Source organism: Balaenoptera acutorostrata, chromosome 2 (assembly GCF_949987535.1).
Source record: "Balaenoptera acutorostrata chromosome 2, mBalAcu1.1, whole genome shotgun sequence".
Taxonomy (NCBI): Eukaryota; Metazoa; Chordata; class Mammalia; order Artiodactyla; family Balaenopteridae; genus Balaenoptera; species Balaenoptera acutorostrata.
In genome coordinates, this window is record NC_080065.1 from 121,468,288 (window position 1) to 121,539,527 (window position 71,240).

General features: G+C 48.7%; 1 protein-coding gene across 3 annotated transcripts; it reads left to right on the plus strand.

Annotated features, from left to right (window-relative positions):
- Positions 1-14,184: 14,184 nt before the first annotated feature.
- SLC25A48 (solute carrier family 25 member 48) lies at positions 14,185-59,814 on the plus strand. 3 transcript variants are annotated; one of them, XM_007172180.3, is made up of 9 exons: positions 14,185-14,367; positions 16,877-17,232; positions 21,677-21,720; positions 25,180-25,251; positions 27,241-27,499; positions 42,573-42,830; positions 45,366-45,524; positions 55,325-55,454; positions 58,614-59,814. In XM_007172180.3, the coding sequence occupies exons 2-9, from the start codon at positions 17,139-17,141 to the stop codon at positions 58,627-58,629; spliced, it is 1,032 nt and encodes a 343-aa protein (XP_007172242.2). In that variant the 5' UTR covers positions 14,185-14,367; positions 16,877-17,138; the 3' UTR covers positions 58,630-59,814. The 3 variants fall into 3 exon arrangements, with proteins under 3 accessions (XP_007172242.2, XP_007172243.2, XP_057397649.1); XM_007172181.3 differs by having other exon boundaries at positions 14,189-14,367; positions 45,366-45,499; XM_057541666.1 differs by lacking the exon at positions 14,185-14,367 and having other exon boundaries at positions 16,854-17,232.
- Positions 59,815-71,240: the final 11,426 nt, after the last annotated feature.

A 71,240-nucleotide genomic window follows, 5' to 3' on the forward strand; every position in this document is an offset into this window, starting at 1 on the left:
ATTGACATATTCAAGAGGCTCTACCAACTACCAAAAGGGTAAGGATATGAAAAATAATCTATAGTGACAGCAGGTCATAGTTGCCTGGGGATGGACCTGGAGAGAGGGAGAGATTACAGAAGTGCTGGAGGAAATCTGGGGGGGGGGGGGTTGATAAAAATATTTGTTAACCTGACTGTGGTGATGGCTTCTCAGGTGTGGACATAAGTGAAAACTTATCAAATTGTACACTTTGAATAGATGCAGTTAATAGTACTTTAATGATAATAAAGTTGTTAAAATTGGCAAAAGATTTGGACGCTTGCAAATGAAGATACATAAATTGACAACGTGCATGTGAAAAGATGCAAAGTGTCATTAGTAATTAATGCAAATTAAAACCATAATGACATACCACTATATACCCACTAGAATGGCAAAAATTTTTAAATGATGGCAAGAATGTGAAGCAACTAGAATGTTCATACATTGCTGTTGAGAATGTAAAAATGGTACAACCATTTTGGAAACAGCGTGGCAGTGTCTTATTTAGTTAAACATGCACTTACCATGTGATCAAGCTATGCGCATCCAAGGTATTTACCTAAGAGAAATGAAGACTATGCCCACATGAAGTCCTGTACCTATTCAGAGCATCTTTATAATGGAAATGACGGAAACGCCTCTACACAGATGACTGGATAAACACACTGTTATGCCATACGATGGTGTACTGCTCATCGATAAAAAGGAGCAAACAGTGCCACAACAGGGATGAATCTTCAAATGTGGAATAAAAAGCTTCACACAAAAGAATGCGTATTGTGTGATTCCAAAATGGATCAGTAGCATCAAAAAGCAAATCAGTGGTTGCTTGGGGTTGGGAAGCAGAGAGAGGATTACCTGAAAACAAGTACTTCTGTATATTAATTCTGGGGTTGTTACATTAGTGTATAGATTGATTGGTATTGGTGAACCATATACTTTTTAGTGTATGTAAAGTAGACCTCGATAAAGTTGATGGTTTAAAAGATGACTGTATAACATGAATTGAAATTATGATAAAACTAAAGAGATCAAAACAATATGGTATTGGTACAAAGAGAGACAAAGAGAGGGACAGAATAAATTCGAGAAACTGACTTGTGTTTGAAATAGTTAAGAACTTAGAATGTGGGTTTACTTTGGTATTTCAAATCAGGTTGGGGAGAAATAAATTATTCATAAATGATGTTGAGTCAACTGACTAACCATTCAAAATATAAAATAAAATTAGAGCCTTATCTATTACCACTTACAAAAAATAACTTCCTCATGGATTCAAGAGTTAAGTCTATTAAAAGAGAAAAGCGGGCTTAAATGGCCCAGCAGTCCATGGGTCCCAGGGCAGAGAGATGGGGGAGCCCTGCCTGGGCCCCGGGGGGTCCGCTGGGTCACGCTTTGCCTGGAATCCTGCACTGCGGAAGCCTGAGGTCCTGGAGACGCCCAGGCCTTGTGGCTCCCCCGTGGTGGGCTGGGGCTCTCCTGTCTTGAGCCCTCAGGCTAAAGACGAACTCTGAAGTCCTCTTCTCCAGGCTGTCTTAGTGCTGAGGCTCAACTCTCCAATCTGTAAAATGGCCTAACAGTGATGCACTTTCTGACTTGAAAGTCTGTAGGACTGCATGTGGGAATCACCCAGTGGGTAGGACACTTGGGAGGTGACGACAAATGCCAGTCTCTTCCCTCTAAGCAGGAGTACCAGACCTGGGAGAGAAGCCAGGGCTGCTGGCTCCATGGGAGAAAGCAGGCATTCGGCATAATCAGTCCTTCCACGGCCGTCTCACTTCGTGCTCACTAGTGACCAGGGAAGAACAACACAGGAGGGGCTGCTGAGAGGGAGAGCAGAGACCCGGGTCTCGGCTGTATCCCCGAGGGGACTGAGGCCCCCACGTAAAGAGACGTCCAGACGCCCTGGGCGGCAGAACAGGTCCTTGGGACTCCTCCTCACCTCCTGCCAGAGGCCCTGGGGGACTCCACGAGTCTCGGGGCACAAGTCCCTGAGCAAGCTCACTGGCCCCATCGTGGAGAACTGATCTGGTTCCAGAAATGTCCGCCTTCCCTTTGTCCCCCTGAGTCTCTGGGGGAGAGCTGGATTAAACTGAATTAAGAGGCAGGTGATGATCCCAGGTGTTGGGCGCTTGGGCAGGAGTCTCCATGGTAACAGAGCCATCTGGCTTTCTTGCCTGGCACTAGGCCTTGTGACTTCACGATGGAATCTTCTCTGACAGGCAGAGGGGGATTTGCTAGGGGGAAGAGGAGGTCAGGAGGAAGGCACCTGCTGAGGAGGCTCTGTCTTTTCAGCCCGACTCTGAAGATGAGACTTGATCTTGTCATGACTCGGGGCTACTGCTGACTCTGGAACGGCCTCTGGAGGCAGTGTCCCAGGGACAGCACAAACAGCATTGTGCACGTGCCATTTTGCTGAGCCCCTCTGGGGAGTTGGAGGCACACCTGGCCTCCTTCAATCCAGGCCTGGCTGGTGAAGTGGAGCCAAGACCCAGGCGGGAAAGGCTGCGGTTCAGGAGAGCTGCTGGCCCACTGCAGGGAGGTCCACGCTGGGCCAGCACTACCACATGGCAGGAAGGGTAAGGCCTAGGTGAGCCCAGCCCACAGAGGGGGCTGCCATCATGGCGATGGGCCTCTCCCCACAAGCTGCTCACCAGGTGGGGCTGGGAAAGTGCTGCCAGTCTTCATCCTTATGCCAGATCCCTTCATCCACACAACCAGCCGTCCAGCCAACCTGCGTGAACTAGTGTCCTAGGGCTGCCGAAACAAAGTCACCACAAACTGGGTGGCTTCACACAACGCAAATTTATTCTCTCACAGTTCTGAAGTCCAGGAGCCAAAATCAAGGTGTGGGCAGGGTTCCTTCTTCGGGGCTCAGAGGGAGAATCTGCTTCTTGCCTCTCTCCTGGCTTCTGATGGTTGCTGGCAATCCTTGGCATTTCTTGGCTTGTGGCAGCGTCGCTTCAGTCTCTGCCTCCATTGTCATGTGACATTCTCCCTGTGTCTGTGTCCGAATTTCCCTCATCTTATAAGGACACCAGTCATTGGATTTAGGGTCCACTCTAATCCAGGATGACCTCATCTTAACTGGGTTCCATCTGCAAAGAGCCTATTTCCAAATAAGGTCTCATTCACAGGTACCAGGGGTTAGGACCTCATTTCTTGTGGGGGACACAGTTCAACCCACGATACCATGTAAGTCACAGTGAGAAGACCACAGGCTTCAGAGCAGGGCAGACTCGGGCTCAAACCCCGGCACTGCTACTAGTCTGTCCTGTCTCTTTGGCACAACAAAGCTGGAAAGGCAAGTCTCTCCTCACAGGCCTCTTTAGGATTCCTGGAGAGAGAGGACTGCACAGCACAGTGCCCATGGGGTGTCTGGGGAGTGGCAGAAACTCAGCAAAGGTGGCTTGAGCGAGACACGTGGAACTCAGAAGAGAGCCTGGTACCCACTCTCCAGGAAGTTGCAGTCAGTAGGACAGCAGGCATTTAGCAAGGGTTAAGACTTACGATGGGGACCGTGTGCTCAAGCTGCACACAGGAGTTGGGGTGAGCATGGACCACATGGCCTTTGGTGAAGGAGGGGCGCTCAAGGCCCAGAGTCCCCATCAAGGATCAAGAAGGCCACGGCCAGACCACAATAGGTCCCTCCTATTGGGAGGGTCCTCCAATAGGGGCCCAGAGGCCACACATGTACCCCATGGACCCCACCACGTACCCATGGCCCTGATAGGCAAAGGTGGAGCATGGGCTGGCTTTTCACTGACAGGTGCTCTGGGTCCCTATGTTCCCTCAGGGCCTGGGAAGTAATTCCTCATTCTCCACCCCACCCTCCCCCCCAAGAAATGGCTTCTCCCTCCTGTTGACATTGAGTCTGGCAAAGACTTTGTTCCTGGCCAAGCCCAGTTCAGTACTCTTTCTTTCTTCCTCTTTCCTTCCCTCCAACCTTCCTTTCATTTCTTCCAATATTTGGTATCTACTGTATGCCAGGGCTCTTCTAGGCTCCAGGGATACGGAAGACAGATGGGCCTTGCCTTGGTGGACTTCATAAATTGTAGGATGAAAGGCATTAATCAAGTAATCATGCAGACGAATGTTTCACAGCAGAGGAATGGGTGCCTTGAATGAGAGGAATCAGGATGGTGGGAGTCAATGGTAGAGTGATGCAACCAGACCAGGGGAGTACAGGAAGAGACCTTAAGCCAAGAGCTGGAGGAGAAGTCAGCTAGGAAGAAGGAGAGGGGAGAGATTCCAAGCAGGAGCATTAGCAAGTGCAAAGGCCCTGTGGAAAGAGGATGCTTGGCAAGTAAGAATCACCTAGAGAAGGTCTATGTGGCTGGACTGGACAGAGTGAAGGGCATATGAGATGCACTGAGAGTCAGCCGACTAGACTGATCATTTGTTGGAAAAGTATAGGCTGAGTGCCTTACAATGAGTCAGGAACACCAGACAAAGACCACCGCACACACGCAGCAGGCAGACCACTGACTAAGAAAAATGCTTCAGTGCAGAAGTGAAGGGTGAAGTGACCTGGAGTCACACGGGGGAGGCGGGGGCTGGAAAGGCTCCTCTGAGCTGAGAGTCTAAGAGAGTCTTTAGAGCACAGGCTCTAAAGTGGGACCTGCTTGGTGTGACTGAGGAAGGGCAAGAAGGCCGGTGTGTCCCGCAGGGAGCTTGCAGGTGAGGCGTGTGGGTAAGCCGACCCTGGATGGGAGCCACCCTGGGTTGTAACGAGGACAGCCACATTTGGAAAACCCCTCTGGCCTCCAGTGTAGGCAGGAGCTGGGGCGGGAGCTGAAGGGGCTGGGGGAGTTGGGTGCAGTGACAGATGGAACTCCCTTCTCTTCCCAGACGTCCCAGAAGAGCTGCGAGGCTGAGCCCAGAGTCTTGCCCTCTGAGAGCCTCCTGCAGGAGGACGACCCAGAGCCCCCGTCCCGGCAACTGCAGGCCACCGGTTCAAGGGACAGTGAGCCCCGCAGCAACCTTGACCTCTCCCATGGGCCCCTGGTGGCCTTGGAGTACCTGCCCTTCTTCCGCACCTACGGGCAGCTCCTGGCTGAGGAGGAGTTGGCCCCGCGGCCCGAGGTTTGCAGGGACCGAGGAGGAGACCAGAGTATCAGAGAGGAGTTCCCAGAACCGCCCAGTGGCTTCTTCCCTCATTACCGCTCCAAGGAGGAGAGTTTTCCCAGCCTGGCCTTTCCTGGCAGGTGGTGTGCAGGCTCCCGTGACCCACCCACCAGGAGGGCGCTGCAGGCTGGCTGCTGCTGCAGGGTGACAGTCAGCGGCAGGTGTTCTGTGAGTTGGGGAGGCCACAGAGGGTGCAGGGGGCAGCACTGGGAGCCCTGGCAGACCTCTGTCCCGGGGCCCCGCACCCCAGGAGTCTTGACCAGGCCCCCAAGGTCGCTTGGGGCTCCTGGAGCAGCGTGTCGTTAGATAAGGGCACAGAGCCTGGAGGCAGGCCGCCTCAATCCCAGCTCAGCCACTTGCTTGGAGAGCGGCCTGGTGAATGTGTTTTAAGCCTCATGACCCTCAGTTTCCTTATAAAAGACACAAAGTAGTAGTAGCTGCTATTTGTTTAGTCCTTAGGCTCCCAGACAAATGATTCGTGTGTGTCGTTTCCTTTTTCCTAGTAATAGTCCTATGAGGTAGGTCTTGTTATTATTCCCATTTTATGGAATGAGCCTTGGAGAAGTTAGGCGACTTGGCCAAAGACACTGCTAGCAAGAGCAATCCTGGGATTTGACCCAAAGCCTGTGCCCTCCAGAGTTACTAAAGCCACTCCAGCCCCACAAAGCTGGCAACTTGCCCTGTGACTGCAGGATGGAGGAGGTGGGATGAGTGGTCTCTAATCCCAGCTGGGAGCCCTGGGAGGGGCGAGTGACATCACATCACCCAGTGCTTCCCTTCTGTAGGAGGTACGGCCCTGCCTTCTTCCCCTACGCTGCTGTGGAGTGGAGGCACAGGCCAGTCCTGGGAGCCTGGCTGACCATCTTGTCTCCTGCTGACCCAGGCTGGCCCGGCGGGCCCAGACCTCATCTCTGGGCGCTCTCACTCACCGACTCGCTGCCGCATCCTGCTGGTCTCAGCAGGGCACTCCCGTGACAGCGGCCTGGATGCACCTGTCTCCAGCGACGTTGCCTTCGGGGGCCAGGCCCTTTGTGCTTCAGGATTCGTGCCTTACCACAGAACCCCTGAGGAGTGGCTGCGCACGAGCCCTGGGCCTCCCGCCTGTCCACTTCGGGGCCAGGAGCCCACAGGGAAGCTGCCCACGCCGGGTGCAGCCTCCCTGTGCGGGAGCAGGAGATGGGGGCGGCAGGAACCACCGGAGAACAGCCCCCAGCGCCTGATGATCAGCACACAGGCGGTGAAGTGGCTGGGGGTGAGGTTCCCAGAGCTCAGTTTGCCCTGGAACTGGAGCTGGCCTGGGACTGCAGCCTTCAGGCCTTCATGTTCCCTCCCGGCGGGAGGACCCCAAGCCCCGGCAGGGTCCCCTGTTGGGCTGGAAAGAAGACCCTGCACCCTGCTAGCCAGTGGCTCTACCCCGGGGTCTGACTCAGCAGAGGGGAGAGCTCAGCCTGCACCCTACGTTCAGCCCCACCCCCAGGAAGTGACCCTACCACCCCGGCTGCTCCCACCCATCTCTCCTAGCTGGGAAACCTGCCCAGTGGAGAGCAGCTACCCCAAAAGTGCCTCCACAAAGCAGAGGGAGCAGGGCTGGCTGGACACCTGAGAGGCGCAGAGACCAGAGACGAGTTTGTAAATAAATCATTCCACTACAAGGGTTGGCGTTGGTGCACTAATTTGATGCTTTGAAGTAATATCTGTGGCTTCCGTTTATTGAGCATTTCCTATGTACTAGGCACCTCACAGAGACCATCTCCATAAGCCTTAGAGGCATACACTTGTGTCATCGCCATTCTACAGTTGAAAAAACAGGCTCAGAGAGGTTAAGTAACATGCCCGAGCTCACACAGCTCACCAACAGAGGAGCTGGGATTCACACCCAGGTCTGTCTGACCGCGGGGGCCTGAGTGCTTGAGCACTTCCCCACATGCCCCTCCTCAGTGAGTCTTCACACGGCAAGGAGAGAGCCAGCTGCTGCCTGCCAGGCTCCCTTGGACCCACCCCCAGCTCTCCTTTCCTCACTGCCCCTCTGCCTTTCCTTCCCGAGCTTCCTGCTCTTCGGAGCAGCAGGCAGGACACAGCGACACAGCGCACATCTGCCGAGGCCCTGCCTTCTTGGAGTCCGTGGACGTGCTGTCTGGTGCCCCAACTCCAGGTTCCCCCCACGCACCACAGCAGAGGGCCCTGAGGCTGAAGCACGTGGGATGAGGACACATGGGTGTGTCCGCCCACCCCACCCACTCCTGGGACCGAGCACACGGACGTCAGCTTCTGTTTGAAACTGTCCTTGAGTGCCCAGTCATACACGTCATGTCCCACGTTCACAGCCAGTCTGTCCCGCGGTGCTGATGCCATGACCCACACGCCCCTGATGGCTGATTCCTGTTCCTGCACCAGGGGAATGCCTGCACCTCCTCCCCACTCTTCCTGAGGATGAGAAAGTTGAGGAGGAGGGGAAAGAAATCAGTCGGTCACACTTCAGGTACATGGAAGAACTTCTTCTAAAAAAATCCACTTTTTGATATTTCCTGCGACTTCCCTTTGGGCTGGGGGACTTGGGGTTGGGAGTGTGATGGATGAAATCTAGGTGCCCTTGCTGGAAGGCTCCTTGGCTTTGCTCTTGGAGTGGGGGAATTGGCCTGGTCCCTTGTGTGTTCCTCAGGGCCGAGTCTGTGCTGGGTCTGTGCTGGCTGCCATCCTTGAGCCCTCACTGCCCTCAAACAGTTGGGAGGTGTCTGGGTGTGAGTTAGAAACCAGGGGGGCCACTCTTCCTTTGTGCTCTCCGAGCTGGGTCCCAGGTACGGCTCCCTCATTCCATGTGTGGGGCTTGTAGAGCACAGGAAGGGCTGGGAGCCCTGCAGCCAAGTGCCAGGGCTGAAGAGACCCTGGAGCTTTTCAAGACTGAGAGCTCTCTTGAGGGAGTGGTTTGCAGGAAGGGTCTGGGGCAGAGAGATCCTGGGTAAGGGGATGGGCTTATCTGCAAGAGCAGTTTGCTTCTCATCCATCCAGCTGGCACTGGCCGGGAGCTGCTCTGTGCCGACACAGACATGAGCACATGTGAGGACGCAGAGGCCGGAACAATGGTGAGAGTTAACTTTTGTTGAGTGTTTACTGTGCACCAACCACAGGGCTGAGCACTGTACATGACTTAACACATTGATTCTGACTTTGGTTAGGTACAGGTAGCAGCCCCATTTTACAGAGGAGGATGTCCAGGCACAGGGAGATTAAATGGCCAACCAAAGGATACAGAGCTGGAAAGCTTTAGAGCTAGGATCTAAACACTATCTAGCTCTGGAGTCCATGCTCTTAACTATTATGCTTGTATTAGACGTCTATTTCCATGTAATAAATTATCTCAAAACTTGGGGGCTTAACATAACAATAAACACAACTTCTCACAGCATTAAGGTTCAGGAATCTGGGAGCATTTTGGCTGGGTGATTGTGGCTTGAGATCTCTCGTGAAGCTGCAGTTAAGGTGTTGGCCAGGGCTGCAGTCATCTGAAGGCTTGACTGGGCCTGGAGGATCTGCTTTCTCCCCCACACGGCTGGCAAATTGGTGCCGGCTTCTGGCAGGAGGCCTCAGCTCTTCACCTCGTGGGCCTCTCCACAAGACTGCTTGAGCAGCCTCACAACATGGTAACTGGCTTCCCCAGAGCAAGTGATCCCAGAGACCAAGACAGAAGCTGTAATGCCTATTAACAACTGAGCCTCAGAAGTCACATATTTTTACCTCTGCCATATTCTGTTGGCCACACAGGTGAGCTCTAATTCAGTATAGAAAGACCTCACAAGGGCATGAATGGTGAGAAGCATTGGGGCTGGAAGAAGTGACAGGAAGGGGCAGATCCGGAGCTCGGCTTCTTTGCTGGGAGACCCGGCTGCAGCAGAGCCATGTAAGGCATGGGGCAGTGGGCAATTTCCCTTCTGCACCGCCCTCCCCAAGTGGACTTGTACCTCATTTAAGGCTGGTTCTCCTCAGCCTTCTCCCTGGCTACAGATTTGTCACTTAGGAAATCTCTATTTTGGAGAAAATTGAATCCACATGGTTTTGAGATTTTGTTCTTTTAAGTTTTTTCTTTGTACTTGCATCAAAAATGAGATGTCCTTGGAGTCCTTTAAATCTCCCCTCTCTTAAAAACAGGAAGTTGCTCTTTGCCATGTTCACACTGACCCTGGAGCAGACAGCAGTGGGTTTGGGTGGGTTCCAAGCTGAGAGTTCTGTCACCCTGTCTCTTTCTTCGAGGCGTGGGGTCTTAAGTCTGGCCTTTCTTTTAATAGATGGAGAAACTGAGGTCCGGAAGGAAGAATGCATCCAGAGACGCACGGCAAGTGGGAAGACCTGTGCTATCTCTGCAGACGGAACATGTTGCTGGTTCTCGTGCCCACACTCCACCCTCACCCAGAGGCTGGTGAGTGTGCTGTGCATGTGCTGGGGTGAGGGGAGCGAAGGGACACCACAGCCCTTCTGAGAGGCTGAACCAGCACAGGCCTCAGCCTCCCCAGGCAAGCCCGCCAGGTTCCCACAGAGAGCAAGGCTGGTGTGCAAGGAGCCCAGGCCCGCCTCAGGGTGGGCCAGGGAGGTCTGTCCAGGTGAGATGCAGCTAGCCCCCAGATGGGTCCTCGGTCCACTCACAGGGGCAGCAGGAGGACTGGGGACCGCCGATAGACAGCAGATGCCACCGCCCACAGAGTCACCTGGCCAGCCAGGGTCCTGGAGCTCAGACTCCAAGCCTTCGGCCTCCTCTGCCACAGCAGGTGAGCTCTTTTGGCTCCCGTGCTCTCTCCTGCCTGGGGTCACTCAGCTCTGCCCTCTGCCTGTGATGTGATGGATGCCCTCTCTCCTGCCTCCGCAGGCCAAAATCCAGATCGTCTTTTTAGGACCAGCTCCTTCCTGAGACTGCGGAGTCTGGCTCCTCTTCTTTTCAGCTCAGGCCTGAGATGAGGTTTCCTGGTCTCCCTCGGAGTCCCACAGCTGGAGTTTGAGCCGCCGGTGGAGGAGACTCGCCACACGGCGGCAGAGATGGGGCCGCCATTCCCGACACAGACTCCGCTCTCACCATCCTAGTCACCAGCTCTCTGCACCCCAGGCAGTTCAGCACACAGCAGTGCTCAGCAGGGGCCGCTGGACGTGACCTCAACAGCTGCGGTGGAGTCCCCCCGCCATCACCCACCCCACGCCCCTCTCCTCCTGCGGAAATCCCTCAATCCCAGGTTTCCTGGTCCCTGACTTGCCCGGCCTCCACTTGTCCTCAGCACAAGCCCGCTTATGCCCATCAGCTGAGAAGAAAAGGGCAGGCTTGCCTTGTTCTCAGATGTGCACAGAGCCATCTCAGCCCACAGGACCCTGGCAGGGAGGCAAGGACTGAGGGCAGCCCAGGGCGCTCCCCTTGATTCCTGAGACATCTGCTCCAGCAGCCCTAAGAATGTGAGCGTAGTTGGCAAAGGTTAATACCGTCTCCCCGATGGTGGAGAAGCTGAGTCAGAGAAGTTAGGACATTTATGCACAGGGGCCAGGGCAGGGAGGGGGCAGGGCTTTGGGGAAAGTCACCTCCACTTTCTGAGGCTTGGCCAGGAGGCAGCACCTTGGTTATGAGCTGGGTCCTGGAGTCAAACTAAAGGTGTGAATCCTTAATCCTCCACTCACGGAGGTTTTGTGTGGTTTTGGAGAAATTGCTTAACCAACCTGAGCTTCATTCTTCTCACCTGAAAAGTGGGGAATTGCCTCACAGAATTCGATGAGCTAGTGTAGGAAGAACATATAGCACTGGCCCAGCTTGGAGCCCTGAGGTGGAAAAGAACCTGGTAAATCTGAGGCCTGGATGAGTCAAGGCAAGTTAAGAGATGGAGGTGTCACCTCTCCTTACTGGGGGCTCTCCCTCCAAGTACAGAGTCAGCTCCCAGGAAGCCTCAGATGGGTCCTCATCAAGCCCCTCAGAGGTCCGCTCTGGCACCCTCAGACTCCTCCTGAGCCTCCCGTGTCAGCACCTCTTTCGTTGCCCAAGTGTATACTGGTTCTGACTCTGCCAGCCCAGTGCCAGAGAAACTGGGCCAGGAACCTCTCCCCCTGCTGCAGCCAAGCCTGTCCTTTCCTCCTGGGAGTTCCAAGTGCTGTGCAGCAGCGCCCTCTGCTGACATATCTTAAGAAGACACCCACAGCCAGCATCTCCATGGCCCAGAATTTTAGACTTCTCTGGACACTGAGGAGACTCGTCTCTACTCTACAAAAAGCAGAGAGGAAATTGAGCCCTGGACTTGCCCAAGGTGCCCAGTGAGCAGCAGCACCAGAAGCAGAGCCCAGGCATCCCAGCCTCCCAGCAGCTGCTTTGCCCCCTCACTTCACAGCCACTCGCCTCTGTTACTTGACTTGGAGCATCAAATTGAATGGGCACTGGACCAAATACAGTCAGAACATGCTTTGAACAGACTCCCTCAAACAACTGTCAGTAAAAGAAGGAATCCTGCCCCAAATGAGAAACTCCAGTAGCACCTTCAAAATCACTCATCAGAGTCAGGGAAGGGACCCCAGAGCTCCCATTGTCTGAGGCCGGCACAGGAGTGATGCAGCAGGTACAAACACCCAAAGAAGAAAGACAAGACATGCATGTGTCCCACTTCATTTATTCATTTGCACTCAATCATTAGTCACTGCCGTTCATCTGCTCTGCAGCAGAGGCTTAGAATGCAGCGGCAGTGGACAAGGCGGACAGCTCCTACCCTCCTGGACCTCCCAGGCATTGCACAAAGACTGACCAACACGGTGAGGGCTGGAAGGAGAAGCAGGGGGCCTCGAGAGGGGCAGTGAGAGAGCCCTCTCTGCAGAGGATGTTTCAGCTTAGTCCTGAGGGAGGTAGAGCTGGCCTTGAGGATGGCAAGAGGAGGGAGCTGCAAGCAGAGGGAGCGATTAGTGCAAAGGCCCTGAGCTGGAAAAGCATCTGGAACTTTTGAGGGCCTGCAAGGAGCCGGGCTTCTGTGACACGCCAAGAAAGACCCTGGTCTCTTCTGCTCTGCCTTGTATCTGGACTCCCTCTGACTGCCAGCAGTCAGCAGGCCCTTCAGACTCGGTCTCCATGGCCTCCCTTTTTAAGGCCCGCTGAGCAGGGATGTCCTCCAGGCCTCTGCTAGGCTCTGCAGGTCCAGAGGAGAATAAGGCAGTGCCCTCTTCTCAGTGTGTCCACAGTCCTGACGGGAAGACAGACTATAATCCATAGGGCGTGATGGCAGTGCTATGCCTATGCCTGGAATGTTCTGGAAATACAGTTGAAAGATAGTGGATCCAGCATGGAGTGGGCCGTGAGTGCTTCAAGGAAGGCCTATCAGGAGAAGCCCTCTGAGTTGAGTTTCAAAGGAGTAAGGTGTGAGGGTTAGCTAGAGAAGAAGTGGGGAAAAGGGGGTTCCCAGCAAGGGAACATGTGGGTGGGCACACATGTGAAAAGCATGTGGGGCGTGGAGGACATACCACTCAGCTGGGGCTTTGGCCTGAGGGGAGGGCTGGGGTGGTAGGAGGTGAGAAGTGGAAAGGCAGCTGAACCCAGGCCCACAGACCCTCACATGCCAAGCTAAGGAAGTGGAATTAGACTCAAGGTCGTGGGGAGTCATTGGAGGTCTGTCAGCTGGGGAGCAGGAGCAGATTCAAGGTCTCAGAAGCTCACTGTGGCAGCTGCTGGAGGGACAGAGGATTGGGGCAGAGGGACCCAGGGGCTTCTGTCCGCCATGATCCAGGCAGGCAGAAGCACAGGGCTGGGCTGAGCCACATTGGGAGACGTCAGAGAGGGATGGATGTCGGGGCCGGGGAGGAGATGGACCCTGGACTTCACGGCTGATGGGATGAGGCCTTGGGGGAGAGAACAGAATCGAGGGTGATGCCCAGTGTCTGGTTTGGGTGGCCAGCTGGGTGGGGCACTGGAAGGATAGTTAGAGAGTTAGTTAAACAGAGAGTCCATAAAAGGATGTGCTGAGTTAGAGATGACATGGGGCCATCCAAGTAGAGGAGTTGAGTAGAGGAGAGACAGGTAGGAGATGAGGTGTCGAGGCTGTGATCTGAGAGGTGACAGGTATGGCTGGGAGAGGGTCCAGGTGAGGGCCCTGAGAGTCCCCAAACGGAACGAGGGGCAGGAAGTGAGTACCGAAGACAGAGAGAAGGAGAGAGAGCGCAGTAGTCAGGGAGAAAGGCCACCCCACCGGGTGAGGGCAAGCTTCCAGAAGACAGAGGAGAGCAAGGAGCAGGGCAGGGTCTCTGCCACGGGGTGTCAGGTGGGAGCAGCTGGCCCAGGTGTAGCAGGTGGGGGACCTGGGCTTGGCCAAGGAGGTGGAGCCATGCGGCTGGAGAGACTCAGGGTGCAGCCAGGGGGCTGCAGGCCCGGGGGGAGTGGGGGGCCTTCCCTGACTGCTGACTGACACTTGACTCCCCTCAGTGCTCTCACAGCCGCCCCCATGTGGCGTCTCAGGCAAACGATCCCCTCTCTGCCAGAGACCTTCCCAAGAGCAGAGACTGACACAGACTAGGTGCTTGGGAAACTGTTTACTTGAAAGGGCAAATGAGAAATGGGAAGCGGGCCACTCATTATCAAAGACTGTCAGCATCGCCCAGCTGCTTATCCCCACTGCAGTGGAAGATGCTCTGGGGGTTACCTTTGGGGAAGGAGCTGAAGAAGAAAGGAAATTGGGCTTCTTTCTGACCCTAGCAACCCAGGGAGTTGATCTCTCTGTGCCTCAGTTGCTTTACCTGCTCTCTCCCAAGGGTGGAATACAAGTGTGCACGGCAGCGCTACAAATGCTGCTCCAAAGCAGGGAAGCCAGGAACAAGTAGCAGCTCAGAGTCCTCCCCAGAGTCAGCATTCTGCTGGGTCTAGGGTTCTCTGGCCAGGCCGTTGGCTGCCACGAGACCTGGGGCCTCCCCCTACCTCCCTCGTTGGTGTGCCTGCTGGGCAGATCTGTGGCCCACATTTGGGAATGGAGCACAGAGGTTCCTTCTGGAAAGGAGCCCACACCCTCCGCTCTGCTGCAGCTCATTAGCAGTTCAAGCAGCCGCTTTCTGGGCCCGGGAGGCTGTCCCAGGGCTCCGGAGCCTCTGCCTGCCAACTCAAGGCTTTCTTACTTGGTGCCAACACAGGACTGAGGGAACGACAATCCGCCTGGCACCCTCTGGGTGGTCCTCCAAAAGAGCAGGCAGGCCTTGGTGAACTGTCAGGCTCTCCACCTGTGGACCGGCTTCAAGGTGAGTTCACACAATGACCACTCTTTGGAGACCTTTCATTTCTCATAACTGTCCTGGCACGCGTCCCAAGCATGGCAGGGCACAGCATGGTGAGGGGGGAGAGGTGCTACTGGTAGCCCCACTCCTCTCAGCCCTTTTCGGATCAAGCCTCAGTGGCAAACTTCGTCTTGCTTTGGAAGAAGGAGCCCTGGGCAGCTGCCACACCATGATGGTCTTGATGATGGGACATAAATATGCCAGTGGGAGAGGCCCAGCAGAGGCCCCTTCCTTCACACATTACCCCTCACCATTTTTTGCAATCCCAGGTGCTAAGGCTGGGTCCCTGCTGGAAACTAGCAGGACACTGAGGTACACCAGTCCTCCTCCTTCTTGGAGGGAGGCCAGGGAGCTCTCACTGGACCAAAAGCACCTCCACGTAGCCAGGTCACATTTCCCGGTAAGCATGGACCTCCAGCTGGGACCTGGCTGGGTGCAGGGCTGCCTACAGAGAGGGGGTCTGAGAGAGAGGTGACCACCCCTCTGCTTTCCGGGCTGGCTCAGGCTGAGCCTGGGCCTGGAGGGAGCTGGGCCCCTGCAGAGTCAGACATGACCCTGGCCCTCCAGGTCTTGCTTGCTCTGGGGCCAGGGCCTGGGACATGGCTGGAATGGCAATAAGCATCACTGCCTGGGGGTGGGACAGGGAAGAGAGAGCCCATGGCTGATGGCGATCAGCACAGGCTCAGGGAGACATGAGCACCCCATGAAGCACCATTTCAGGACAAGGGGCTGGATAGGAAAGTGGAGGGCGGGGTGAGAAGTGTGTGGAGAGAGGTCAAGAGCAAGGCTGTCCCTAGAATTCCTCCACCAGCTCACAGCTGGGGGGCATGAGACCTCCTGACTGGTTAGGGTCTCATTAAACCTCCCTGAGTCTCCTACGAGCCGCCTCATCTCTATTTTACAGGTGTACACAGTTAGGGTTCTACCAGAGAAACAGAACCAGAGGGAGATTCTATGTTACATAATTGTAGGGTCTGGCTGGGCAAGTGTGAAATCTGGAGGGCAGGCTGGCAGGCTGGAAATGCTCATTCCACAGGTGGCATTTCTTCCTCAGGGAAACCTCCATTTTGCTCTAAAGGCTTTCAGCTGATCGGACTAAGCTCACCCAGATTATCAAGGATAAGCTCCCAGACTTAAAATCAGTTGGTCGTCACCTCCACAGAATCCCTTCCCGGCAACACCTGGATGAGTGTTTGATCAAATCACTGGGTACCGTCACCCAGCCAAGTTGACACATAAAAGTGACCATCGCCGGGATGACCCCCGGTGCCTGCTCACAGCTACTGTGAGGGGGAGTGAGGAAGTAAGACTGTGCACAGACTCTGGCTTGAAAACATCCTCAGGGCAAGGCAGCTCTGGCTCCGTGGGCTTGTCTGGAGCGTGTGGGTAGTGCGTTTGCGGGCTGGTCGGAAGTGTTTGAGCCAAGGAGGCTGAGCTGGGTTTGGGTCTGCTTGTCTGCAGGGGGTGGGGGCTGGCTCAGAGAGCCCTGGGGGCTTTGTGGGTGCGGCATAAGCGGCTTCGGGGAGCTTCGAGGCAGGCACTTCCAGAGGCACAGTGTGCTGCCTGGCCACCCAGACCTCACGCCCAGGCAGCTCTCAGAGGAAATTTCCAGGCTAGCCTCATCCCTCCTGAAAGCCTGGCCAGGGGCAGGCTGAGAGTTTTCAGGGCTCTGGAAATTCCCACCTGGCCCGGGTGCTCTCAGCAGGGGGCTGTGTGCCCTCAGCCGGGGGTGCTGCAGGACCTTCAAGTCTGGGTGGGGTCTCCCCTGGGCTCTCCACCGTGGCAGCCAGGTCTTCTGGGAATAAGCTCAAATCTGTCCTCACACAGCTAAACCTATAACTCAGGTGCGACAACTTTCATCTCCTAATCTGGACCAGTTTTCTAAAAGATTAAAATCTGTGTGTCATACAATCATTTCCCTAGGAATTGGGATAATAATAACACCCATCTCACAGGGCTGCTGTGAGGAGTAAGCCCAGGTACAGTGAAGGGGGCCCGATTTCAGTGCCCAGGAAGTGTTGAACGTTATTAAGAGCGAGTACTTATTTAGCGCTGATTTGGAGCCTGCCCCTGGGCTAGGTGCTTTCCACACATTATTTCAGTAATTCAGGAATAAATAAGGTTTTGAAACCTGGGGGCTAGAGAAAGGTGTGGAGTGCAGGCTGGAGAAGAGCCCCTGACCACTAAAGTTGTTATGGAAAATTGTGTGTCCTTTGTATTTTATAGCGAAACTGTCCATGGCTTTCAATCAGCTCAAAGAATTGAGAACTTCTGGTTTAGTTGATAGTTGGACATTCAATTATAATTATTTCAGCTCTGTTTTAGCTTGAAAGAGGATGTGTCCACCCAGCTAAATAATCCTATCACAGAGAGACCTTGGTGTTTGTAATTAAATACTTCTGGACCTCGGATAAAGCCTTCCTCTGTACCTCTTGTCATGAACTTTGAAAAATGTCCCTGAAATCATTTCCAGTGTCTCGGAGGAGATGTAAAGAACTATCATAACTACCGGTGGACACTCCCTCGCCCGGCCCGCGCGCTGCGCCTTTAAGGTCTACTGGGGGCGTGATGTCAGCTGCCCGCGGGCGCTTGGAGCGGGACCCGGGCGGCCCGCGCGCTTTGGCGATTCCGAGCCATTCCGAACCCGGCGTGGAGGAGGACCTGCCGGGAGCTCCGCGTCCCTGACTTGGCCCGACCGGTGCGCTCGCCCGTGGGCCATGACCAGCAGACCCTGAATGGGCACCGACCCGGCTCCGGGAACGCGAGGCTCCGCGGCCCCGGCCATGGGCAACTTCCAGCCGGAAGACTTTGTGGCGGGCTGGATCGGAGGTGAGCGCATCCCCGGATGGGAGGGACCCCCAGAGGTGAGTGCGCTGACGGGACAGCCCGGCCCGAGAGGAAGAGAGCGAGCCAGCCGGGAGTTGCGCAGGCGGAGTTGATACGCCGTGCCGGGTCAGGGAGCTCCGCGCCCGGGCGCTGCCCACACGCGCCCTAGGTGCGCGCTGCCCGCCGCCCGGCTGGTCTTGCCGCTCCTCGCCTGCTGCCGCGACCCCGGGAGAGATTCATCCCGAGCCTGCGATTTGCCTCAAAGTTTGGGTCCGCGGGACTTGATCCTGTAATGATTAAACCGCTGGTCAAAGCGGACAGCCAATGGAACGTCCTGGCGCGTACACACCCTTTGGCGCCCTGGTGCGCACCTGAGTCTGGGGACTCTGGGCTCACAGGAACTCGTGTGTGAGGGTGGCGTTTGACCACCGCCCGCCCCCGCGCGCGGGATGCGGAGCCCGGCCTGGCGGTCAGGCCGACCCTTGTGGCGTCGGGCTGCGGGGAGCGGAGGGCAGAGCTGGGAGCCCAGCACCGGCTGCAGGTGTCCGCTGCCAGATAGGAGGAACCCTTCGCGTTTTCAGCACAGCCAACTGTCACGCCTCTCCTCGGGCACTGTTGGGCCCGCCGGTCCCTTCCTACCACTCTTGGAGCCGCTCTCTGCTGAGCCTGCGGTGTGTTTGCTTGGGCGATAGTCGCATCCATTGCCTTGCTTCTCCATTCTTCTCTTTCCAATAGGTCTATCCCTCCTCTTTGCTCAGCTATTTGGGGGGACGGGGTTGAGGGACTTTGCTTATTGTCAGATATAGCCTTTCTTTTGGCTCCATCTAAGAGGACCATCAGAAAAGAGCTGTTGGCGAATGCAGCCTCTCCCCAATGTAAAATCCTGAGACACTCAGGTAGAGGCTATGGCTAGCGTGTTTGTGCCCCACCAAGTGTTGTAGGTATGGAGACCAGGAGATTTGTAGGAAAGGAAAAAAAACAAAAAAAGTAACTAACCAGCTAGGATCCCGGGTGGTTCCCCTTCTGGTGGCACCCTCCCACCTCCTAGCAGGAGTCCATGTCTGTCCCCCACAGGTGACAGGTGGTTGCAGGGCCCCTGCTTCTCACCCTCCCAAGCAAAGGTGATTCCTCTCACTGGGGGCAGTTCTTTTGCACAGGCTTCCTTGGGTAAGGCTGAGACCTGCCTCTCCTAACTTGGCCAGTCAGGGGGCTGTGCCCAGGGATCTACCAGGCACATCCAGACCCTCTTTGGACGACCTTTCAGCCATTCGGAGGGAGAGGCTTTCCTCGGCTGCCCTTTAAATAGTCAGACCAACTTCAGTAGGGCTGCCAGGGGCTTGGTTTGAGAAATGTCCTGGAGAGTAAGACTGTCAGAGTAGCTCAAAATCTCTGATGACACAGAGACCCTCCCCAACTCACACAGCAAGTAGTGGGTTGTCCTTTATTCTGCGATTGCCCTTACTTTGTTGATGTCAACATGATTTTGTTTGTTTTTGTTTTTGCTTCCATGAAATGAACATGAATATATAGTAGCAGTGAATACTTCATAAGTGTCAGGTGCTGTTTAAATGCTACATGGATACTTTTAAAGCAAGTTTATTGAGGTTATTTTACATATCATAAAATCCACTCATTTCAAGTGTACAATTTAGTGATTTTTAGTAATTTTACCAAGTGGTGCAACCATTACCATAAACTAGTTTTAGAACATTTCATCCCCCAGTAAGATCCCTCATGCCCATTTACAATTAAACCCCATCCCCTCCCTCTCTCTCTGGGCAACCACTTTCAGGCTCTAAAAATTAGCGTTTTCTGGACACTTTATGTAAACAGAATCATACAATATGTGGTCTCGTGTCTATGTATATTTCTTTATAGCTCTATGAGGTAGCTACTATCATTACATCCCCATTTGACAGATGAGGAAATGGATACTCAGAGAAATTCAATGACTTGCCCAAAACCATACATCTAGGATGAACACTAGGATTCCAACCCAGACAGTCTGGTACTAGGGCCATTTTAAGCCCTGTACTCATCTATAGCTGTTTTCTCTCTCAGTGACCTGTCATGATAAACTTTCACCATTACATCCTTCCCATTTTGTTCGAAATTTTACTGGTCTGTAATATCCCAAGGTCTGGAAATCACTGACCTGATAATTCTGTTTCTTATCTGTATCCCTGCTTTCAGATGGGTGGACTAATGAGTATGCAGGGAGATAATGGCCCAAGGCTGGGTCTGGGGCTGCTGCCCTGGGCTGAGGGATGCAGCCAGAGCCTGAGGACCAGAGCTCCTTCCTTCCCCTGAAGGGAGGAGTTCCTGTAGAGTGAATGGCCCGGCTTTCCGCTGCCCACCATCTTTCTGCCTCTGCCCCGTTCTGTGGGAAGGAGAGGTTGAGAGGGGCCTAGAGGTTCTAGACCAAGGGAACATTTGTTCTGGAATAGCTGGTTTCTCTGCTCTGTAGATATCTAATATTCCAGGACCCCTGATCTGCCCTACCTGGTGCAGTCACTCCTGCTAGCAGAGACACTTCCTTCCTCATCAGCGCGATGGGGAATTGGTCTCAGAAGGATGGCTCCTGTTTCAATCTCACAACCACTGCCTTCTGTGGCATGGCCTCAGGGCTGTCTTGCTTGCCTCCAAAATCGTTCTGGCCTTCTGAATGTGTGTGTGGATGGGCATTTTTCATTGAAAAGATCCAGAATATCCATCACCTTTTCAAAGAGACCTTCTTTAAAAAAAAATCAATAGGGATGGCAGCCCCTTTTGAGCATCCTGTAAGTGCCAAGCTCTGCTGGTACTTTACATTTTTTACTTCATTTCATTCTTAAAATGGAACCGTGAGGTAGGTGCTAATATTATTCCCACTACATATGCTAAAAGGGAGGTGTAGAAAAGCTAAATAACCTGCAGGAACCTGAAAAGTTTCTGGGTTTTCTCTTCATACCCTCCCTCTTTTTTTGAGGTGAAATTCACATAACATAAAATTAATCATTTGAAAGTATACAATTCAGTGGCATTTAGTACAGTCACAGTGTTGCGCAACCATCTATCTAGTTCCAAAACATTTTTCTCATGCCCAGAGAAGTTTCTGGACCTATTAAGCAGGTACTGCCATTTCCCCTCCTCCAAACCCTGGCAGTCACTAATCTGCTTTCTGTCACTATGGATTTACCTATTCTGGATAATTCATATAAATGGAATCATACAATATGTGACCTTTTTTGTCTGGCCTCTTTCACTTTGCATAATGTTTTCCACATTCATCCACACTGCAGCATGTATCAGTACTTCATTCCTATTTATGTCTAGTAATATTCCATTGTATGGATATACCACATTTTATTTAGCCATTCATCCAGCAGTGGACATTGGGCTGTTTTTACCTTTTGGCTTTTTTGAATAGTGCTGCTATAAACATGTGTGTATATGTACTTGTTTGAGTGCCTGTTTGCAGTTCTTTTAGGTATATTTCTAACAGTGGAATCGCTGGGTTATAGGGTAATCCTATGTTTAACTTTGTAATAAGCCAAACTGTTTTCTATGGCAGCTGCACCATTTCACATTTCCACCAGCAATATATACGAGTTCCAATTTCTCTATATCATCACGAATACTTGTTATTTTCCTTTTCTTTCTTTCTTTTTTTTTATTATAGCCATCCTAGTGGGTGTGAAGAAGAATCTCACCGTGCTTTTGACTTGCATTTCCCTAATGACCAATGATGTTGAGCATCTTTTCATGTACTTGGCCGTTTGTATATCTTCTTTGGAAAAATGTCTATTCAAGTCCTTTGCCCTTAAAAAATTTTTTTTTCTTTTTAGTTGTTAGAGTTCTTTACATATTCTGGATATTTGACCCTTATCAAATATTCGATTTGCAAATATTCCCCCCCCCACCCCTTCTGTAGGTTTCTTTACTTTCTTGAGAGTGTTCTTTTATGCACCAATGTTTTTAATTTTTTTGACACCCAATTTTTCTTTTGTTGCTTGTACTTTTGTTGTCATATATAAGAATCTGTTGCAAATCTACATTCGTGGAGATTTCCCCCTATATTTTAGCATATGATTTCTATAGTTGCAGTGCTTCCATTTAGGTCTTTAGTTTCTTTTGAGTTAACTTTTGTATATAGTATGAGGTAGAGGTCTATTTATTCTTTTGCATGTGGGTAGCCAGTTATCCCAGCACCTTTACCTCCCTTTTTTTAGGGTACTTGTTTCTTGAGGCAGGGCCCAGGTTTTACTCCATTTTCTTTGCCTTCCTCCATGCGTGAGCCTGTGCCTAACACACTGGCGGCGGGGGTGGGGGGGTCCCCTCTGGTGACTGGGCATTGACTGAATAAGTGAATGTAAGTGTCTGAGTCCTCTGTTCCGTCCTAAGAGCCAGCCAGTGCAAGCGAGGAGTCCAGGGACTGAGTGACCAGGAAGTCCTCTTTGATCCACAGGTGCAGCGAGCGTCATTGTCGGCCACCCTCTGGACACAGTCAAGGTACAGTAGCCGTGTTGCCATTACCTTTTGGAAAGGGGCCTGGAGTGAGTCTGACTCCGGGAATGTGCCTGCTGTTTCTGACCCCCAGAAGGCCACCAGCGCAGGGCAGACTCTCTGTGCCAGTCCACAGGGGCGGAGCGCTAGGAGGCCCGGTTGGAATGCTCCCCCCTCCTTGCTGGGCAGTGATTTTGTTTTTGTGAAGCTCCATTTCTGCCTCCAGGCTCTCATGAGCTGCAGGGGAGGGGTGGGGCACTGTGAGTGCTCTCCTGCAAGCCTCTATTGAGCGAGGGAACCAGAATCTGGGCCCATTATCTAAGGTTGGGCCATTGGAAAAGATACTCCAGGCACAGAGAACGGCATGGGCAAAGACAGTGAGGTGGGGACACCTCCAGGGGGCCATGCTTCAGAAGGGCCAACATGGCCACTTCTGCTGATGCATCAGGTTTCTGAAAGCAGCTACGGATCAGAATCCAGGACCGGTAGGTCGGCACTCAATCCTTGGAGGCCTTGAACTTCAGGTTAGGACTCTAGACTTAGGTTGGGAATGGGAAGCCGTTATAACTTGACGGAGCCAGCAAAGCCACCTGGCATTGGGATCATCCACGCTTCTTGTTCTACACATGTGGAAACTGCCCCAGAAAGGGGAAGGGTGTCACCTCAGGTCACACAACAAATCAAAGGCTTGAGGAGTGAGATGTTACAAAGGGACATTCTTTGGGTCCACCCCCACCCCTGCCACCTGTCCCCATGGCGAGCAGCACTCACAGCTGTACCCTGAGAACGTGGCCACAAATAGTGCCTCCTCACCCTGACTTCCACATTTGTATCTAACGCTCTGCCGGGATCGTGCACAAAGAGGACCTCCCAGGCCCTTCTCCAGTGGCCACTGTGGTCCCCTTTCTCCCCATCTTCCTCCCTGCGTGACCGTGGGCCCCTCCTCAGTCAGAGCCCAGGCCTGCTCTCTTCTTGATGGGGAGGTCAGCCTATGTGTCTAAATAGTTAAAGGTATTTCCTGGCTTCTCACACCCCTCACACAAGCCCAGCCTTTTGCTCATACATCAAATGCATCTTGGATGCTCTCTGTGCAGGCACTGTGGGGCTGGCAGGGCAGCAGTGGTGGACAAAGCAAGTCCAGTCCTTGCCCCGGCAGGCCTAACAGCCACATTTCTGACCCGGGCAACCAGTGTCTCTTCCTGGTAGAGCATCCTTCCCTCACCTGCAGCTTGGTTAGGGGATGGTAGAGCTTGTTGGAACCCCCATCCTCATCCCCTGCCCCTGGCACAGGCAAGCCTGGCCACTCTTTGCCTGGCCACATGTCACCTGTAAAGACCAGGACTCTCCTTGTTTTCTCCACTCTGCCCCCTGAGCCTCGGCAGGGAACCTTTCCTGATACATAAAATCTTGTCTCTGTTCAGCCTGAGAACCTCTCTGCTGAGGGTCCCAGCCTAAAGATGCTGGCTTACATGGCTGGCCTCTGGGTCCAGCCCAGGGCTGTGGCCTGGGGCCCTTGTTTCTCTCCAGAACATCCCCCTTCATTCTGGCTGGCATTTTCTCTAGAGTTCCTGTTCACTGAGAAAGGTCTGGGCAAGAGCCTCAGAGTCAGAATAACCTGGAGTCCAGTTCCAGCCTCCCACATACTCTCCTGTGCCTAGGGCACAGCACTTAAACTCCCCAAGCCTCGGTTTCCTCATCTGTAAAATGGGCAAAGAGCACCTCCCCGGTGGGGCTGTCATGAGGATTGTCAAGTGGCAGTGAGGATAGAGCAGTGAGCGATCCCCTCCTGTCCTGAAGAATACACACATTGGAGTGTGGGGAGGCAGATGAGTGACTTGTTCCTGGTTTCCAGACTCGCCCCTGGGAGAGCCAAGCTAGAAGGATCTGGGCTGCTGACCTGGGTCAAAGACTCATTCCCTGCCCGCAGCTGCCTCACCACAGGTGGGAGAGCCAGCACTGGCTACTTGGTGGCAGTAGAGCTGGGGTCAGGATTCACTGCTGGCTCCTGGCACAGCTGGTGCATTTAAAGTTTATGTCTGATGCAATGTGACCAGGGTTTTCTACTCAGGGCTCAGCTCTCTATAGCCCAGCTAGAGCACTGTAAGAGAATAAATTTGCATTGTTTAAAGCCACTGAATTTATCATAATTTGTTACAGCAGCAATCGGAAACATATACAGGGAATCAGCTTTCTTCATCTGTGAAGTGGGGATAGTATCCATGCCTCAGAGCATTTGTGGGATTCTGTGAGATAAGTTCCATAAGATTTCCAGTGTTTTCCCAAGAATGCAGTTGGTGCATACTAAATGCTAGCTCCTGTTACAACTGGAGGCCTTAGAGGCTTGAGCTGTGCTGCTGGCCTCGGTGGCAGCTTCCTCAAGAGTTGACAGACTTTTGCTCTGGTCTAGACCCAGAGTGAAGTGTGCTCTGGGCTCTTCTGTGGCTTTTCTCAGACCCTCTGCCTGTCTACGGATGCCCCCAGTCACCAGAGCCAGCCTCCATTAGAGGATGCCACAGTTTCACCCTCTGGCCCCTTGGTTAGCCAGTGCCAAGGGCCGAGTGCCACGGCCACGCTCGGCTCCAGGGACGAGAGGGGAATACAAGACGGCCCTGCCCCAGAGGGGGAACCCAAATAAACCCTAAGTAAACAGACGAACAGATCACATCATTGCAGCATTTAAGCTCAGACCCAAAAGATGAGCAGAAGCTGGAGAAAGAGCCTTCCAGGGGAGGAACGCAGGTGGAACATTCTGGAAGTGAGAAAAAACTGATGCTCCAGGGTCCAGGAATGTGCCGTGTGGCAGGCACAACGGGTGCGGAGGAAATGACATGCGAGTGGTGAAAGCCACGCTTCTGGGTGCTGGGTAAGGGTGGAATTTATTCTGAGTTTGGTGGGAGGCCACTGGAGAGCTTGAAACAGCAGTGACAAACATTCATCGTTGTTTGGAAAAGATTAGTCTGACTGTTGTGTAGACATAGGCAAAGGAGTTGGGGTGGGGGAAGCAGGAGGCCAGCGAGGAGCCCAGCCCATCATCAGGGTGAGAGATGCAGGGGTTCTGGAGATGAGAAGAGCAGGTTGCTCCTGAGAGTATTTAGGAGGGCAGAGTGATGGACAGCAGGTGGGCCAGAGCCGCGGGTTAGCTTTTTGTACTCAAGATGCAGCAGCATCATATGTCCCCACACAAACATTGCTTTTGCACAACAAACTGGCCTTTGTTCTTCCCTCAGACCAAGGGGACTCCTGCTGCATTTAGCAAGGTGAGAACGGGACTTGCAGGGAGGCGGCGCAGGTAGAGGACGCAAGGCCAGCCAGGCCGGGACTGAAGGCCAGGCCTCCTTCCTGACGGGGTCGCTGGGGCAGGGGCTTCCCTTCTCTGGGCTTCAGTGCTGGGAGCCCAGAGCCGTGAGGGAGGTGGGGATGTAACCTGTCTCCGGCTGGCCCTCACGCCCTTGTCTTTCTCCGCAGGCTCGCCTGCAGGCCGGCACTGGCTACGGGAGCACGCTTAGCTGCATCCGCACTGTGTACAGGAGGGAGAGTGTAAGTGCTCCCGGGGTGGGGTCTCCTCCTGGGGACCGAGGTCACAGCCCTCACACGCGGGGCACACCCAGCAGGAGGCCTGTTCATTCCGTTCATCACCTTCGGCTCAATTTTCTCTCTTCATCTCACACCACTCCTCCAATATTATGTGTTACCTAAACTTAACCCTGCCCCCAAGTGGGATGTTATTGAGGAAAAAAACTGGTTTTGTGTCACCTCTCGGGAGAAATTCGGAGGCATTTAGAACCACAATGTGGAAAATTCCTACAAAAACAGGATGACCTGCCAGGTTTTCAAAACCAAATGTGTGGCGGTAAACCATGTGTTCGCAGGCTCCCTTTCTCCCAGCATGGGGCGGAGGGTGTGGGGGGCAGGCTCTTCTGATCCCAGACACCCGGAACGGGCTTGTACCACAGGTCACTCCAGACCATGGGACCCAGGGGTTTTCTCTGCAAAGGGGAAATTCTGAATAACATTTTGTAGAAGAAACATCAGGTGACCTTCTTGAGAATGAGTATGTGCTTTTGGAAGGCTTTCCAAGGCCCCTGCTTGGGGAATTTAAAATAAATTTTAAAATTTAGGATGAAATGACCTGTTGGTTTAAAGAAATAGTCAGGTGTAAGCCCTGTGGCAGCCCTGGGCTTTTCCTTGAGTCACTGGAAATGTGGCCCCGTTATTGACTGCTGTCCCCCCCAGGCTCCGTCCTAGAAAGTGCCCTGGAGCTTGGGAGCCTCCTGCCTGCACCTGGAGGTTCTTCTCTTCAGACACAATATGTCTTGTGTCCTGGTGCTGTTCTGACTCTCTTGATCGTCTGCTTTAAAATCAGGGTGAGCGCTGTAAACCCAGCACTCGTTGTTCCGGGGTAACGTTGTCCGATTCCTGCGTCCCCTGAATGGCAGCTGTTGAGCCTCCTTTTTGGCACATGTTCTCCGCAGTGTCTGCCAGCCAGCATCTCCACTCTGGGGTTTCTGTGGGGACTGTGGGCGTTCCTCTGAGACACAGCAGCTCAGAGCTAAGTGATGTCTCAAGTCATCTGAGGGACCTTGTTGTAGAGGAAGAGGCTGAAGCATGGTGCGTGCGTGCATATGTGTTTGCGTGCACATGCGTGTGTGGACGCCTGTGTGAGGAGGTGTCCTGCCCCTTGCAAATAGGGGGCATGCATTCAGGTCAGGATTAGTGGGTTTGAGTACAGCCTGGAGTTTTTACAATGGCTTCCCGCTGCTTTTTCATCTTTGGTGCCATGTGTGCTGCACTGACTCCTCAAAGAGCCTGTGGAATTTTCCAGTTTCAGTGGAGCATCTGTGGTGTTTGCTGAGAACGTGGTGTGTATGGACAGAAGCCTCTTCGTGCTGTTCATCCGGGGACACCCCCTCTGGCTTTTTTCCAATAGACTCCCATGCTCGGGGCACCCAGCTACATGCTGGCCCAGGTGCCCCTGGGATGCTGTGGGACCCTTCTTACCCCCTCACTACAGGCTTAGCGCATTATATTTTAATTGCCTGTCAGTTTGTCTGTCTGGGTCCCCCCTCCCCTGCCCCCAGACTGTGAGCTCAGTGAGGGAAGAGAGTGTGTCTTTCTTGTCCTCCAGGGCCTGGCACATGCCCAGAGAATGCTTTTGTTGTAGTGACACATGAGGGAAGAGTGTGTGGTGCTTGGTAAGCCCACTACCCACTGGGGCTCCATGGGCTGCCCTCGGCCACAGCCCAAGAACACTGCCACTCCAGTGACAAATGCAGGTTCCAGGCCCAGCACATCACGGCTCAGGAACCAAAGCTTCATGCAGAAGCCGATTCCTCCTCGGGTTAAGGATGCTCTCGCCCTCCCCTGTCTCTCCTCTCACATCAGCATCCTCTTTTATTCTTTCCACCAACGTACTGGTTTGCTTTTCCTATGGTGTCTCCCCCGCCAGCCCGTAGTCTCCAGGAGGGCAAGGTCTCTGCCAAGGGCAGCATAGGCCCTCATACCTCCTCCCCCTGGGTCTCCCCACAGGTGTTTGGCTTCTTCAAGGGCATGGCCTTCCCCCTCGCCAGCATCGCTGTCTACAACTCAGTGGTGTTTGGGGTCTTCAGCAACACACAGAGGTTCCTCAGCCACCACCGGTGCCAGGAGCCCGAGGCCGGCTCACCCCGCGTGCTGTCCGACCTGCTCCTGGCCAGCATGGTAGCTGGCGTGGTCTCTGTTGGGCTGGGTGCGCCCGTGGACCTCATCAAGATCCGGCTGCAGATGCAAACACAGCCATTTCGGGAAGGTAAGCGGCCAGGGGAGGTGGCCTGATGTCTGGGGACCTGTGACCCTTTCCTGGTTTCCCAGATCTGGGATTTGGTTAATAATCTTTTTATGGAGCAGGGCATCTAGGTTGAATCATTTTATCTATAGTGGTAACTCTTACTGGTTAAGGATTTTCTACACGCCCGGCGCTTGCAAAGAGCCCCGCATGGGTTCTCTTAATTCATCTTCAGCACAATTCTCTGAGGCAGGTGCTGTGATTTTTTCCATTTTACAGATAAGAAGACTGAAGTTCCCAGAGGTTAAGATACTTATTCAAGGACACACAATTAATGACTGGCCAGTCAGGACCAGCTACATAATTTGCAGCCCCCCAGGGTGAAATGAAAATGCGATCTCTTGATCACAAATTAGTAAGAATTTTAAAAGGGCAACAGCAGAGCATTGTCAAGTGAGGGGCCCTGTGTGACTGCCCAGGTCTCAGACCCACACCTGCCCCACACACACCAGGGAGTGCAGCCAGGGAGGCCTCAAGCTGGACTGGCTGCAGGGCCATGAAGCGGGCCGCCCCTCCCTCACCCTTGATGTCCCATTAGAGCTTCATTTCTTATGTGCTACACAGCTACTCCTGCACCGCGAGCTGGAGCTGTCATCTCCCTGCTGGGAAGGAGGTTTCTGACTCTTCTCCTGGAGCAGTTTTGATAAAGGAGGATGGAAAGAATGGGAAGGCACTTGCTGTGCAGAGTAGAAAGTGCCAGCTCCAGAGGAAGGATGAACTGGGGGGTCTTAGACAAACTTCAATACCTTGGGGTTTGGTCCTTGGCTCTCATTTTACTCTGTCTCCTCAGGGAAGATACTATCCCTTCCTGGGCCTCAGTCTCCTTTTCCGTATAATGGAAGGATTGCATCCCAGGTCCTTCCTGTCACCTCAGATACATACCTGACAGATCTCGTGGGTAAGACCCCTCTCCTTGGCAGCCTTCTGAATGGCCTCCGTGTGAACCCTCTGCCCACAGAGGCGGGGGGTCGGCTCTGCCCCGTGGCTGAAGCCCCAAAAGCTCACTCAGGAGCGTCCGAGGCCAGTGCCTCTCCTGCCCGCAACCCAGGTTCCTCGAGTCAGCCTGCACTCCCTGCTCAGCCGGGGCGGTGTCTAGCGCAGGTCTGCACACACTCCGAGCAGAGTGCCGATGCCCCTCATAGGGGTCCCTGCCACCACAAGAACATGAGTCACACCTGCTGGATGCTCGCGGTCACTGTCAGCATGCGGGGAGATGCAGGGCAACAGACGGGTTGGCTCACCCGGAGGGTCACAGAGCGTGCTCCCATGGGGGCCGCCCAGGGAGATACAGGGCAGGCAGATCCTCGCCTCCATCTACCTGACATACTGAATCGTGTCTTGGTACAGCTCAGTTTGACCGAGGGTTCACACCTCTGAGAAGAGTTTGAAGCTCGCTGATCTGGTCCTATCCCAGAGGCAAATGCAAAGATGCAGAGAAATGAAGGGCATCGTGGACAGGCCTAGAACCCAGGAGTCCCAGCCCCCAGGCTGGTTTTTTGCGCTATCCTGTCTACTTCCAAAAAGCTGTGTTAGTCTAGGGTGCAGAGGAATTCTCTCCATAGGCCTTAAAGCTCTTTGGGGTCCAGATGTTGCAAGAGTCTCGGTGATGAGGCTCCTGGGGGCAGCCCCACCTCCTTCACAACCAGGGCGCCTTGTCCATGGAAGGGGAGGAGAGAGGGGTAGGCATGCTTGTGTACGTGTGAGGGGGCCCTCAGCCAGCCTAGACACCAAGGAAGGTGTTTCTCAATAAATGCCGGCACATTTGGAGGCAAGTTAATTGGTGAACTTTCTCCACAGTGTTTGCTTCCATCCTCTGTTCTGTCCTCACCCACCTACACTTTTCCTGCAGAGGGTTCTAGAATGGTGGCTGACTTGGCAGGCTAAGGGCTGAGCTACAGGGGTCCTGAGGCCAGACTAGAAGTCTCCAGAGACTGGAGGAAGGATAGGAGCAGAACAGCCAGACCCAAGAAAGCCCCCAACGCTGGGCGTGCAGGAGCCTCACTTTTAGGGAGCTGAGCAGCCTCCGTTAGCAGCTGCCAAAGTTGCTAAGTGTTCATCGTGTCCTGACACTGTGTTAAGTGCCGTATGTGCATCATCTCATTTAATATCCACCCGACAGTGGGAGGTCAGCATGACTGTTAGCCCTGTTCATTTACCCAACACACCATAATTATGTACCTGCTGTGTGCCAGGCACAGGGCTGGGTGCTGGGGACACAGCGATGAACAAAAGACTCCATCTCTCTTGTAGTGCTCTGTCCAGCAGACAGGCAGACAGGAACTGGGCCACTCCAAATAGGGTGGGTGGCAGGGAGTGGGTTGGGCTCTCAGCCAGGCTGGGGGTCAGGAAGGGCTCTGGGGCAGGTGGTGGGAGGGGTGGAAGGAGAGCTTGGAGGTCAGTACCGTGCACCTAGTTAGGGCAGCACCGAGGGCCACCCATGCCTGCTCTCCTGGGCCATGGGAGCCTGAGGCACAGCCCACCTGGGCTGGGACTCTCTGGAACTGCCCGTCCAGGAAGTCGGGACCCTTCTGGAGCCTTGTTTCCTGGATAAGCCCTCTGAGCAGGGAGAACATGGGGATGGTGTGCCCTCCCTGTCCTCCTCCAGCATCTCAGGGCGGGAGGCGGTTCCTTGACCCTACCCCTGTACAGCCGGGACCGTGGCCTCAGGCTGTAAGTGCATCCTCATGGTGCCAGAAGGAAACCGGTTCTGAAGTAAACCGCTTGAGGCAGCAACAGAAAATAAAAACGTGTTTGTTCTGTCTTCCCCAGTGTGCCAGGAAGCTGACCTTTGGGGAGCTCAGGGAAGGCTCTTAATAAGAGACCAAGGGAGGTTCTGCACACATATTTTTCCCAGCCCTGCAAAGCTCGAAGTCATTAGCACCTGATCCCAGGGGCTTAGCTGGCAGTGCAGACACAAAACGGTTGACCTGAGTGGGCGGAGGGAAGGTAGAAACCAAGACTGGAGGGTCCGCCTCAGCTGTGCCCCTAGAGCCTCTGATCTGGACTAACCCAGAATAGTCACAGCCTTGGGGGCTGAGGAGCCAGTATTTACTTAGCCCTTACCGTGTGCCAGGCACTGTGCGAAGAACTTAGTGTGTGTTTAATCTTCACAACAACCCAATTCCTAGACATTTACAAAGGGGAGACTGAGGCACAGAGAGATTCCATCACCTGCCTGAGGTCACTGCCCTAGTGGAAGGTGGAGCTGGGATACAGACCCAGGCAACTGACTCAGAGCCCACTGATGCTATTTCTGCTTCTGCCCCAGGGTTTTGTAGAAGCTGAGGCTACGACAGCTTTGGTAATATCTGGGTCTTTGCAAAAAATCATCATGTGCAAAACCAGTTGCAAACTTTGAGGGACGAAAGGGGACTTGGAACATGTCTCCAAAATGACATTGTTCAAGTAGTGGGCATAGCTTGCGGGCTCCGAGGGATGGGTCTGAGTCCTGTGGCTTTGGGCAGCTCCGCTCTGCATGGCCCACTCTTCCTTACCTTCCCCTGTCCCCCCAGATGCATGGGGAAAGGGCTTTGGCGACTACAGGTGCTGGTCAGGATCAACTATTGGGGATAAAGCATGGGAGGCAGGCAGTGGGTCACCAGGCAGTACTTTCTGCCAGGAATCTCTCCAGAAGATGAGGAAGGATGTGGTTATCTTTCACTTGTTCCTCGGGAACCCTCTAGGCCAGAGATAGAAAACTCAAAGACTCACTGGGACCAGGGAGGTAACATAAGTAAGCACGGGTACCTGGAAAATGTACCCTTTTCCATTTTTTGGACACCTACAGCCCTCCTAACCTGTGTTTCATTTTTCCTCTTTTTATTGAAACACAGAACATGCTTCACTTTCCATATCACTCTGCTGTTAGAAACACAGCAGTTCAAGCACATGTGTCGGCCTTGGTGCTGGGAAGGCAAGTCGGGAGTGGTACACACGGTTGCAAGCTGCCCAGATCCCGTCGGAGGGGTGGCTGCAACCCTGCTCCGGCTGACTGTTGCCACGCGGCCTGGATCTTCTGCTTTTTAAGAGAAGGCAGAAAGCTAGATTTTCCCAGGGTCTTCCAATTGGCAATTGTCAGATAATTCAAGTAAAAACAAAACCAAACACAAACCAACGTAACACCATGCAGCCCAAAGCATTGTGTGGACTGGACAGTGTGGGGCTGCGGTTGGCTGCGAGCTTGTGGTCTCTGCTCTGAGTCAGGCCCGCTGTCCCTGATAACTGGGCTGAGATGGGTAATTGCAGGCTACCCTGTGCAGGGCTTGTGGGATTGCTCATGGCTTGTGGCTTTACCCCAGAATTGCCAGTCCACTTCCCGGGTGGTGACAACAGGCTATGAGAGACTAAGCCACGTACTGAAGGCAGGTGCCAGAGGCCTCTGGCTTCCCTGCTTTGGGGCATGAGTCAAGTAGAAAGGATGCCATGGCGAGGTGAGAACTCAGCTCATCTGGTTGGAGACGTGCAAATATAAAGCCACTGAGTTCATCCTGACTGTCTGAATGTGGAGGGAGAAAGCGCCCATCCACCCAAATACAGTCACTGTTAACACATTAATATGTTTCCTTTTCCTGTTCTATATGCATGGATTAAATGTTTTAAGAGGTTGTACTTATGTTATATAGACAGTTTCATATCCTGTTCTTAATTCAGTGTAAAACAGAAGCATCTTCCAAGTTACTAAAATAGAATTCTAAAATTAAAATAGATGGATAATATTTAAAATAGATGTACAATATTCCATCAAATAAACACATGCACACAGACACACACATTTTGAGAGGGATGATACAGTGTAGTAAGAATTCAGTTTCTGGAGTTAGGCCACCTGCTTCTAATCTTACCTCCACCTGTTGTTGCCAAGCCTCAGTTTACTCATCTGCATAAAAGGCATAACAGGAGTAGCTCCTTCATAACTGGGATGGGATGGGATAACATGTAACACAGGAAGATCTTACACAATGTCTGGTACATTGAAAACACGAAATAAATGTTAGCTATGCAGTTAAACTTATTATTTAGAAGTCTTCCTACTAGTGAACATTTAGGTTGTTTACAGTTCTTCCTCTTCTAAAAATAGTGATGTGATCAGCAAATTTGTCCATAAAGAGTTGCCTTCATTTACAGTCATTTCCCTAAATGTGTGGGCTCTTTGATTCGTGACTGGGTCAAAGACTACAGTCATTTTTAAGATTCTTGGTACGTATTGTGAAATTTGTTAAACAGAGGGGTTTTACCAAATTACATAGGCAGTTGCTAAAGTTTAAAGGGAGGGTCCGTTTGGCGCTGCCTGCCAGTACATGCTAGACGGCAGGTATCCTCATGAAAACTCTTCCAGCTTCACGGAGGTCTTCTCCTGGGGCCTCTGTCACTTGGCCTGAATTCATTCAGATTTGGCCTTGACAGTAAGGTGCCTGTGAAAGTGCCGTTTTCAAGTTATCATTACCTTTCGCCCAGGCATGAACCTCACTAGGCACCCTGCTGGGCCCGAGCTGGAATTCAGGGGTGAGGTCCCTCTGCTGCCTGGGCCAAGTCACATCCTGGAGCTCAGTGGCCAATGGCACTCACTCCTCCCCCATCTGGGAGCTTTCAGGTCTGTGTTTTCATTAAGAGCCTAATTAATGTGCAGATCACAAAGCCCTCAACACCACAGGAGGCCAGAGTTTGGGGAATCAGAGGAGAACTCAGCATTAACTCTGTGCTGACCATCATAGTAGTTTCACTAGGCCCAGTTGGAGGCAAAGGGCTGAGGGTTACACTTGATTGAATTCACTCTTTGATTCATTCATTCACTAGCATTTCCCGAGGGCTTGCTCTGAGCCAAGCAGAGTAGGTAAATCAGGTATCAGACACACACAGCCCCCGCCTTCATGGAGCACTCAGTCTGGTGGGGAATCAGGTGTGCACCAGAATGAGAAGGGCCCCAGGAAGGCTCTGGAACCTCAGAATCTGGCTCTGCAGACCGGGAAGGCTCCAGAGAGGAAGTGGCTATTGACTGGGTGTTTGAATACTGGCTAGGATTTGGAGGTGGGGATGTAGGGAGGGAGAGGTGTTTCAGACTGAGAAACGATGTAAGGAAAGAGTCAGTGGCAGGGGACTTCCCTGGTGGTCCAGTGGTTAAGACTTCACCTTCCAATGCAGGGGGTGCGGGTTCGATCCCTGGTCGGGGAGCTAAGATCCCACATGTCTTGCAACCAAAAAGCCAAAACATAAAACAGAAGCAATGTTGTAACAAATACAATAAAGCCTTTAAAACTGGTCCACATTCGAAGTGAGAGAGTGGCATGGACTTATATATACTACCAAATGTAAAATAGATAGCTAGTGGGAAGCAGCCGCATAGCACAGGAAGATCAGCTCGGTGCTCTGTGACCACCTAGAAGGGTGGGATAGGGAAGGTGGAAGGGAGATGCAAGAGGGAGAAGATATGGGGATATATGTATATGTATAGCTGATTCACTTTGTTATAAAGCAGAAACTAACACACCATTGTAAAGCAATTCTACTGCAATAAAGATGCTAAAAAAAAATGGTCCACATTAAAAAAAAATCTTAAAAAAAAAAAAAGAGTCAGTGGCAGGAAAGGCAAGCATGTGGCAGGATGAGGGGGGAGGGGTGGAAGATGCAGGGTCAGTTGTGAAGAGCTTGGATTTTTAGCCGAGTATGGGTTTCCTTTCTATTCTGCAGGCAGAGGAGCGTCTTGGACAGCAGCATGACCTGAGCAAAGCTGTGTGGTAGGAAGTGAACCTGGCCTTCAGAAGGGATGGAAGGGGGTGGGAATAGTAGAGGTGAGGAGGCTGATTTGGAGGCTGCTCCACAGACCAGGCGAGAGGCTGGGAATGCCAGACCCAGGGCCATGGGCTTTGGGAGTAGAGGGGAGCGGCAGACGGAAAAGGCATTGATGATGTAGAACCACCAGGCCAAGCAGGAGAGAGGAAAGTGTCGAAAATGACCCAGGATTTCAAAGTTGGGTGGCGATGAGGGAGGTGGTACCTCCCACGCAGGGAATTAACCAGCAGATGAAGCATGCAAGACAGAGCTTGGCGTGGAGTGGGTGAGCACACATACCCATTGTTGCTGCTGCTGGTTTGGACCCTGGCTGGAGGGGTAGGCTCGAGTGAGAACGTGGGGACTTGACCTTGGTTCCTGTTGAGGGAGGGACTGCAAATGGAATGTCAGGGCTGGAGGTCTAGACAGGGGTGTGACAGACATAGAAGTGACAGCTGAAGTCATGGCGTTAGATGCAAATGCCAAGGTGAGCTGCAATAACCACCAGGGTAGACGTCAATGAGAAAACGCTGTAAAGGAGTTTGGGAGGGAGCTATACTGATGCTAATAGCTGTAGTTAACAAGTATTGCGCCCCAGCCATGTGCTCTATGCTAACACAAATCCCGTGATTCAGTCACCACAGCAACTCTATGAAATCCGCACTGTCATTCTCCATTTGACAGGTGGGGAAACTGAGGCTGGGCTTAAGTGACTTGTCCATGCTCCCTGGGCTGTTCCGCCCCGGACCATGCAGCTCCACACCCTGGGAACACAGTCCTGAGAGACTCGTGTCACCAACGTCAGGAAGGAGAGGGAAGGAGGGAGAGTTGCTGAAGTCAGGGTGACAGTGGGGACGGAGACCAATGGGTAAAGAAGGAAAAAGACTTTCTTTTCCAAGTTGGGAGGGGAGAAGGAAAGAGACAATTGCGAGAGAATTTTGAGGCAAGAGGAAGGAAGTTGAGGAAGCCTGACTCTACCATACTTAAGATAATCTGATGGAATGAAAGGGACAGAGTGTGGCCAGGATTCGAGGAGGAGAAGGTCCTAATATCTGGACATGCCAAGAGGAGACAAGCTGGACTGGATGGTAACAGTGGGAGTGCCAGCTGCGGGGTGATCTGGGCAAGTAAGATCATTAGCCACACACCTGAACACAAAGCCCGTTTGAGCTCAAGAATCTGCATGATGGCAAAATGGGGTGAAACCATTTCTCCCTGGATCTTCTGAAATGTCTGGCTGAGAAGGTCAACAACTGTGCCTCAGAGGCCCTGACTACATCAGTTTGTCTCTTTGGCAACACAGTTTTATTGCTCCCATAAAGATGTGTGGCTGCCGAAGCATACTTATCTCCAGGCAGGTTACCCTTTTGATACAGTGGACTTTCTGAGAATTTCCCAGTTCAGGGCAGGAATTAATGATGCTAAGCTCCGTAAAGAGATACATATTGCTCCATTCAGTTCCTAAAGAAGGAAGCCTCTGGGAAGGCAGGAACCCTTGGAATGTGATAAGGGGCACAAAAACCTGGAGACTAGCCAGGACCATACAGTCGGGGCCTTCTTCTCAAGTAGGCTGTGTGCCAGTAGGAAGTGAGGGCTGGAGCAATGGCAACCCAGAAGTGGAGGGAGGAGGTTTGTGAAGAGGCCAGGCATATAGCCATGCAGTTCAAGAGGCGCCCTTGAGTTCTGGACAGTGTGACTGAATATTTTTCAAACTGTGGTCCCACATAGCTTGCCAAGATTAATGAAGGTGTACACAACATAACACACCATTGTATAAGTTACATACAGTGGGGACACATCCATTTGTTCTTCCAATCAATTGACAAGGGCAAATATTGTCCTGATTTCTAGACTTGACACTAGTGTTGGTAGTTCTCAGAGCTGGGTCGGTATCTACAATCTTTCCACAGCAGGCTTGGCAGGTCATGGCAGGTGACAGCAGGGCATGGCTACCTGAGATTAGCAGGTCCAGCACTTCCGGAATCTGAAGTCACATCAGGGCAAGGTAATAAAGACAGGAACGATAACTATTTGCCTCAAGTAAAGTACATTTGCACAACACACATTTTAGTAAAGTACATTTGCCAACATTCTCAATTTTCACAAAAGCCAAATGATGTGGACAGGCCACTGATTCTTCGCCTTTTGTGTATGATGAGGAAACTGCAGCCCAGTGTGGTTGAGTCCTTTGCACCAGGTTGTACAGTAAATAGCAACTGAGCAACAAAGCAAATCCCAGCTGCTCCTAATCCAGGGCTCTTTCTACTAAACCATCTGCCTATCATGGACTCTTTAGATCATGAGAAAACTGCTGGACTCTTTAGAAACAGGAACTGGGCCAGAGCTTCCCAGTTGGTAATACCCTGGGGAAGTGAACTGAGGGGTCCCTCAGCTTGTTCAAACCCAAACCACAGAGGTTATACCCAACCTGTTTGTTGGAGGATGTCCATCCACATTACTGGATGCTTCCATAGCTTCTTCGACAAGTGTGGCAGCTTATGATTTGGAAGTTTCTTTTAGCGTCTATAGTCTCTGGCACAAGGACCAGACAGGGCTGGGCTTGGAGGAATGCCGAACACAGGAGGTGAAGCTTTGGGAGGCCCCTGTGCTAGAGCTGCCGATCAGATGCTCAAGTGTTCACTGAATGGATGTTGAGGCACATAAGGCCCACAGTGTCAGGCACAGGGCCACAGTGCCTGCGACAGGCCACAGTGTGTGATCCCTATCATCAGGAAACTCACTGAACCGGTTAAGGCAAAACAACATGCTCAGAAAACAGCAGCAGCCAGGACAGACCATGATAGTGGGTACAGCCTTGGTATGGACAAGGGGTCCCAGCTTTTTCTACAAGTACCTTTTAAATATATAAAATGGAGTCCAATCCATAGAACAGCTGTTTACTTTGTGTCCACAGATTAAGAAAACACATATGACAAGAAGCTACCATGGATCATCAGTGTATTTAAGTAACTGTTATTGTGTTCCCACAATAGCACCTACACATATGAGAAAAATGGCCAGACATGTATGTGAGATATTTTAGGAATTCTGTCAATCTATAATGCTTGTGGATTGGTGGGTCCCTTGAAATCACCCCATGCTGCCCCCTTCCATTTGAGAGCCTGCTGGCCCAGAGGCATTCGAGCACAGAACACTTGGTGAGCCTGCACATCGCTAACTGGGGACCAGCAGGGCCTCATCAGTGGGTGGCGGACTTGTTAAGGATTTTCTGGAGAAAGTGACCTGTTGAGAAATGATGTTGTATTTCCACCCCACCCTAACATAAGCACACAGAGGAGGACTGGTGGCGCTCTCCCTTCCAGAGAGGCTCCTGAGGCCTGGGCCCTCCTTACCTCAGTGGATCAGTGACCAGTCACTGTGTTTCAGCTGACTTTCCTGTTTCCAAGGTCATGACCCACTGAAGAAATTGAACAACATTGCCTGAAAAAGGAAAGAAGTGAAACTTGTTCGTGTTTGTGTCTGGGAAGGGTACAGCGGGATGCAGTGGCAGGACCCTGGGTTCTGAGAAGAGGGGCACTAGTGGCAGATCTGAGGGGACCTCAGCCTGCATCTGGGCCAGTGCAGCCTCTCTGAGGTAGGAGGATCCCCCAAGGAGTGGCTGCATGTGTACCTGTTAGAAGTGGCCAAACCTGCACACCCGCACTCGCTGCAGAGCTCCCTGCAGAGGCACCTGCCTACAGAGGGACCTCCTGACCCAGGCAGGAGCCAGCAAGCAAGGCACCAGACACTGCTGCTGAGCGGTGGAGCCAGACGGCCACAGTGTGTGGTCCGAGGAACGATAGCGGGGACTGAGCTGGACAAGGCAGGGGAGCCCGGAGGAGGGGTCTTTTTAGAACTGTGACCCTAAATGAATTTGGGAAAACAAAGAAAACCACAGGCATCCTGAGTGTAACTCTACCTATCATAGTAAAAGCCTCTTGATTTAGAGAGTACAGCAAAAAATGGCCTTAATGGCAAAGTGCTCACGATAAGAAATAATCAAAATTTGATTCATCATCTTATCCTCATCTTAGAACAAAAAATTCTCATTAGAGAAACTAAATACATTTCATTCTAGAAGTAAATATACCTAATGTGAACCCTTCACTTGCATGTGTACACCCCAAGCCAAAGCCCTGAAGGTTCCAGAACAACAGGCTGAGGGACAGTGGTTCAGTGGAGCAGGGTGCCTACTTCCTTCCTTGGGTTCCTTGCACAAAGACAAATCCACATGTATCAGTTGTGCATATTTCCAAGAGCTGCTTGCCAGCAACCTCCCAAGTCAGTTCTTAAGGGTCACCAAAATCTGTTTTACACAAACTAAATTTGGTCCACTGCTAGAGTTACCGGAAGCTCTGATTTGGCGCTTTTCTAAGTCTAGCTGCCAAGGCTCCTGGGCAACTCCTTCCCCTGCTGAGCCACAGAGCATCTTGTGCTCTGAGCAACTGATCAGAATCCCAGCGGTCTTCTGCCTTGTGGTCCCTTATGAATTGTCCATACCACTATTGCTAAAGTAGGTGGGCCCGTAACAACTGTCACCCAAAAGAGATTTACTTCTCATTGAGTGACACGTCATTGATGTCACAGAATCCTTTTGCCTTGAAAAGCAGGAGAGGCTAGGTAGGCTTCTTAGCTCTGCCTGAGTGACCAAAACAGTTTATTTCAAGTCTAAGACGTCATTTTCTCAATAGGATATGGTGTCTGGTGCATGCCATGGTCAAAACTCACCAACTGTGCACTTACAAGCTACACCTTTTATGGAATGTAAATTATACCTCAGTTAAAAAACAAACTAATAAAAACAGGCAGAGGAGGCCAGAGGAGAAGACAGGGGCTCTTAAGAGTGATTGGTCTTCATGGGAAAAAAGGTGAGACTTAAGAACAGGGAAGAAGTCCAGCCAAGAATGCATCGTCTCAATGTAATAACAAGGACACATCAAACAAGCCTCAGATAAGGAAAGTTCTATTAACAAGAAAGGGGGCGGTGTAGTCTTGAAAAATGGCAGTGTCATAAAAAAAACAAAGAAAGGCTGTGGAAATGCTCCAAATGAAAGGAAGCTAAAGAGACATGACAACTAAATATAATACCTGATAGACTGGATCCTGTCCTGGGGGTTGGGGAGGAACACTCTAAAGGTCAGCATGAGATCACAGGAAGGTATGAGCATAGGCAGTACATTAGATACAAGTATTGTCCATGTAGATTATGAACCCGGCTGTTGTCCCACAGTATGTAGAATGGTATCCCGAGTCTTAGGAAACACAGACTGAAGTATTTAGGGGTAAAGGGCCATTTTGTATGTAACTCACCCTGAAATGGGTCAGAGAATAAAATTATGTATGCATGTGTATGCAAAAGAATTTCCTTATTGCTTATTTTGGGAGAAAAAGAATGAAAGTACAGATTTGGTTCTGGTTTGGGTCTTGATGTCAAGGCCAGTTCTCGTTTGGCCAAGTGTTTTTCCAATTTTATCAGATTCTCTCCTTCTATCAGTAACTCCTGAAAGCCACATTGTACCTGCAGCTGATTCATGAAAACCCTGACTCCAGTTCAGGTCACTGTTTCCTGGAGATGAACATGGCCCAGGCAAAGTTTAGGCATTGGGACAAAGGCATCTGTTCAGTTTAATTGCACACACGTGTTTGAGTGAAAAGTGGGGGGGTGGGGTGGGAGAAGAGGGGGAGGGAGAGAGAGAGCACACAAACCATAAAACAAATAAGGTAAAATGTTAACAATAGTTGAATCTGGGTAAAGGTGTTCTGTGTACAGTTTTCCTTTTTTGTACTTTTTTTTTTGCAAATTTGAAATTATTTCCAAATAAAAAGTTTCTTTAAAAATATCGGGGATGAGGGAGCTGGAAGGAGTTCCAAGGGCTTCACAGTATCAACTTGTGTCCAGAAGGCCTTGGCCACCAGTTCAGACTCATGTCAGTATTCCAGGTCACCATGACAATTCTATTGCTGTAATAATTGTAAATGGATCATTTTCAAGCAATAAAAGCTAGATCGCTTATGTTACAACCCTAGGAGAATGTGAGAGAATTTCCTTATTGCTTATCCTGAAAAGAAAAGGAAAAAAGTACAGGGTTTTTGTTGACAAAGTCAGTTGGAGGTTGGACAAGTTTTTTTTTCAACATCTGTCCCCCAGACAAGCAGAATGTTATCAGGACATTCTCTTTCAATCAGTAACTTCTGAAAGCTACATCATACCCACAGTTGATTCATGAAAACCTTGACTCCTGGGACAGATCACTGTTACTTTGACATGAGCATGGCCCAGGCAAAGTTTATATGTTGGGACAATTAACATCTATGTGGGCTAATGTCAAAATTTCCCAGGATGACCCTGGTGGTATCATAGTGGATTTGGGAGAGAAAGGGGTGTTCAGTGACCTCTCAGTAGACTCTCAAAGACCACAGTGTCTGATCTTGCTCTGAGCTCAGAGGGGCCTGTGCCCCTAAAAGTGGCCACCACCCCTGCTCACTCCCTGCTATAGACTATAGAATGAGACTCAGCCTCCTGCCCACGCTGTAGTTGGCCTAATGCACGTGGCCAGGATGCCTCTGTTCCCCCAACATAGAAAGAAAATAGAGGATTAGTTTGTTCAAGCATACTTTCCAGGCAAATAGGAACCTGCCCCTGGACCTCGTCTACTTCCGGGTTGAGTGAAAAGGACAGGTTGTACTTTACTCCTAAATCTCCGGTTTGGACTGTGGCATCAGGAAGCTGAGTATTTTTTCCTAACCTTCATTTGATAATGATGGGGCTATGTAGGGGGCTTGGATATTCACCTATATAACAAAAGTGATCTGTCTTTTAGCCAGCATGTGTAAAACCCCATTGAGAGGGTGCTTACAGGGAATTAAACCCAGTTGGCAAAATACGCATGTGGTCACAGGCAAGCTTCATTCTGTTTCTGTCCTGGCCATGTCATGTTAGTTCTTCAAGAAGGGAAAGTTGAGAACATGAGTCTGCTTTATCTGCACTGGGACTAGGAGGTCTCTCTGGCCATGAGTCAAAGCTGTGCTAAAAGGTCCGTAGCAGAGTAGACAGGCATCAGACAGGGAGATGCAAGAAGCCCGATGGAAGAATTAGAGGGACAGACAGAGTCGCTACTTGCTGGCTACACACATCCTGTAAAGAAGCTACTGATATAACAACTGATGATCTGCCAGCAGAGACCCCAGAGGTCAGCTAAGGAGACAGCACCCTGTGCCCCTGGACTTTGAGGGGCCAATGGCACCAGTACTGCCCTACAGCTGTTTCAGGGCACAGCCTGGCCAGGGCTGGAGAGAGTCAGAACATGTCCAGCCCTCCAGCCAGTGCATCCTGCACCCAACTCACACCAGTCAACTTGGCCTCAGTAATAATCTGGTGATAACATTGCACCCTTCAGTGTTCCTAGCACCATGCTGAGCTCTTTATAGGTATTACCTTGTTTATACTCACAACAGCCTGTTCTCTTTTTTATTTAAAAAATACAATTTTCCAACTTTATTGAGATACAGTTGACAAATAGCCTTGTGTAAGTTTCGGGTGCACAATGTGATGAATTGGTACACGTATGTATAGTGAAATGATTACCAAGATAAAAGGTCAGTTTACACATCCATCACCTCACATAGTTACCATTTTGTGTGTGTATGTGGTGAGAATGTTTAAGATCTGCTCTCTTAGCAACTTTCAAGTATACAATACAGTATTGGCCTGTCCCCTTTTCAAAGGTAAGGAAACAAAGGCTAAAAAGGTGCCTACCAAGGTCAGAAAGTTGGTAAGCAGGGCCAGGATTTGGAACCAGGACAGTCTGGGTCCAAATCTCATACACTTTTTACCACACTATGCACGAGTACACCCACCCACACACACACACACACACACACACACACACACACACAGTGTGTTGGGTTTTCCAGCCTCTGCTTCAAGAGGGAGTTTGGTATGCCTCAGCATATTTGATCCAAGGCATCGTGCAATCACATCTACTCAAAAAGACATAGTGATGGTTGACCGAGAACCTCTGGGCATTCTAAGGCAACAGGTGCTTTATCACCTGGCTGGGATTTTGTCCAGTCTGGCTGCACATGCTGGCAGGAGCTCCCTGTTGGGACTTCAGAATCCCCGTTTGAGCTGCCAAGACGGTCAGAAGTTTTGGTAAAAATCAATTGGTGATGTGAGTGGGAACTGTCAATGGGCTGGGCTGACTCCAGTGCCAGACAATGGTCATTCTCTTGCCCCCAGGTCACTTGCCATCTTTTTGCCCTGTCTTTGCAGCCAACCTCGGTTTGAAGAACAGGGTGGCAGCTCTTGGGGAGCAGCCAGCCTACCAGGGGCCTGTGCATTGCATCATAACCATCGTGCGGACTGAAGGCCTGGCAGGGCTGTACCGGGGCGCCAGTGCCATGCTGCTGCGGGACGTCCCGGGCTACTGTCTCTACTTCATCCCCTATGTGTTCCTGAGTGACTGGATTACGCCCGAGGCCCACACAGGCCCCAGCCCCTGTGCTGTGTGGCTGGCGGGCGGCATGGCAGGTAAGGGCGGCATGGCCGACCCCTGACCCCGTGCTGACCACGGCAGCGAGACAGCTGGGGAGCCTACCATGCCCTTCTCAGCCCTGGGGAAGGGCAGGGTTCATCCAGCCACTCATCCAACAATTCTTTGTTAAGTACCTGCTATGGCCAGACCTAGCCAGGCAGACGAAGGGCTACGAATGGGGAATGGTCCCCCCTCTTTCTCCCATCCCCTTCTCTCTGAGTCCCTATTTGGGCTCTTACAGCTTTCAGCTGGAAGGTATATTTTGAGCACTTACTCTGTGTCAGGTATCACTGAGCTTTGAAAAGAAAATCTGTTATCATGGCTCACCTTTTTTGAATACTGGCACCCTGCAAACCTTTCCAATGTGACATTTTCATTAGCCCCAGAAGGTAGGAATCAGTCTCCCCATTTTTCAGGTGAGAAAACAGGTTCAGCGTGACCAACTCAAGGTCACACAGCTAATGTAGACAGTGTAGTAGGGACTCTGCAGTCAGAAAGATCCAAGTTCAAATCCACACTTAGTCATTTTGTGACCATGGACTGGTTACTTAAACTCCTTACTCAGAACCCACACTGCATCCCCATTTCACTTTGGGTAAAAGTCAATGACCTTGCAATGGTTTCAAGACCATCAGCATTCCAGCTGCCTGTTACCCTTCCGCACTCAGTTTTTTGCTACCGTCCCCTTACATTGCTCTGCTCTTACACTGGTCTCTTTCCTACAACTTGACCGTGCCTGGCTCTCTCCCCACCACAGGGCCTTTGCACTTGCTATTCCCACTGCTTGGATTTAGCAATGCATAGGTCGTCAGGGACTTTGACAAGACCCATTTTGATGAAGAGAAGGGTGTGAAAACCTGATTGAAGTGGGATCAAGAGAGAATGGGATGAAAGAAATTGGAGAACCCAAGTACAAACAACACTTTTGAGAGATTTGAATGTGCTATATTGGGAAAGAGAGAAACACAGCTATAGTCAGAGATGGGTACGGAAGTCAAGAGAGGATTGCTTCTCAAGAAGGCGGATAACCGACGGGAACATACTGTATAGCACAGGGAACTCTATCGAATGCACGGTGGTAACCTAAATGGGAGGGAAGTCCAAAAGGGAGGGGATATCTGTATGTGTATGGCTGATTCATTCTGTTGTGCAGTGGAGGCTAACACAACATTGTAAAACAACCAAACTCCAGTAAAAATTTTTTTTAAAAAGGCAGAGAACATGGTATGTTTGATGCTGATGGGAAAGATCCACTGGAGAGAAGAAAATTGTCATTCCTCCTCCTCCTCATCTAATCAGCTGTGCTTGAAACTTAGGAAACACATAACAGAGCCCGCATCTTAGCCACCAGACCCCAGTGTTCCCGTTCCCCCGCCTTGTGCCTGAGTCCTGGCCTGTGCCAGCTCCCAGTAAGTGCTCAATAAATACTTCTTGACTGAGAAGGCAAACAGGCCCCAGCTGCTCTCATTTCTGGTGAGAGCAGATGCGTGTGGCCTGGCAGTCAAACCTGGTTTTGTAATACCCTCTCCCATGGGCTGAGAACAGGGGAGTGTGCCAGGGCAGCACCTGGGCTGACTCCAGGGAAAGCGGCCCCATTTATCCTGGAAGAAGGCAGGAGGGAGGAGAGGTCCAGAGGGCTCCCAGAGGACCAAGGGCAGGAGGCCGGGATGGGCAGGGGGCTGGGGACAGGCTAAGGCCTCTTTTGGGAGCCGCTGGGCAGCAGTTACAAAACCTTGCAAACCAGCTGCCTTGGACTTTGGCATCGGTTTGTTTTTCTCTCCCCATGAAAGAATGTGCCAATTTCTCTGTTTATACAATAACCTGGCGTTGTTTTCTTAGAGTCCTTTAAAGTCACAAAAGTACTCAAACCAGGACACCTAAACTTATCCAATGGAGATGACCCAGTGGCACATGGTCCTAAGGCTTCTATCCCACATCACTGGAAAAGATAAGAGCTTTTTAAAGACCTGCCCCTGCTCTTCTCTGCAATCCCTAAGCTGACCCTTCCTTGGCAAGCAGGCTGTCTGAAAGTGTTTGTTTAGCATCTTCTTCATGTTCATTCAGAGTAAATCCTGCCTCTGGGGAGCTGCCAGCCTTCAGCCTCAGGCCTCACCCTGGTCTCCCTCCCCTGTGCCCAGAAAGTACTATGGGGCCTGTTCCTGTTCCTCCAATAAAAGCTGCTAATAAAGCCTTCTGCTTAGGAAGCACTAGCAATGGACCTGGCACTGTGCTAAATGCTTCACATGCATCAGGTTATTTGTCCTCATAGCAACCCCATGAAGATAGGTACTGCTGGCCCATTTTACAGAAGACAAACCCAAGGCCTACAGGTGGCAGGAGACTTCTGCAAAGTCCCACAGCAAGTGGCGAGGGAGGATCAAGAACCCCCTTCATAGGTCCTGACCTTGAGCTCTTTGCATGTCCCCCAGCAGCATATTAAGCCTCTGAATGGTGGAAATCTGCAGGGAGCCAGGTCCCCTCCACACCCCAACCAGCCAGCCCCTGATACCTATTTGTCTCTCTCTTAACAGGAGCAATTTCTTGGGGGACAGCAACTCCTATGGATGTCGTGAAGAGTCGACTGCAAGCTGACGGGGTTTATGTAAACAAATACAAAGGTGTCCTGGACTGTATCTCCCAGAGTTACCAGAAGGAAGGTCTTAAAGTAAGCCCCACAGCAGTCATGCAGGGTCAGTGTCAGTCCCTGGAAGGTAGGGTCAGAGATTTTGGAAGATGTGAGACTACAGAGAAGGGAATCAGGAAACCGAGGTGCTGGCAGTTAAATTATGAAACACTTGTTTCATCCAGTCCTTGCCCCGGGCTGGAGGAAGAAGTGGGTGTGCACCCATCTGATGGGTTCAGAGAGGACCGGTAACCTACCTGAGGTCACACAGCTGGTATGTGGCAGAGCCGGGGTCTGGACCCACATCTGTGTTACCGAAGCTTGCCTCCTCATCCAGAAAGGCTAGGAGCTCCTTCCTCACTCCCTGCTCAGCACCTCAGCCTCACCCCTCCTATAAGTGGGAATTCCCAGAACCACCTCAGTCATCACATCTTGCAGGCTCCAATTCCCTGATCTGTCCTCTGCTTTCCACCCCACACAAGTCCAGATCCCATCACCTCTGGTCTCGGCTATTGAGGCAGCCTCCAGCCTGGCCTTGTCTTCCTTCTCCTGAACCTAAAGGGCTGATCCTAAACCCAAGCCTCTACTTGCCTCTAAACTATCTCAGAATGAAGATCAGGTTTCCACATCTAGTGTCCAAAGTTATAAACATCCCCATCTGTCTTGCCTCCCACTATACCCCCTAGTACCCTCATGCTTGCTCTTCCTCGAATGGGCCCCTGGCTATCTTGGCATGCCTCTTAGAGTCAGCAGACTTGAGTTGAAAGCCAGGCCTGGCTACTTGTGAACTGGGGGAATCCAGGCAACCTTCCCCTCTCTGGACCTCAATTTTTCCAATGATAATCACCCCTACCATGAACAGCAGAGATATTTGTAGGTTAAATTAAATTAGGCATATAAAAAGTGCTCAGTTTAATGTATAACACATAGAGAACATTTAGAAAGAGTCATCTGTTTATCATTAGCATTATTATTAGTAGTTTTATTAGCGTTAATGTTACTACTGATCTCTGGGCCTTATCTCACGTGACTGCCTCATCCCAAGCCCTCCAATCCTTACTAACTGCCACGCCAGTGTGTCCAAACTTCTGTTTCTTTGCTCCAATGGAGTGCCAGAGCTTCTCCTCTGGAAACCTGGACTTCCACAAAGGCTCTCTCATCTGTGTGTGACCTCCCAAGTCAGTGTTCTCCAGCTGCTCCTGGACTACAGCCAAGAGTGGCTGGAGCCAATTCACAGGCTACTGCAGGTTTCGCTGCCAGTACTGAGGTCTGTCTGCCTATTAGCTGATGCACAGGTGGGCAAGACTCCTCTTGGGTCCCTTGGTGTATGGTGCTGGATCCCACAACTCCCACAGAGGCACTTTTGTTCATGGATGGATGCTGAATTTTTGTTGTTGAAGTGAGGACAAAATAAGGGACATTTTGGGCTGCCATGATGCTAGTGTCACTCTCCCCATATATTTACCTTTTGTGAGACTTTTACAATATCTCTTCATACAGCTTCAAGTTACTGTCTAGTGATATTTTATTTCAGCCTGCAGGGCTCTCTTGAGCATTTCTTACAGGGTAGATCTAGTGGTGATGAACTCCTCCAGCTTTTGTTTATCTGGGAATGTCTTGATTTCTCTCTCACTCTTGAAGGATAGTTTTTCTGGATAGAGAATCCTTTGTTGACAGTTTTGGTGTTTTTCTTTCAGCACTTTGGATATATTCGCCCATTGCCTTCTGGCTGCTAAAGTTTCTGATGAGTAATCTGCGGAAAGTCTTATAGAGGATACTTTGTATCTGCTTTCAAGAGTCTCTCTGTCTTTCAAAAGTTTATTATAATGTGTCTTCTTGTAGTTCTCTTTGAGTTCATCTTACTTGGAGTTAATTGAGCTTCTTTGATGTTTGTATTCATGTCTTTCATCATGTTTGGGAAGTTTTTGGCCCTATTACTTCACATATTCTCTGCCTCTCTCTCTCTCTCTCTCTTCCCCTTGGACTCCCACAATGAATATGTTGCTCTGTTTGATAGTTTCCCACAAGTCCCTTAGGCTCTGTTTACTTTTCTTCAATGTTTTTTCTTTCTCTCAGACTCAATAATTTCTCTTGTCCTATCTTTAAGTTTGCTGATTCTTTCCTCTGCCTGTTCAAATAAACCTTTGAATCATTCTAGTAAATTTTTCATTTCAGTTATTCATTCATTCATTCAGTGCTTTTCAGCTCCAGAGTTTGTTTGCTTTCTTTCTGGGTTTTCTATTTCTTTATTGATATTTCTATTTTGTTCACATATCATTTTCTTGACTCTCTTCACATCTTTCTTTAGTTTTTCAAGCATCTTCAAGAAGGATATTTTAAAGTCTTTGTCAAGTAGATATGCTATCAGGTCTTTTTCAGGGACATTTTATTTTGATTTTTTTTCTTTGAGTGGACCATACTTTCCTGTTTCTTATATGCCTTGTGATTTTTTATTGAAAACTAGACATTTGAATCTAATAATGTGGTAACTCTGGAAATCCAATTCTCAGTCTTCCCCAGGGTGTGGTGGGTTTCGTTATTGTTTTTGATTGTTGTAGGCTATCTCTGTGCCAATGATCAACCTGAGGTGTAAACTTAAGGTTTTCTCAGTGTTTTTCTGAGCCCGTGCCTTTCCCTGGGCATACGCAGTCACTTTCTAATTTTCCTCATACATGCAGTTGCTTTTGAATGTCTAGTCTTTAATGTCTGGCTCCCAAAAGAGGAAAAAGAGAGAAATGAAGGGAAGGGAAAGGGGCACCATCCCTTTAAATTCCCTGGAAGTCACTTCAGCCAGTGAACAAGGGGGTTGCAAGATGGAGGGGGAGGTTAAACAAGAATGAATGCCCTCCTCTTTGCACCTCATGATCAGAAACAGCAATCAGTGACCAGAACACAGATGTCCAGTATTTGGAGGACAAGGTTCTCATTGCCCACCCTGGTTCCCACAAGCTGTGTGCAGGTTACTCCAGGAACACGTGCATAGATGCCTGCCAAAGGGCTTGGGATGGGGGATGGGTAGCTGCTACTGTGCTAAATGCTGACATTGACTGAAATTAACCACTGCCCAAACCCTCCCCTGGAAGTTGGAAGCCTTCAGTAAACTCCAGAGTTCTAAAGTAGTTACATCAGACAAATTCTGTCTGTGTAATAGTTATTTAGGTGAGGAGACAGAGTCCTGGTATTTTCTATTCTGCCATGTTCCTAGAATTCTCACCTCAGTTGTTTTTTTTTCTTTTCCAGTTTTACTGAGATATAATGGACATACAGTACTGTAGATGTTTAAGGTGTACAGCATAATGATTTGACTTACATATATCATGAAATGATGACCACAATAAGTTTAGTGAACATCTATCACCTCATATAGATACAACTTAAAGAAATAGAAAAATACTTTTTTCTTTGTGATGAGAACTCAGGATCTACTCTCTTAACCACTTTCATACATAATGTACAGCAGTGTTCATTGTATTTATCATGTTGTACACTACATGTTGTACATCCCCTCCCACCACCCCTCACTTCTGGTAACCACAAATCTGATCTCTTTTTCTCTATTTGTTTGTTTTAGAAGTATAATTGACCTACAACACTTTGTTAGTTCCTGGTACACAACGTAGTGATTTGATGTTCCTATGCATTTCAAAATGATCACCGTGATAAGTCTAGTTACCGTCTGTCACCATACAAAGATATTACATAATTATTGACTATATTCCTCACACAATACATTTTATACCCATTACTCATTTAGTTTGTAACTGCAAGTTTGTACCTGTTAATTTCCCTCACCTATTTCTCTCCTCCTCAACATCCTTCCCCTTTGGCAACAACCTGTTTGTTCTCTGTATCTATGACTCTGTTTCTGGTTAGTTATGTTTGTTCGTTTTGTTTTTTAGACTCCACATATAAGTGAAATCATACAGTATTTGTCTTTCTCTGACTTATTTCACTTAGCATAATACCTTCTAGGTCCATCCATGTTTTCACAGATGTCAACATTTAATTCAGTCTTGGCTATTGTAAATAATGCTGCAATGAACATAGGAGTGCATGTATCTTTTCTAGTTAGTGTTTTTATTTTCTTTAGGTAAATACCCAGGAGTGGAATTGCTGGGTTGTATGGTAGTTCTATTTTTAATTTTTTTTGAGGAACCTCCATACTATTTTCCATAGTGCTGCACCAATTTACATTCCCACCAACAGTGTGCAAGGGTTTCCTTTTCTCCACATCCTCACCAACACATGTTATTTCTTGTCTTTTTTTTTTTTTCTTTTTTTTTTTTTTAATTTTATAGCTACTTTATTTATTTATTTATTTATTTTTGGCTGTGTTGGGTCTTCGGTTCGTGCGAGGGCTTTCTCTAGTTGCGGCAAGTGGGGGCCACTCTTCATCGCGGTGCGGGGACCGCTCTTCATCGCGGTGCGCGGGCCTTTCACTATCGCGGCCCCTCCCATTGCGGGGCACAGGCTCCAGACGCGCAGGCTCAGTAGTTGTGGCTCACGGGCCCAGCTGCTCCGTGGCATGTGGGATCTTCCCAGACCAGGGCTCGAACCCGTGTCCCCTGCATTAGCAGGCAGATTCTCAACCACTGCGCCACCAGGGAAGCCCTTCTTGTCTTTTTGATAATAGCCATTCTGACTGGTGTGAGGTGCTATCTCATTGTGGTTTTGATTTGCATTTCCCTGATGATTAGTGATTTTGAGCATCTTTTCATGTGCATGTTGGCCATCTGTATGTCTTCTTTGGAAAAATGTCTTTGCAGGTCCTCTGCCCATTTTTTAACTGGGTTGTTTGGTTTTTTGATGTTGAGTTATATGAGTTCTTTGTATATTTTGGATATTAACCCCTTATCAGATATATCATTTGCAAATATCTTCTGTCATTCAGTAGGCAGCGTTTTCATTTTGCTGGTAGTTTCCTTCACTGTGAAAAAGCTTTTTAGTTTGATATAGTCCCATTTGTTTATTTTTGCTTTTGTTTCCCTTACCTGAGGAGACTGATCTCAAAAAATATTGCTAAGACTGATGTCAAAGAATGTATAGCCTATGTTTTCTTCTAGAAGTTTTATGGTTTCAGGTCTTACATTTAAGTCTTTAATCCACTTCAGGTCTTACATTTAAGTCTTTAATCCACTTACATTTAAGTCTTTAATCCAACACCATTATTGAAGAGGCTGTATTTTCCCCATTGTATATTCTTGTCTCCTTTGTCATAGATCAATTGCCCATATAAGCATGGGTTCATCTCTGGGTCCTCTATTCTGTTCCATTGATCTATGTGGCTGTTTTTGTGCCAGTATCATACTGTTTTGACTACTGTAGCTTTGTAGTATAGTTTGAAATCAGGGAGCATGGTACCTCTAGCTTTGTTCTTTGTTCTTAAGATTGTTTTGGCTATTCAGGGTCTTTTGTTTTTCCATCCAAATTTTAGAATTATTTGTTCTAGTTCCATGAAAAATGCCATTGATATTTTGATAGGGGTTGCATTTCATCTGTAGATTGCCTTGGGGAGTATGGTCTTTTTAATAATATTAATTCTTCCAATCTATGAGCATGGTATATCTTTCCAACTGTTTGTGTCATCTTCAGTGTCTTTCATTGATGTCTTATGGCTTACCAAGTACCTTTTACCTCCTTAGTTAATTTATTCCTAGGTATTTTTTATGCAATTGTAAATGGGACTGTTTTCTTAATTTCTCTTTCTGATAGTTCATTGTTAGCAACAAATTTCTGTGTATTAATTTTGTATCCTGAAACTTTACTAAATTCATTGAAGAGTTCTGGTAGTTTTTTGGGGGCATCTTTAGGATTTCCTATGTATAGTATCATGTCATCTGCAAACAGTGACAGTTTTACTTCTTCTTTTCCAATTCAGATTCCTTTTATTTCTTTTTCTTCTCTGATTGCTGTGGCTAGGACTCCCAATACTATGCTAAATAAAAGTGGCAAGAGTGGATACCCTCGTCTTGTTCCTGATCTTAGAGGAAATGCTTTCAGCTTTTCACCATTGATTAAGAAGTTAGCTGTGGGCTTGTCATATATGGCCTTTATTATTTTTATCATAAATAGATGTTGAATCAATTGTCTTTTGTATTTTTTTAGCAGAAGCACAGTTTGTGATTCAACCAATAAATACAGAGTGACACATAAGAGAGATTCAAAAGAGATGCTTAGTTTTTATTTGAGATTTTTTTTCTATTTCCCCAAATATTAATGTATCATTTTTCCAAAAAGTGCTGTAGAAGCAAAATATATTGCAGATATTATTTCCTCCAAAAATTTACTGTGTTCTGTTAAAAGCAAAGTCCTAGAAAACAACTGAGGTCAGATGATTGATTTCTTAACCTCAAAAGTGTCTGACCCACAGTTTATATTCAGAGACAGGTTTTCAGCAGAGATAGCAATATTCAACTTGATTAACCACATCATTGACTGAAATTATTTTTTATTAGTCGCTTAAAAAATTTGTAGTATGTGAACATAGGAAGCTTCAAAAGGTATAAGAGGATATACTGTCTAAATGTCCCTCCTGTGACCCCCTGCCAGTCTTCTCTCAAAGGCAATCACTGTTATAAGTTTCTTGTGATATATTTTCAAAATATTCACAGCCTATGCAAGCATATATGTGTGTGTGTATATTTATGTATGTTTGTATATGTGTTTGCATATAAACATACATAGCAACATGATTAAAAAAATAATCTTATACAGCCCTGGAAAGTTGGGTGGTCTCACAGTCAGATCCCCAGCAGCGGCAGGTGGAGCACCTTTTCCCAAGGCTGAGGGATGGCTCCAATCCTAGTGAGCTTGAGTGCTGGCTTTGTGGAGTACCCATTCCCAAACAGTTTTACTGCAGCTCACTGAGGCTGCAACCTATTCTCACTTCCCTATGGAAGAAGAACTCAGTGATAGTAAAGAATTGGAAAGGAGTCAAATAACGGCAATGGTACCCAATTTTAGTAGCCCCTTGTAACTCAGTGATTACAAGTAAAGCAGTCTTTATGGTAGGGGAATTAGTAAGTCCATGGACTTCTGGGGCATTCCCAAGTCAGAACGGAAGAAAGGTGGGGTAGTTTTGGATCCATTCTCTGCCTGCTGCGAGGATTGTCCTAAACCACATGGGCCATGGCTCACACTTGGAGAGCTGCCATCTGCAATAAGGAGGCTGGAGGAGTGACTTGATGTCCTCTAGCTCCACAGAGGTGACTGTTGTGAGGGGGTTTGTGACAGTGGGATGAGACTGGATGACTCTAAGGAGAGATGGAGGGGACCATTTGTAAGTAGGCACCAGTGTTGGTTACTCTTTGGTTCTGCCACTTGGGGGATCTGAAGGCCTCCCTCCACTCCAGGAATCCCCCACTACCACAACCACCACCAGGATGCTTTCAGCCCAGAGACCATTCTTTTTTCACAGCAAGGAGTTTGTTCGTTCATGCATTCATTCATTCATTCACTCATTCATTCATCTGCCTGCCCATCCATCCATTGATTCATTTAATAAGATTTATAGAGGCTCCTCTAGGCCAAGCACCGTGCAGATGCTAGGGATTCAGATGTGAGCCGCACACACAGCCCTGCTGTCACTACTCTGACTGGGACTATTAATGAAGGGACAGACAAGTCATAGGTGATTGGAGGATGGTGTGAGAAGTGCTGTGATGGCAGAGATACTGAGGGCACAGAAGACAGCGGGCCATAATCCTACTTGGGGTGGCCATGGCAGGGCTACCAGAGGGTATAGCCGAGTCTGGGGAGGATTCCAGCAGAGGGGACCAGAAGAGGCTCAGTGGTGAGAGAGAGCTGGCCTGTTAGGAGGAATGAATGGCAGGCCAGTATACTGCCCACAATGTCAAGTGTAAGAGGCAGCTCAGAGAAGTGCAAGGAGAGAGCATGTGGGTCCTGGCAGGCCAGGGAAGGGTATGGACTTGACCTTGGGAAGTGGGGAGCCATTGAGGATTCATGAGGAAAGACTCTGTCTACTGTTTTTGTGTTCCAAAAGCCAAGGTGATAGCCAGTAGCTCTGCACGCTTTTTGCCATCTTTGGGCCTCACAGCAGAGCAGGCCATAGCTAGGGGGAGGTCACCTCTGGCTGCCTGAAGTGGCCCACGGCTCCTACACGGCCCAGTGCCATGAGAGAGGAGGATCACATTCCAAGCTGCGTCCTGCCTGGCTTGCCTTGCCTTGCAGAGCCAAACCCCGGTGCACACGGGATCCTGTGTGTGCACCCGGCATGGAATTTTCCTCTCAGAGCCTGACCCAGTTCCTTGCTGCTATTCAGTCACCCTGGCTGAGCCTGTGGAATTCCAGAAAGGTTAGACATTAGAGAGGAGTACTAATGTTACAAGGAGCCCTCTTGCCCCCTACCTGAATTGCTCCAGGGTTTGGCTGGGCCACTTGCTCACCTCTGGGGATCTTAAGCTCCTTTCCCTGGGGCCAAGGCTCCCTCACCCCCCAAGGTACACTGAGGCCCTTCTCTCTCCTTCCTGACAAAGCTGCATGTCCCAGGCTGCCACAAGTGCCATGGTGCAGGCGCCTCTCCTGAAGGGATGTCTGTCACCTGACGTCCTGGCCCATGACAGTGGCCTGCACCTACCCTGACATCACAGTGTCCAACAACTAAGAAAACTGGGGACATGCAAGGGATTTCTACCTTCTGAAAATTATAGTACCAGGTCTAGTCCGTAAACAGTAAATTATACAGGCATCAATAAACACGTTTACATCTTATACCTGACAGTTCTCAGGTCATTCACACTTGGGTAGTGATTTACCTTCAGACATGTGATCTCTTCCCAGAGAAGACATTTAATGACAGCTCCTCCCCATCCCACCCCTCACCAAGGCCTTTATTTATTCTCATCATGTTCTAGGTTATACTGTAGTTACTCCTGAATGGGGCTTATCTTCCCTAGTAGCTTATAAACTTCCCAAGGGCTGGAACCATGTCACAGAGATCAGTGTCTACCCAGCACCAGGCAGGAAGATTCAGGGTGGAAGGGAAGCATCTTACCATATTCCCTAGGGGTGAAGACAAATACAGTCTTCTTGTATTAAAGGCCGGGTTTAGGCCACTGGTACTAATACTCCTCAGCACTCATACTAATGACCAAAGTGGAGTGCTACTCTGTATGAAGTGGTGAGTACTGATGATAAGGATGGTGGTGTGACTGTCAACAGTTAAGGAGTGCTTTACTGCCTGACAGGCACTGTGAAAATGCCTTTAAAAGCAACGTCTCATCTATTCCCTCAAAAACTGTAGGAGGTCAATAGTATTATTACCCCCATTTGACAGTTGGGAAAATTGACTTCTAGAGACTTTGCTATTTTCCCAAGTAACACAGCTACTAACTGGCAAACTGTACCTGGACTCCAGGTATGTCATCTTGAGCAGGGCCTGAGTTCCCCCTACCCTGCCCCTTTGGGGACGTCCTGTGAAGCACCTGTCACAGTTGTTGGTCATGGCCGGGTGCTCTACCCCTGCAAAGCGTGTGGAGCTCTGACTTGCAGAGTCCCGAGAACCGAGCATGTGTGCGCATGCTCACGAGAGAGCGCCACAATTAAACGAGCGTATGCGGTGTTCGCGGGACTCACCTGTTGGCGCATAGTATGTAGCGCATGTGTACCGGGCCTGCGAAGGAACGCGCCTTCAGAAGTGACGTGGCTGAGGGTGGGGGCGTGGCTGGGGTGTGTGTGTGCTGGCGGGGGAGGGTCTCCGCCTTCCCGGTCCTTTGGGCTCTGTAGGGTCCAGCTTGGGACAGGGGGCTGCGTGGGTGGGCAGCAGCGCCGGCCCTGGCTCTGCCCTCAGTGACAGCCCTGCGGAAGGTGCAGGTCAGTGCCCTGTGATAACGCCGCCTCCTGTCAAAGGTGTTTTTCAGAGGCATCACGGTCAATGCCGTGCGGGGCTTCCCCATGAGCGCGGCCATGTTCCTTGGGTACGAGCTCTCGCTGCAGGCGATCCGCGGGGACCACGTGGCGACCAGCCCCTGAGCGCAAGGTCAGTGCACCTCCTTCCCAGCCACTTGTGCCCTCCTGGAGCTTAAAACTTTCTTCTTTGAGGTGAAAATGGTGTGGTCTTCTGAAATATCCCTCTGTCATTTGTTTCCTGTTTAATCTGTGTTAATTCTGGGCTAGAATTGCCACCCTTCTTGTCATCAAAAAGCCCTTCTGAAATGCCCACCTGTGGCTGATGGTGAGCTGGACGCTCAGTAACTGAGGTCGACACAGAACTTACCTGTTTATAGTGAGCTCACCTATCTGTTTCCCGTTCAGTAGCTTCAACAGCCCTTGGAGAGACGCGTGTTTAGCTTAACTGTACAATTTACATAACCCAGGCTCAAGACTGAGGACTTGAACCAGGGTGCCCACCGCCTGTTACACAGGCACCATCTCCCCACCTCCCTACTGAACTCAGTCTAGGTCTGAAGACAGGCTCCAAGAGTCTAGAGGACAGCCTCTGCTATACCATCCCTGCCTCCCTCACCCTCTCCTTTTCCTGTTCTCATTGTAGAAAGGTCACTGCAGCCAGAGGGATCTAAAAACAGAAATCTGAACAAGTGACTCCCTTGCTCCAGTGTCCTCAATGGCTTCCCATTGCCCTCTAGGTTATGTGTCGGTCCTTAACAGCCTCGTTCTCACCAGCATCTTAGACATACCATCCTCACTCTCGCCTCAGGGTCTTTGTGCATGCCGCCCCTGCCTGACACCCTCTTCTCAGGCCTTCCTCTTGTTTTTGGCCTTACCAACTCCTCTTTGTTGTCCAGGCCTTGGTGTAGAGGTCTCCTCCTCCAGGAAGCCTGCCCTGATGTCTCAGCCAGGAGGAGGTGTGCCTGCTGTAGGCTCTGCTCTGTCCCTACCACATGCCCATGCATTATAACTGCCTGCCAACTTTCCTCACTCCCCAGCCAGCACGAAGGTTCCAGGAGAGCTGTAACTATGTTTTCACCTCTGTATCACTAGTGCTTCTCACGAAGCCTGGCACACAAATGGCCACTCAGAAACACCGTTGAGTAGATGGATGATCAACTTCCAATATCCCCTCAATTCCTCCCCTTCTTTTCCTCCCGTGTTTCTCCTTCTCTAGCCCCAAACTAGTTGTTTGCAGAGCTCAGAAGACAAAGTGGTATGAGTCACTGAATTTTCTAGAAAACAAGAGACCATTTTGCTTCAGTCGTGGTGACTGCAAATTCTCTCAAAAAGGATTGTCTTCATCAGGAAGGTCTAACCAACCTCCCTGTTGACTGCCCTGGGGCATCAGAGTCTGGCTAGGATGCATGGATGGGGCCAGACCCTAGAGCCAAGGGAAGGGCAGGATGGATCAGGCTCATGAGAGTGAGCCCAGGCCCAGCCCTGGACGCTGGCTTTAAATCACATGCTTTAGCTTTTCACTAAAGCACCTGTATCCACAGCTTTCTGGCTTTTTGCCCTCTCTTACAAAAGGAAAAGGGCAGCAACACATTTTGCATAATTAAATATCCTGCGTAAAGAGTCACTGAACTTGGGTTATGTCCAGGACAGGGAAGAGAAGTCTGGTTCTTAAAGCTGTGCTCAGATACTGGCCACATCCCCCTTTTAACAGATGAAAGTGACTTTAAAAAAAATTCTATCATAAAATCAATTTTTATTGTAGGAAAAAATAGAAAATACAAATAAACAAAAAGAACAAAATAAAAATACCTGTAATCTCATGACCTTGTTAATATTCTTCCAACTTTTTTATCCCCCAAATGGGATCCAACTTTACTCAGTATTTTATAACTCACTCCTCCCATTTACTAGTTCAGGACCATTTTTCCATGTCATTAAATCTTCAGCTGCAAAGCGGTTTTCATGCCAAGGCTTCACAGATCCCAGAGTCGCTGGACGCTTGCCTGAGCCATGGCACCCTGCCACTTGTGGCCACCCTGGTGATTGGCTACTTCAGGAGGAAAGAAGGCGTTTCTAGCAAGCCCAATCCTGATTGTCCTGGATTTGGCCTTTCAGAGCAGTGCCCCAACTGGAAGCTTTTCCTTCTGAAAGTGCTCTGATAGGACAAGGGGCACAGATGTCTGTGTGCCTTTTCTCTGCTGGGGTGGCGAGGGGGCTGGTGCCTCTCAGGTGGAGGAGGGCATTCCCAGTGACTCTTCTGGAGCCTCATCTTGAACAAGCCTCACCCAAGGAGTTCAACTTCCTGCTCTAATCCAAGAACACCAAAGCCCTTTCATGAGTCCTGGATCTGAATTTATCAAGTAGCGCTGAAATCTCGGGCAGGTCATGCCCCAGGCAGCAGTAAAACCCACTTTTTGAAGATAAGGCAGCCAGTGCCTGCCTCGTAACCTAGACTGAGGACAGAGTGGGATGAGGTAGTTAGAGAATTAGGGAGCCTAAAAAGTGGTGGGACGCTGTCTATCTCGATTCCTGGGCACAGGTGGTGGGAACGGCGTGGAATTGTTTCCAGGTGCCTGCAGGGAATAGAGTCCAGCCCCAAGCAGCTCCAGCCCCCTTCCAACCACCAGATACAGAGCTCTCCCCCCGCCCCCACGAAGTCCTGGGAAGGAAGAGCACTTCCCTCTCACTCATCCACTCAGTTATCTCGCTCCCAGATCACACATATGAGTGACCCAAGGATCATTTGAAACCCAGTAAATACCGCACAAGGTGGTGGTTTTGTGATGTGGTTAGTTTTGTCTGTTCACATGGAGAAACCAGGATCAGACTGTACAAGGAAGATGACCTTTGGTGGTAGAAGTGGGGTCCCAACCACTGCTCAGCGGTCAGCACTTGTGAATCCAAGCACTGACCTGAATTCACAGGTCCGAGGCCTGTGAATCCAACTGCACCATCCCTACCGGCCTGCCAGCATCCCCTGCCCCCAGAACGTTCCTGGAATGATGCTGGTTCGCCCTCTGCTGGGACATTCAGACTTCATTGGCCCACTTTTCAACTTCAGGAAAATTCATTTTCAAGGCAGGAAGATACATGTTTTCCTACAATATCTTTTATCGAACTTTTACAAATAACCCCGGACAACCTCATAGCCTTTCCCCAGTCTGTTCTCATGGCGATGCTTTGCCCAGTGTTGCTTCACAAAAACAGTTTTCAGATGGATTGACTCCTGGATCTCGCTGACTGATAACCCCAGTTAGATGAAAGTCTTAGCTTTCCTCTTTCTTTCCAGAGCCAGCATCACCTGACCAGGGCCTCATTCTGCTACAGCTGATGCTGATGGCGGCGTCTCTAGAACCTGTGGTAGCGAATTTACTGAAGAGAAAGAATGCCTCCCCGCCGACCCTCAGCCACCCGGTCTCACCTCCGGAATCCCTGCTTTCCCAGTTGCAAGCACTCTTCCTCACCTCTGGGCTGAGGCCGCTGAGCTGCTGCCTTGGAAGGACCTTTGATTCATGACCATCTATTTGAGATCCTCACTGACACCTGATATCAAGCAGGGTCAAATAGACCCTGCCTCCAAGACTGCTGTAAACTCGCTGGGAATTCACAGAGGAGCTGGAGTTGTCTCTGAGTTCCCAAATAAAAACATTTCTGTATCAGATGCTTCCGCCTGGCTTCCAAGAGACTGGCCACCCTTATTCTTCCCTCTGCTTAGACCCCTGTGGATGTCACCGGCCCAGAGAGGAGCCCTCTCGACACAGGTGAGGAGAGGAACTCAGATGGCAAGCTCGCTCCTTTTTCCACAGCTGCCTCAGGTGGGCAGGGCGGCGGGGAAGCCTTGTAGCAGGTTTCTCTTCCTTGGACAGTGGCATGCGCGGCTGCAGCATCTCCGGGATGGCAGTATTGAGTGCAGGTCGGGTGGGCGTTCTCTGGGCCTTATTTTCACATGGAGGACAAAACAGAACACAATGAACTCTTTGTCCACAGTCTGATTTCCATTATGATGTCATTAATCTAAATTTTACTTCTCCCTGGGACCACATGGGGAGGCCACTGCTCTTTTGCTGTTATGTGTCCATGATGTCACTGCCACTTCCAAGCCCCCAAGAGCATCCCTAATCAGTCATACAGCCCCTTCCTCGTGAGCTGAACACCGCTCCCGAATCCTTCTCAACACAGTGCCCTGGGAAGCCGCCACCAGCCAGCGTGATGCATCTATTCCTGGCTTAGATCCTGGTGGGGAAAATATCCTTAGATTCCCCACCACCACCCCTTTTTTCCCCCTTGAAAGGGTCTTCCTTGATTTTTCCACTGCCTCCCATCCCCCTTGAGTGATTTGGAGAATGTCTCTGAAAATCCCCTCCCCCAACAGACCCAGCACCAACACAAAGCATGGCTCTGGCACCAAGTTGAAAGTGTTCAGTCTCCTCAACTTATGCTGTTACTGTAGCAAAGGGTTTCCTGCTTGAAATAAAACCCTCAGTATGGTCTCCTTGATTTTTCTCCTTTACTACCCCTGGCACTGCGGGGTCCCCGGGCAGCTCTATAGGCTGCGATCTAAACTCTTCATCCCGCCAGCAGCAGGATGTTCGCTCATTCCTTCAGTCATCAAACATTTTTGAGCATTGACTACATGCAGACGCTGTCCTTGATGTTGGGGACAGCCATGAAGGGCCACTGTGGTACTTCCATTCTGGCGTATTAGAGACGGTTCTGTTTACATGAGAGATGGGTCTGCATGCATCGCTGGGCCCGGCAGGCACTATGGATGCTGGTGAAGAGAGGCTGACTAGCATCTGGTTCATTCCCGGGGGAACCTGAGGTGTTTTGTATAACACAACCCAGAACATGTTTCTTAAGTCCTCCTCAGCTAGACCATTTCCTGGCGCTGCTGCTAGTTGCCAGTTTGTTCAGAAGAGTGTTGTATTCACGAGGCCAGGTGGGGTCTTCTGCTGGGTGCTCCTGATGGGCTGAGATCCACAACAACCTTCTTCAGGTGTCAGAACCTGTCCCAGGTTCTTCTGATCATCTTGGCTCCTCTGCATGATTGAAGGAGGTAAGTTAACATGGAAATATGATGCTGGCCGTATATTAAGTGCAAAAATGAAGTGGAAGGGTAAAATGTGTGATGTTACTCCTTTAAAAAGATATATGTTGGGGCTTCCCTGGTGGCGCAGTGGTTAAGAATCCACCTGCCAATGCAGGGGACACGGGTTCGAGCCCTGGCCCAGGAAGACCCCACGTGCCGTGGAGCAACTAAGCCTGTGTGCCACAACTACTGAGCCTGCATGCCACAACTATTGAGCCCGTGAGCCACAACTACTGAAGCCCACGTGCCTAGAGTCCATGCTCCGCAACAAGAGAAGGCACCGTGAAGCCCACACACTGCAACAAAGAGTAGCCCCCTCTCGCCACAACTAAAGAAAGCCCGCGCACAGCAACACAACACAGCCAAAAATAAAAATTAATTAATTAAAAAATATATATATATGTTATATAAATATATTCTAATTATGCATAATTATATAGATATTGAAAAGAATCTGGAAGGATATACACCAAACTTAATAGTGGCTATTTTGGGAATATGGAATTGGGGGAAGGCTTTCAATTTCTACTTTGATGATGATGGTGATTTCTCTGTGCACCACTATAGTGTTTCAATCTTTTACAGTGAGCATATATTGATTTTATAATTTTTAAAAATAAAGGCACATCTATTTGCAGAGCTGGGTTCCATGCTGGGCACTTATTTCTCTGGCTCCCGCTGGCTCAGCTGCACAGGCCAACTTCAGGCTCTAAATAACAGCCCTTCCTCTGCCTGCCCTGCCCACCCCAGTGCCAGTTATACACAGCCTGCAGCACACTTTCTGCACACACACACAACGCACACACACACACACACACACACACACACACACAGGAACACCTGGACAGCAAAAGGATGGGCCTCAATCTTAATGAAGTCACTCGACCCCAACCCAGACAAACCTCATGTGTAGCCAGTACCGGGAGGGGTCAACCAGCAATGGCCCCACTTCCTGTTAGATTCTCCTGGAGGAGACAATCTTGTGGAATAATTGGGACCAACAGTTTGGGGGTTTTCTTAGTCCACACGTCATACACTCAACCCAAAAGATGTGTGTTGAATCTGACTCTGTACCAGGTGCTTGTGCTAGGTATGCTGGGTGACCATGGCAGGGATCCTGCCCTCGGGAAGCTTAGTACAGGCTGATCTGTGTCATCATCAGGAATATATTTACAAATGGAATTCCATTTTTTTTCGGCTGAGCCTTGCGGCATGTGGGATCTTAGTTCCCCGACCAGGGATCAAACCCGTGCCCCCTGCATTGGGACCGCAGAGTCTTAACCACTGGACTGCCAGGGAAGTCCCAGAATTCCATTTTTCAGAGAGGCTGAAGACAGAACAGAATTTCACGCTAAGCACCAGGTTTGGTGCCTGTATCCTGGTCTTGAAGAACTTCAGATTTGCCCTTTTGCCTTCCTGGGGATGGCGAAAAGAATACCAATAACCATTATTCTACAGCAGAGGTTCTCCACAGCAGTCCTTTCACTCTGTAAAATTACAGAGGGCCGCAAGGAATTTTTGTTTATGTAGATTATAACATTTACAGAAATTAAAACAGAATTTTTACAATGTTGTGTTAGTTTCAGGTGTACAGCAAAGTGAATCAGTTATATGAATACATATATCCACTCTTTTAGATTCTTTTTCCATATAGCTCATTACAGAGTATTGAGTTCCCTGTGCTATACAGTAGGTCCTTATTAGTTATCAATTTTATATATAGTAGTGTGTATATGTCAATCCCTATCTCCCAATTTATTCCTCCCCCCCCTTCCTCCTGGTAACCATAAGTTTGTTTTCTACATCTGTAACTCTATTTCTCTTTTGTAAATAAGTTCATTTGTACTAATTTTTTAGATTCCACATATAAGTGATATCATATGATATTTGTCTTTCTCTGTCTGACTTATCAGTACTTCACTCAGTATTACAATCTCTAGGTCCATCCATGTTACTGCAGATGGCATTATTTCATTCTTTTTTGTGGCTGAGTAATATTCCAGTGTATGTATGCACCACATCTTCTTTATCCACTCCTCTGTCAATGGACATTTAGATTGCTTCCATGTCTTGGCTATCGTAAACAGCACTGCAGTTGGGGTGCATGTATCCTTTTGAACCATGTTTTTTTCCCAGATATATGCCCAGTAGTGGGATTGCTGGGTCATATGGTAGTTCTATTTTTAGTTTTTTAAGGAACCTCCATGCTGTTCTCCATAGTGGTTGTACCAATTTACATTCCCACCAACAATACAGGAGGGTCCCCTTTTCTCCACACCCTCTCCAGCATTTATTGTTTGTAGACTTTTGAAGATGGCCATTATGACTGGTGTGAGGTGATACCTCATTGTAGTTTTGATTTGCATTTCTCTGATAATTAGTGATGTTGAACATCTTTTGGCCATCTGTAAAAACTGAGAATTTTTAAAGTATTTGTTTAAAGTATAATAAGCCCATTACATTTTAGCACACATATTTTAATGAAAACAGTTGTTCTTTCCAAACAAAAATAAATAATGAGAAAAGTTGCACTGTTTTACCGTTTTGCAAAGCTCCTAATTTCTGGCTTAAACAGAGGACAGTTGGATTCCCATATTTGCTTCTGCTTTCGGTCGGTTGCGATATCCCTTGCCATGTAGTTTTCTGAAAACTCCATTGTACACTTGTGATAATATGAGAGTAAAAAGGGCAGATAATACCTTGGTGTCATATGAAAATAGTTTTGAGCACGGGTCTCCCTTTGAGAACTCCTGCTCTACAAAACAAAATCGGTCACTCAAAAGTGCTCTCGGCTGATGAACTGTAGAATCGCCACTAGGTGGCAGCAGAGGTCAACTAAATGCACCGCAGGTCGGGGCTTCTGGTACCTCGTGACATTGGTTTCAGTGGTTAGAGCATCTGGGCCCCATGACACTTCTCTTCCTGTTTTTTGGGATCTCGTCATCTCTGTTGTTGTCACTGTTCTTTTACTTCTCTGTGGTGGAACTAACTTCAGACCAGGGAGACCTTGCCTTGGGTTCCAGCTCCAGGTCTGTAATCTGCTACCTGCATGAACTTGGCAAGATTTGGCCCTCCTGGACCTCAGTTTCTTCATCTGTAAAATGACCACACTGGGTGGACCTCCCTTACCTATCTTCCAGGGATTCAGTAAGACTCTATTGCTAAAGTGGTTTTCTAAACTGTGAAGTGCTAAACATAGGGGTCAGAGGAACGTGGTGGAGGTTGGGTACTCTGTGATTTTTCCTGTTTCGGTTTCAGGCTGTCTTCCTCTCTCTGAGTCTGGGTTGTTGGCATTTTTCATGGGATGACAGAGTGGCTGCGTGGGTGGTCCCTGAGCCGTGTCTCTGCCTCTAAAACTCTGACTTCTACAGATGCTCGGCTCCTAAGTCTCTGGACCCCCAAGTAGACCTCCAATATGCGTGTTTGGGGTGGGGTGGATGCAGGTGCTAATGTGACCTTTCTGATGCCCAGGATATCTGTCGAGTCATTGATTCAAGTCCTCCAGGGTTCTGACTCCCAGTGCCTCTCTCTGACAGGCTGATATCAATGAAGTTTCCAGGAAACATTTGGTCAAGCAGAGGAGTCCAGCCCGTGAGCACCTGGGAGCCGGAAAAACCATCCAGAGAATGTCTGCTTTTTCCAGCTGCTGGTGGAGAGTGGGGAGAGGCCAGCATGCTCTAGGCCCAGTCACCCTCACCAGTCACAGGACCCACCCCTAACTGCCTTGTGCTGGCTGTCGCTCCCCACCACACCTGTAGATTATGAAGACACCACTGTGTCGAACCCAGCACTTGGCACTCCTTGTGTGCTTTACTGGTGTTTGTTGATTAACTCAGCCACATCCTCAGGTGTACAAAAAATAAAAGAAGCTTGATTTTTTTTTAATTTAGTTTTTTTCAAGCTTCCATTCTACCTGGTGGCAGAAAAAGTAATTTTGCCATTTCAGATGTAAAACTCAGAAATTCCAAGTTAAATACAGCCAGTTCAGGATTTTCTCCTTCTTCTCCCTCTCCTGGGGTGACTTTAGATTCTCAGGGTTTGGGGTATAGGGAGAGGCTTCTTGCTCTTGGGAGATGCTCCATCCTATGCTAGCATTCTTCCTGTCTAGTCCTGGGGCATGGCCTTCCCTCCTTGGTGGCTTCTGTGGAAGCATCTTCATTCCCATCTGGTCCTGGCCACATGGTCCCTGCCTGCCATATCTGCCAACCCCGAGGCCCCTCTGGCCTTACCGTGCTCCATGACACATCCATGCCCCTCTCTGTCCTATGGGAAAAGCCTTGCCTTCCACACTGGAACTACTCAAGGGCCTGCATCAGGCCCACCTTCCTGGGGCTCCCTATGCCACACCATGTAATGGGTGGCAGGAGACAATTTCTTTTCTGATTGTCATCTCCCGGGGCACACAGGACATGTGGCTCAGGAGCCCTCCCTTCTCAGGTCCTCAAGCCTCCCTGGAGTTCTGCCACCACCACTCCAAGCTCAGCTGGGGGAGAGGCACTCACCAGTGTCTGCTATCATCTTCTCTAACTTCTCTTCCATGGTCCATAGGCTATTACTTCCTCCCCCTATAGCTAGGAGCTCTACCTTTGGAAATTCAAAAGCCAAGAATTAACATCTATATTAATAAGTAAAGGACAGTCACTTCAGTCGATGCAGAAAAAGCATTCGACAAACTCCAATACTTGTTCATGATAAAAACACTCAATGAACTGAGAAGAGAAGAGAGCTTCCTCAACCTGATACAAGGCATCTACAAAAAGTCCACAGCCAACATCAAACTTATAGTGAAAGGATAGGTGCTTTCCTACTAAGATCAGGAACAAGACTCTGGCCACTTCTATCCAACATTGCACTGGATGTTGTAGCCAGGGTAATTAGGCAAGAAAATGAAATATAAGGCATCCACATTGGAGAGGAGAACTAAGCTACTTCTATTTACAGATGATATGATCTGGTATATAGAAAATCCTAAGGAATCCACTAAAACCTATTAGAACGAATAAATAAGTTCAGCAAGGTTTCAGGATATAAGATCAACCTACAAAAATCAATTGTATTTCTATATCTTAGCAATGAACATACCAGAAATGAAATTAAGAAAACAATTCTGTTTACAATTGTATTTGAATAATGAAATATTTAGGCACATTTTAATAAAAGAAGTACAGGATTTTTATACTAAAAACTACAAAACCTTACTGAAAGAAAATTTAAAAGATCTAAATAAATAGAAAGATACTCTATGTCATGGATCAGAAGACTAAATATTGTTAAGATAGCAGTACTTCCCAAATTGGCATACAGATTTAATGCAATCTCTCTCAAAATCCCAGATAGCTTTGAAAAAAAAAAAAAAAAACCAAAACGCTAATCTTAAAACTCATATGGAAATGCAAAGGACCCAGAGTAGCCAAAACAATTTTGATATGTAAGAGTCAAGTTGGAGGACTTACTCTTGCCTATGACAAGGTTACAGTGATCAAGACAGCATGGTGCTGGCATAAGGATAGACTCATAGAGCAGCAGGATAAAATTGGGAGTCCAGAAATAAACCCTTATATTCATGGTCAATTGGTTTTTGATGTGGGTGCCAAGATAATTCAATGGAGAAAGAATAGTCTTTTCAACAAATGGTGTTGGGTCAACTGAGTATCCACATGCCAGAAGAGTGAAGTTGGAACCTTATCTCACACCATATATGAAAATTAACCCAAGACGGATCATAGACCTAGATGTAAGAGGTAAAACTATGAAACTCATAGAAGAAAACATACAAATAAATCTTTGTGACCTTGGGTTAGGCAAAGATTTCTTAGAATACCAAAAGTGTAAGTGACAAAATAGAAAATAGACAAACTGGATGATAACTTAAAACTTTTGTGCTACCAATACCATGAAGAAAAGGAAAAAGACAACCCACAAAATGGGAGAAAATATTTGCAAATCTTATATCAAATAAGAGACTTTGATCCAGAAGTACAAAGAACTCTTACAATTCAACTATAAAAAGACAAATAACTCAATTTAAAAATGGGCAAAGGCAGGGCAGACAGCAGAAGCAAGAAGAACTGCAATCCTGCAGCCTGTGGAACAAAAACCACATTCACAGAAAGAGAGACAAGATGAAAAGGCAGAGGGCTATGTACCAGATGAAGGAACAAGATAAAACCCCAGAAAAACAACTAAATGAAGTGGAGATAGGCAACCTTCCAGGAAAAGAATTCAGAATAATGATAGTGAAGATGATCCAGGACCTTGAAAAAAGAATGGAGGCAAAGATCCAGAAGATGCAAGAAATGTTTAACAAAGACCTAGAAGAATTAACAAACAAACAAAGATGAACAATACAATAACTGAAATGAAAACTACACTAGAAGGAATCGATAGCAGAATAACTGAGGCAGAAGAACGGATAAGTGACCTGGAAGACAGAATGGTGGAATTCACTGCTGTGGAACAGAATAAAGAAAAAAGAATGAAAAGAAATGAAGACAGCCTAAGAGACCTCTGGGACAACATTAAATGCAACAACATTCGCATTATAGGGGTACCAGAAGGAGAACAGAGAGAGAAAGGACCTGAGAAAATATTTGAAGAGATTATAGTCGAAAACTTCCCTAACATGGGAAAGGAAATAGCCACCCAAATCCAGGAAGCGCAGAGAGTTCCATATAGGATAAACCCAAGGAGAAACACGCCGAAACACATAGTAATCAAATTGGCAAAAATTAAAGACAAAGAAAAATTATTGAAAGCAGCAAGGGAAAAACGACAAATAACATACAAGGGAAATCCCATAAGGTTAACAGCTGATTTCTCAGCACAAACTCTACAAGCCAGAAGGGAGTGGCATGATATACTTAAAGTGATGAAAGGGAAGAACCTACAACCAAGATTACTCTACCCAGCAAGGATCTCATTCAGATTCGACAGAAAAATTAAAACGTTTACAGACAAGCAAAAGCTAAGAGAATTCAGCACCACCAAACCAGCTCTACAACAAATGCTAAAGGAACTTCTCTAAGTGGGAAACACAAGAGAAGAAAAGGACCTACAAAAACAAACCCAAAACAATTAAGAAAATGGTGATAGGAACATACAAATAGATCATTACCTTAAACGTGAATGGATTAAATGCTCCAACCAAAAGACACAGGCTTGCTGAATGGATACAAAAACAAGACCCATATATATGCTGTCTACAAGAGACCCACTTCAGACCTAGGGACACATTCAGACTGAAAGTGAGGGGATGGAAAAAGATATTCCATGCAAATGGAAATCAAAAGAAAGCTGGAGTAGCAATACTCATATCAGATAAAATAGACTTTAAAATAAAGAATGTTACAAGAGACAAGGAAGGACACTACATAATGATCCAGGGATCAATCCAAGAAGAAGATATAACAATTATAAATATATATGCACCCAACATAGGAGCACCTCAATACATAAGGCAACTGCTAACAGCTATAAAAGAGGAAAGAGACAGTGACACAATAATAGTGGGGGACTTTAACACCTCACTTACACCAATGGACAGATCATCCAAAATGAAAATAAATAAGGAAACAGAAGCTTTAAATGACACAATAGACCAGATAGATTTAATTGATATTTATAGGACATTCCATCCCAAAACAGCAGATTACAGTTTCTTCTCAAGTGCACATGGAACGTTCTCCAGGATAGATCACATCTTGGGTCACAAATCAAGCCTCAGTAAATTTAAGAAAACTGAAATCATATCAAGCATCTTTTCTGACCACACGCTATGAGATTAGAAATGAATTACAGGGAAAAAAACATAAAAAACACAAACACATGGAGGCTAAACAATACATTACTAAATAACCAAGAGATCACTGAAGAAATCAAAGAGGAAATTAAAAAATACCTAGAGACAAATGACAATGAAAACACAACGACCCAAAACCTATGGGATGCAGCAAAAGCAGTTCTAAGAGGGAAGTTTATAGCTATACAAGCCTACCTCAAGAAACAAGAAAAATCTCAAATAAACCATCTAACCTTACACCTAAAGGAACTAGAGAAAGAAGAACAAACAAAACCCAAAGTTAGCAGAAGGAAAGAAATCATAAAGATCAGAGCAGAAATAAATGAAATAGAAACAAAGAAAACAATAGCAAAGATCAATAAAATTAAAAGCTGGTTCTTTGAGAAGATAAACAAAATTGATAAACCATTAGCCAGACTCATCAAGAAAAAGAGGGAGAGGAGTCAAATCAATAACATTAGAAATGAAAAAGGAGAAGTTACAACAGACACAGCAGAAATACAAAGTATCCTAAGAGACTACTACAAGCAACTCTATGCCAATAAAATGGACAACCTGGAAGAAATGGACAAATTCTTAGAAAGGTATAACCTTCCAAGACTGAACCAGGAAGAAATAGAAAATATGAACAGACCAATCACAAGTAATGAAATTGAAACTGTGATTAAAAATCTTCCAACAAACAAAAGTCCAGGACCAGATGGCTTCACAGGTGAATTCTGTCAAACATTTAGAGAAGAGCTAACACCCATCCTTCTCAAACTCTTCCAAAAAATTGCAGAGGAAGGAACACTTCCAAACTCATTCTATGAGGCCACCATCACCCTGTTACCAAAACCAGACAAAGATACTACAATAAAAGAAAATTACAGACCAATATCACGGATGAATATAGATGCAAAAATCCTCAACAAAATACTCACAAACAGAATCCAACAACACATTGAAAGGATCATACACCACGATCAAGTGGGATTTATCCCAGGGATGCAAGGATTCTTCATTATACACAAGTCAATCAATGGGATACACCATATTAACAAATTGAAGAATAAAAACCATATGATCATCTCAATTGATGCAGACAAAGCTTTCGACAAAATTCAACACCCATTTATGATAAAAGCTCTCCAGAAAGTGGGCATAGAGGGAACCTACCTCAACATAATAAAGGCCATATACGACAAACCCACAGCAAACATCATTCTCAATGGTGAAAAACTGAAAGCATTTCCTCTAAGATCAGGAACAAGACAAGGATGTCCACTCTCACCACTATTATTCAACATAGTTTTGGAAGTCCTAGGCACAGCAATCAGAGAAGAAAAAGAAATAAAAGGAATCCAAATTGGAAAAGAAGAAGTAAAACTGTCACTGTTTGCAGATGTCATGATACTATACATAGAGAATCCTAAAGATGCGACCAGAAAACTACTAGAGCTAATCCATGAATTTGGCAAAGTTGCAGGATAGAAAATTAATGCACAGAAATCTCTTGCATTCCTATACACTAATGATGAAAAATCTGAAAGAGAAATTAAGGAAACACTCCCATTTACCATTGCAAAAAAAAAGAATAAAATACCTAGGAATAAACCTACCTAGGGAGACAAAAGACCTGTATGCAGAAAGCTATAAGACACTGATAAAAGGAATTAAAGATGATACCAACAGATGGAGAGATATACCATGTTCCTGGATTGGAAGAATCAATATTGTGAAAATGCCTATACTACCCAAAGCAATCTACAGATTCAATGCAATCCCTATTAAATTACCAATGGCATTTTTTACGGAACTAGAACAAAAAATCTTAAAATTTGTATGGAGGGGCTTCCCTGGTGGCACAGTGGTTGAGAATCTGCCTGCTAATGCAGGGGACACGGGTTCGAGCCCTGGTCTGGGAAGATCCCACATGCCGCAGAGCAACTACACCCATGAGCCACAATCACTGAGCCTGCGTGTCTGGAGCCTGTGCTCCGCAACAAGAGAGGCCATGATAGAGGCCCACACACTGCGATGAAGAGTGGCCCCCGCTTGCCGCAACTGGAGAAAGCTCTCGCACAGAAACGAAGACCCAACACAGCCAAAAATAAATTAATTAATTAATTTAAAAAAATTTGTATGGAGACAAAAAAGACCCCGAATAGCCAAAGCAGTCTTGAGGGGAAAAAAGGGAGCTGGAGGAATCAGACTCCCTGACTTCAGACTATACTATAAAGCTACAGTAATCAAGACAATATGGTACTGGCACAAAAACAGAAACATAGATCAATGGAACGAGATAGAAAGCCCAGAGATAAACCCACGCACCTACGGTCAACTAATCTATGACAAAGGAGGCAGGGATGTACAATGGAGAAAAGACAGTCTCTCCAATAAGTGGTGCTGGGAAAACTGGACAGCTACATGTAAAAGAATGAAATTAGAACACTCCCTAACACCATACACAAAAATAAACTCAAAATGTATTAGAGACCTAAATGTAAGACCAGACACTATAAAACTCTTAGAGGAAAATGTAGGAAGAACACTCTTTGACATAAATCACAGCAAGATCTTTCTTGATCCACCTCCTAGAGTAATGGAAATAAAATCAAAAATAAACAAGTGGGACCTAATGGAACTTCAAAGCTTTGCACAGCAAAGGAAACCATAAAGAAGACGAAAAGACAACCCTCAGAATGGGAGAAAACATTTGCAAACGAATCAAGGGACAAAGGATTAATCTCCAAAATATATAAACAGCTCATGCAGCTCAATATTAAAAAAAACAAACAACCCAATCCAAAAATGGGCAGAAGACCTAAATAGACATTTCTCCAAAGAAGACATACAGATGGCCAAGAAACACATGAAAAGCTGCTCAACATCACTAATTATTAGAGAAATGCAAATCAAAACTACAATGAGGTATCACCTCACACCAGTTAGAATGAGCATCATCAGAAAATCTACAAACAACAAATGCTGGAGAGGGTGTGGAGAAAAGGGAACCTTTTTGCACTGTTGGTGGGAATGTAAATTGA

Bases quoted from the DNA above. Each gene is read 5' to 3' on its own strand.
- SLC25A48 (XM_007172180.3), top strand. From the start codon at position 17,139: ATGGGCACCGACCCGGCTCCGGGAACGCGAGGCTCCGCGGCCCCGGCC. The intron at 17,233-21,676 runs GTGAGCGCATCC...TTTGATCCACAG, and splicing joins TGTGGCGGGCTGGATCGGAG to GTGCAGCGAGCGTCATTGTC. The intron at 21,721-25,179 runs GTACAGTAGCCG...CTTTCTCCGCAG, and splicing joins ACCCTCTGGACACAGTCAAG to GCTCGCCTGCAGGCCGGCAC.